General features: G+C 35.1%; 6 protein-coding genes and 1 long non-coding RNA gene across 19 annotated transcripts; 4 read left to right on the top strand and 3 right to left on the bottom strand.

The window, feature by feature from the left end:
• Positions 1 to 1226: 1226 nt before the first annotated feature.
• On the bottom strand, positions 1227 to 6892 carry LOC109005328 (RNA-binding protein Y14-like). Its single transcript, XM_018984200.2, has 4 exons — positions 6431 to 6892; positions 3716 to 3852; positions 2822 to 2976; positions 1227 to 1631 (listed from the first exon to the last, which is right to left on the bottom strand). Exons 1-4 carry the CDS (start codon positions 6723 to 6725, stop codon positions 1586 to 1588), a joined length of 633 nt encoding a protein of 210 aa, XP_018839745.1. The 5' UTR covers positions 6726 to 6892; the 3' UTR covers positions 1227 to 1585.
• Positions 6893 to 10517: 3625 nt separating this feature from the next.
• LOC109005329 lies at positions 10518 to 18915 on the top strand. Of its 3 annotated transcripts, none has more exons than XR_001998453.2 (5): positions 11089 to 11125; positions 16209 to 16472; positions 17137 to 17343; positions 17692 to 17805; positions 18263 to 18915. It is a non-coding gene; the product is annotated as an uncharacterized LOC109005329 (long non-coding RNA). The 3 variants fall into 3 exon arrangements; XR_001998452.1 differs by having other exon boundaries at positions 11096 to 11125; positions 16206 to 16472; XR_001998454.2 differs by lacking the exon at positions 16209 to 16472 and having other exon boundaries at positions 10518 to 11125.
• A 2447-nt stretch (positions 18916 to 21362) lies between these two features.
• Positions 21363 to 25036, top strand: LOC109005330 (zinc finger CCCH domain-containing protein 22-like). Of its 4 annotated transcripts, XM_018984202.2 has the most exons (9): positions 21366 to 22684; positions 22901 to 23083; positions 23179 to 23358; positions 23458 to 23549; positions 23631 to 23885; positions 23988 to 24150; positions 24363 to 24424; positions 24505 to 24574; positions 24691 to 25036. In XM_018984202.2, exons 1-8 carry the CDS (start codon positions 21819 to 21821, stop codon positions 24531 to 24533), a joined length of 1830 nt encoding a protein of 609 aa, XP_018839747.2. In that variant the 5' UTR covers positions 21366 to 21818; the 3' UTR covers positions 24534 to 24574; positions 24691 to 25036. The 4 variants fall into 4 exon arrangements, with proteins under 4 accessions (XP_035546292.1, XP_018839749.2, XP_035546291.1 ...); XM_035690399.1 differs by lacking the exon at positions 24505 to 24574 and having other exon boundaries at positions 21363 to 22684; positions 23637 to 23885; positions 24363 to 24504; XM_018984204.2 differs by lacking the exon at positions 24363 to 24424 and having other exon boundaries at positions 21365 to 22684.
• A 9641-nt stretch (positions 25037 to 34677) lies between these two features.
• Positions 34678 to 39957, top strand: LOC109005331 (zinc finger CCCH domain-containing protein 55-like). 5 transcript variants are annotated; one of them, XM_018984209.2, is made up of 9 exons: positions 34678 to 35958; positions 36185 to 36364; positions 37993 to 38172; positions 38255 to 38355; positions 38529 to 38801; positions 38879 to 39011; positions 39193 to 39391; positions 39514 to 39560; positions 39669 to 39957. In XM_018984209.2, the coding sequence occupies exons 1-7, from the start codon at positions 34958 to 34960 to the stop codon at positions 39374 to 39376; spliced, it is 2052 nt and encodes a 683-aa protein (XP_018839754.2). In that variant the 5' UTR covers positions 34678 to 34957; the 3' UTR covers positions 39377 to 39391; positions 39514 to 39560; positions 39669 to 39957. The 5 variants fall into 5 exon arrangements, with proteins under 5 accessions (XP_018839754.2, XP_018839753.2, XP_018839752.2 ...); XM_018984208.2 differs by having other exon boundaries at positions 39514 to 39567; XM_018984207.2 differs by having other exon boundaries at positions 39499 to 39560.
• A 2656-nt stretch (positions 39958 to 42613) lies between these two features.
• On the top strand, positions 42614 to 44358 carry LOC109005317. 2 transcript variants are annotated; one of them, XM_018984182.2, is made up of 3 exons: positions 42614 to 42818; positions 43139 to 43181; positions 44010 to 44358. In XM_018984182.2, exons 1-3 carry the CDS (start codon positions 42780 to 42782, stop codon positions 44240 to 44242), a joined length of 315 nt encoding a protein of 104 aa, XP_018839727.1. In that variant the 5' UTR covers positions 42614 to 42779; the 3' UTR covers positions 44243 to 44358. The 2 variants fall into 2 exon arrangements, with proteins under 2 accessions (XP_018839727.1, XP_018839726.1); XM_018984181.2 differs by having other exon boundaries at positions 44007 to 44358.
• Positions 44359 to 47963: 3605 nt separating this feature from the next.
• Positions 47964 to 52093, bottom strand: LOC109005316 (glucan endo-1,3-beta-glucosidase-like). Its single transcript, XM_035690093.1, has 2 exons — positions 52033 to 52093; positions 47964 to 48397 (listed from the first exon to the last, which is right to left on the bottom strand). Exons 1-2 carry the CDS (start codon positions 52091 to 52093, stop codon positions 47964 to 47966), a joined length of 495 nt encoding a protein of 164 aa, XP_035545986.1.
• A 4602-nt stretch (positions 52094 to 56695) lies between these two features.
• Positions 56696 to 58497, bottom strand: LOC109011272 (glucan endo-1,3-beta-glucosidase-like). 3 transcript variants are annotated; one of them, XR_004801488.1, is made up of 3 exons: positions 58310 to 58497; positions 56859 to 57867; positions 56696 to 56814 (listed from the first exon to the last, which is right to left on the bottom strand). XR_004801488.1 is itself a non-coding variant. In XM_035689942.1 (3 exons), the coding sequence occupies exons 1-2, from the start codon at positions 58398 to 58400 to the stop codon at positions 56912 to 56914; spliced, it is 1047 nt and encodes a 348-aa protein (XP_035545835.1). In that variant the 5' UTR covers positions 58401 to 58497; the 3' UTR covers positions 56696 to 56814; positions 56865 to 56911. The 3 variants fall into 3 exon arrangements, 2 of the variants coding, with proteins under 2 accessions (XP_035545835.1, XP_035545834.1); XM_035689942.1 differs by having other exon boundaries at positions 56865 to 57867; XM_035689941.1 differs by having other exon boundaries at positions 56696 to 57867.
• Positions 58498 to 70687: the final 12190 nt, after the last annotated feature.

Genomic DNA, 70687 nt, shown 5'->3' with positions numbered 1-70687 from the left:
ATTCTGGCCCAACACAACCTTGCCCTTGATGCAACGTTTCAGGTAAGTAATTTCTTCTAAAACAGCTCCCACTTGTTCCTCTAGATCGACAAGTACCCTCAAAATTATTTCCTCATTTGACCCCAATAACTTGTTCCCCTCTCCCTCATGCCTTTGCACGATGGGCACGTCTGGCAACACAGCCCTCGCGTCTTGAGACAGTACCTTCTTCATTTGGAGCACCTTGCTGTACGACCTTGCACCTCCTACTATCAACGATGGACCACCACCAATTCCTCTTGTTGTCATCTTAGAGTAACTTGCCTGAGCCTCATGCATGACTCTGTTTCTCATGCCCAAAGCAGAAGGTGAATGGAGCTCCATTAAAGCATCTCCGAAGTTCCTCCACCCCTCCCCCTTCCTCCCTTCTGGCACCACTATCAAACCTCTCCTCTTATTATGACCAAACTCCGAGAGAATGATAAAACTACCGTTACGGTTATGTCATTTCCGCACCATTAACACGTGTCTCCATTTCTACGAGTTCTCAAAAATTCATAAGCTCTCATTGACACTACACATTCCTTCATTGTAGAGCCCAGCCAACCCATGGTTTCATGGTCTAAGGATATATATTTCACCATACGGCGACTACTTTCTATGATATTCCACCATCTATCATTCACCTTTCTAAACTCGAATAACTTCTGATCAATAAGCACTTCGTTACACAGCCCCATCTTATCCAACCCACTACGATAAACCAATGTTGTCGTGATACGCTAATCTCCACATGAAGACATTAACAAATCACCACCAACAGAAAACAAACCAAGCAAAAAAAATAGGAAAGTGTACAGTTTTTTTCTCTCTCCTCAGGAGAGAATTTAGGTTAAATTAATGTCACTGGAGGCGATTGTAGAAGTCTCTCGTACCCACTTTTTGTACTCTGAATTATTAGAATAAAATTATTTGCCTTTAAAAAAAAGGTGCATCTTCAACGAACTTGAAAATATCCCACGGACTTTATAGGCATCTTTAGATAGTTAAAACCGAAAAAACAAGAAAATAAAATAAATGAATCTTTCTCAACAAGAGCAAAAATGTAACGTGCTATATTAGTCTCTTTGAATGAAAACATTGGTATAGAAATTCTGAAAACAAAACTTGGGTGACAAAATGGCCTTAGCTTTTTTCCGTTTAGTATAAACATTCAGATAGCTCCCTAAGAAACCAACATAAATTGATGTAACAAAGACAACCTAAAACTGCCTTGCCCATATCCTTGCCAGAAACTTCAGAATCCAAACCTTAGCAGGAAGAGAGTGGGGGAATTAGAACACAGATTACAACTTAATTAGTGAGAATCCTGGTTGGAACAGCAACACAAATCACCAAAATTAGTGTATGAGGCAAACCATCGGTTAAAAAGCCATACAAGGGAGACGAAACGCAAGAGTTCCCTCCCGAAACACAGAAAAAAACCATAAATCCAGTCAATCAAAGCAGCAACTGGAATCTTTCATTACTCGTAACCGACATAAACATTGGGATTCCCTCATCAGTTAGATCCATGCACCATCACCACAGAATAACACGTGCCACACTAGTATCTCCTCCTCGGACTCCTCGAGCGACGTTCTCGAGGTGGCCTGAAACAAAGATATGCAGCGTCAAAATCATTCACCAAGAGATCTAAACGCCTTCGTGCAATTTGACTCAGAAACAGTTGGAGTTTGAGTCAAACAGCAGGCACGCTTACAAGATCTGTCTCCAAGTCTAAATGACACAAATATAGTCAAGAATTGCAGAATATACACGACATAACAATTCTGTAAAAGAAAAGAAAATCCTACGTTCTGTCGTCTGCAAAATTCAAAGCACCAATTCTTAGAACCAAATCTGAAAAGATCCCATTACCCTGACAAGACTTAGAAAGCACTCATGAACTCCACTCATCCATTTTGCCCAAAATGGAATGCAAATGCATGGTGTGGAGGGGTAGCAAACTCTTTTCCTACAATCTAAATTATTTCATTAAACTGTGTGCTCCCTACCCCTCTATAGGGTATTTTACTGACAGGTTCTATAAGAATGGGACATTCCTTTTTGGTCAAATCCTAGCAGATAAGTCTACTGGCCTCTTAGTTACTTCACATGAAGAGCAACTTTTTTCATTCAAAATGAACTTGTAAAGCACCTCTGAATTAGAACAAATCATGCATGGAACCTACAAATGATTTCTTTCACCACTAGAGCAAAAGCAAAGGGAAAATTCTATGTTTCTAGTGGCCTACACCATTTGGATAGTAAATTAGGAAAGAAAAGTGGAGGTAATGAACAGAATTTCCAACTCCAACAATTCCTTCATTTTTTTTAATAAGTAAATTACGGGACTCACAATTCCTTCATTTGAAAATACGTGAGATTTGAAAAGAAATTTGTACTACAGGAAAAGACACTTGACATTTCCCTATCTTCTTTACAATATCCCCAGGCCTCCACCCTCCACTTTCTCCATATATCCACAGATATGAAGAAATATTATCCATTTATTTTATCTTATTCTCCTAAAATATCTGGGATGCTTTTTAATTGTTTACCAAAGTGAATGTCTAGTATAACTAAATTAGCACGCATAGGTGATGCTCTTGTGTATGTCCCATACTTGGGCTGTTGCCTATTCTTATGATCAATAAAATCTTATTTACCAATCAAATAAATTGTTACCAAAGGGACTTCCCTCAAATTAAAATTCAATGCATGGCTTCCTTCTATTAAAACAGATGCTCTTGCTTAATTCCCAAAAAAAAATAAAAAAGAGAATAGTATACATGCAAACCTTGTATTCTTTCTTTTCATTGCTCCATTAGCTGAGGATCCACTGCTGAAGGCCCAGTCAACACTGATAGTTTGTGTCAGAAATTCTGCTCCATTCATGGAGGATATTGCAGTTTGTGCTTCCTCAAAGTTCTCATACTCAATTAGGGCATATCCCTTGTAAAAGAGAGAGGTTTCAAATTACCATGATATAATAAATTTTATCACAAACTTACAAATTTATTAGAAACAAAACAGCTGATTATAAAGTCAAATGGATACCATCACCAAGAAAAAGTTAAAAACGGAAGCACATGACTCAACTCAACTCAATCAAGCCTTCATGTCACTTAAATTATTAACTCCATAAAAAGGGGAAGCATTAGAAATAAGAGAAATGATTACAGGATTTATTAATTGCTGAAAAGTGTAAACTTGTTAAACTGCCAAAAATTTCCACTCAGATCATTTATAGGCCATGCTTTATACAGTAGCTTTTGGCATTAAAAACTGATGTCACAGAGACCATTTAATAGGTAGGTAAAAAACTAAACTATATTAGAAAATCATAAAATCATTGTTTGGGATAATGCAGAATATCATAATGAACTTATCAAAAAGAATATCTTAATGATGATCTTGTAAATAATTTTCCTTGGGCATTCAGTAGCTAGATTGTGGAGGAATGTTATGCTGTATTATCCACATTCAAAGAAGAATAGTGGACATGGTTCAATTAAACCAACCTATTGAATTTTCATTTTGGCTTCTGATCACAAAATACAGTTTAGCTTCGTAGCAATGTTCAAGATGGTATCATACAAAATCAGATGCAAAGTGATGTCTAAGCATAAAGGAAATGTAAATTTCCACCATCACTGCTGCTAATACAAGAACAAAGTAAATTAGGGCTTACCTTGACAAACCCGGTTCGGCGATCAAGATTTAAATGCAAATTCTTAATCTCTCCAAACTCACCAAAAGAATTTTGTAGATCATCCTCTTGTGCCTCTTCGTGTATTCCACTGACCAGAATAATCCATCCTTCAATGGCTGCAAATATGAAGCAGGGATTTTATTATTCTCTTTTCTTAGAGAACTGAAAGAAGAGATTCAGTATTCAAGGCAAAACTCCTTTGATTACTCAGTAGATTCACCACAATTAAAGCTGTTCTATAAACTATAAAATCTGTTATCATGTTTTGTTAGGCCTATAAAAGAAACACAAAAGCAAACTGTATATTTTTTGACAAGTAATAAAAAGATTTATTGAAGAGGATAGTAAAATTTATAGATGAGAAGAAACCCAATTTTTTTTTTGGGATAGGTGATGAGGAGAAACACAATTGAACCATATATGACTTAATACTTATTATTGTTAGAGATTGATGAGGAGAATACAGAAGCTTTTAGACAATTTCTAAAATTTTTGTATAACACCCCGGATGTAGTATGAGAGGATGGTAAACAGGATTCAACGTTACCAAGGAGGAAAAAGCTCGTGGTTTACAATGATTCAAAGGAGTTAAATTGAAACATTGATTAGTCCTATGGAGTAAAAGCCCAAAATTTGGCTTCAACTTTTCCTTAGTTTGTTAAAAATGTTATGAAAGCCAATCCCAACCTACAACAGAATGACCTGACGAAGACTTCAAGGATTTAGGAGGGTGATTGTAATACAGTAATTTTAGGATAAAGGGTGGTGAATGGGATCACATCTTTGCAGTTTATAGCGATTTCAAGAAACTTCAATTGTAATATTGGCTATCCATATGGAGCCCAAATGTGATTTGGGCTCTTCCTTGAGCTGCTACATTTCGCTACTGCAGTTACCAAGTTCTATGCTAACAAAACAGCAGCGAGATCATTATCGATTCATATGATCAAATGGACAAGAAAATTTACCAAAAAGGAAAAATAAATCCTATCAAGTGACGGAATCATTTATTTATCTTCAAAAAACATAAGAAGGATCATCCTTCTTTAGTGTTGGTAAAAGTGCACCTAAGTGCAAATTAGTTGGGACTTAGGCCAAAGCACCTCGCTTACTACAAGCAAGGCAAACTTACAAAAGCATGCCAATGAGAGCTTAATGATGAGAATGACTTTATATTGTCAAGCTTGCATTGTATTGCTTTACTGATTTTAAAAAAAGGATTGAATAGTATTGCTACCGTTAGCATGCAAAACAATTCCCACAATTCTTGTGCTTTTTTGGTCATTGATATTTAAGTACATAGTGATTCAACTACATAATTTATCTCAATTATGGCTATCAAACATCATTGTTGCATATATTTTGCAAAGCACAAGAGAATTATGAAAAAATAAAATGTTCGAATTTCATGTGATTAGTTGATCACTTAACTGCCATGTTGGATAATACTCTGACAACTTGAGCTAGTGGGCAAAATATATATTACTATCTTTCTTTTTTAAAACCTTTTTTTAATTTATTTTATGAATATTTTGTTGCTACCCATTATTGCCTAAAAATGTGTGTTTTACTTCAATCAGATAGGTGCTTGCATTTTCTAGGCAATGTTTGAGCCTAGGATCCAGGCAGTGTTTGTGCTTTTAAGTACGCTTGATGCTTTCAACCACACTGGCCTTTTGAAAATTCCACATAATCATAAGACAAGCATCAGCCAACTTTGCACGTCAGCAAAATCAACTAGCGCATGTGACCCAAACCCTAGGACATAATTACCACTGACTATTCTCTCTCTTGACTTGACAATGGTAAGTGCAATTCAACCATTTCTTAGTACCATTCACTGTCAAATGTTTGTCCATATTGCTTAGGTGGCATGATCACAAATCAAGCTCCTAACTCTCAACTCTTTCAAGAACTTCATGCCCCATGAGATGGTTGTGGATCAAGAAAGTAACATGTAGACCTCAACTCCACTAAGATGCTAACAAAATTGACAGGCTTTCAGGCCTTGTACAGGGATAATTTTCGGATCACATTAGATGTGTGGGGCCCCTCAAGGACCAAATGCAAAACTTTGATAAGAAACTCAGATATCTGGACCAAAATGACGCTAGTTTCACAAAATCGATTCTCTGTCCAATGAAAGAATTGCCTATAAGGCCAGTTCCCTTACCAGTCCACCACATTATTCTTGACATCTCTCTTAAGGAACACAGTTAGCCCCTGTTTGTTTGGGAAGAACCCAATTCCAGGAAATATTTGCCACCAAACAACAAACTTCATGAGGTCAGCCATCATCCCCATAGAAACACAATGGCTAAATTTGAATTCACAGGCAAAGTGGCAAACAATCATCTCTTAAAATCATTTCAGCCAAAAAACAAACGCATTTTGTATCGCCGAATTAATTATCCCTACCATTTTTTTTATAAGTAAAAATCTTATTAATATCAATGAAGGAATAGGCGTCGTCCAAGTACACGGTAACTTATCACCACCATTCCCGCTACGAATACTCCAAAAACCCTAGAACCCTAACTAGGAAAGCACGCAAACGTTAAGAAACCACAACCAAAAAAATCATAAAAACCCTAAGTATTCAAGAAAAGCAATATGGGGGGGGAAGGGGGGGTGGAGAGATATATAATTTGGTTATAGATATAAAATCGAAGAGTATAAGGAGGAGGAACTGACATCGCTGGGGGCCAGGACCGTCGGGGGACTTGAGGGAGTCGAACTTGGAGGCGGCAAGGCGGGTGGAGCGGTCGGGGGCTTCAGGATGGTCCTCGCGGAAGCCACGGCCCTTGGTCTTCCTGGCAACCGCAGAGGAGGAGGCGGCGCCAGTAATAGCGGACTTGAGCTTCGGAAGAGGAGCCATTGGCGAGGTGGTGGCGTCGGCTGCTACGGTGTCCACGCCCCCGTCCTCGTCCATAAGGTCGTCGTCCTCCGGCTCGAAGTCCACAGCCTCCACATCTGCTGCGCTTGCCATAAGGAAGAATGTTTGCTTTACTCTGTGTGTGTCTCTCTCTCACTCACTCGGAAGGGAAAAAGTTTGGGTGGATTTGGTGACGGTGGCCGGTGAGGGTGAAGAGCTCTGGATCGATGCTGCTCTGATTAGGTTTTTATATGGCTCTTTCTGAATTACCTTTTAAAGGTTTTGGGCCTTTGCAATTGGTTTTGTAAGGTTTTTTTATATTAATTGTAATCACAAAAAAATTATATATTCACGTGATTTTTTTATTTATATAAAATAAAACATAAATTTTTTGTATAAGTTTTTTGTCAACACATTTAAGTCTCGTTTGATTTTTTTACTGTACTCAGTTAGTTAAAGAGATGTTTGGATTCGAAAATGATTTGAGATGACTTGAGATGAGCTGAGATGAGTTGAGATGGATTGTGAATAGTAATGAGATGAGTTGTGAATAGTAGTGAGATTTGTGAGTTAAAGTTGCTGAATAGTAATGAATAATAATGAGATGAGTTGAGATGAATTGAGATGAGCTGAGATGACTCTCAAATCATTAAAATCATCTCAATTCAAAATCTTTTTACACGGATGATTCATAACCTTTTTCAACTCAATATCTCTTTACACGTGGGACTCATAACATTTTTTAACTTTCTATAAATATGTTTAAACTCATATTAATATCTAAACAATAGGCCATATATAACTCACTACACTATCTTAACTCACTACTATTCATAAAGAACTCAACTCAACATCTAAACGCAGCTTACCATTTTCTTTTTGGATCAAACCTAATACAAAGATAGCATTTCATAGGATTAAAATTTGAAAAATCTTATTCATTATTCTCACACTACACATTATACATAAGTTTTTATTTTTTATTTTTTTTCTTTTACAAAATGTATAGTGTATGATTGATGAGTATAATAATTGAATTAGTTTAAGAAGAATAAAAAAATAATAAATAATAAAAATAAATATGATGTATTGTATATGAGGATGATGAGTTACAAAACTCTTTTTATAAAATAATATTACTTTTTATAAGGCATTTTAAGAAAAATAATAAGTACACATCATTTTTCATCATATTTACACAACAGTATTTTAAAAGGTAAGTTAATTTTGTAAAATACCTTATAAAATTAATATTATTTTATAAAAATACCCACATGTATTATGAAATGTGCTATCTTAGGTGTAAAAGCAGGGACTATTATTTTTTGAGTTTTGTTGCTTAGACTTTAGAACTTAAAATTAGTAACTATATACATTCATAAAATGTATCTATCCAATCTAATTCAAACTGTGTGAAAACTTAATACTAGAAACATTACAAAAATAGAGAAGTAAATACAAAAAATTACTCTAAATTAAAGCTAATTGAGAGATTTTAGAGTGTGAGAGCTAGCTGAATTTTTTATTTTAATTTTTTTTTTTTTTTTGAAATATAGCTAGCTGAATCTTGTACCATGATGAGTAGCGCGTTAGCTATTTACAAAAATAAGTTTATAAACTTATTTTTGTAAGATTGATGTGTAGGTCAAATATTTCTTACACTCACGAATTATAATATATATATTATTTTAATTTAATAAATTTACACATATTAAAGCTACACAAAACGTATTCTAATCTATGCATCTCATTTATGAATAAAATTTACAGAACCATCTCAAATTATGACTCATTTTTTAAATAAGGATTAACTTGAAATCTAACTAGATCCAAAGGTCCAAAGAGAAAATGCTTTCTTCAAACCGAAATTCATAAAAATATCATTGTTTACATATTGTTGATATGAAAATAAATAATAGATATTTTCTAAATACGCACATTTGATATTCTCATATTATCATTGAATGTTATGTCAATTCAAATTGGTATTTATATGAGTATTTTAATTACATAATATGTTGTGATAGTATCTAAGTATTACGTTATTCATATTTCAAAAAATATTATTGCTACTCATCATCTCAAACCACACACTTTACATATTTTAAAATTATTTTTTATTTTATTTTTTTTAAACTAATTGAGTTGTTCTACTCATCATTCATTTATAACATACTAGTTATAAGAAAAATAAAAAATAAATAAAATATGTGTTGTGTGATGTGTAAGGATTATAATTAGAATTATTCTTTGTGATATCATTGCTCGTTCTGGTTGTAAACAAACCAGCAGTCCCCCCGATACATCTCTCTCTCTTCATTTGTCACACTATGTTCGCCCCCTCTCATTCTTCGTGAGTTTTCGCCGCCAAGCTTGACCCTAAGCCCCTTCATCCCCTAACCATCCGACCACAAATCCACATCAATAAATCATCTCCTCCATTGTCTCTTTCTCTCTATCTTTCTTTCTCTCACTTTCTCTCTCTACCTCTTCATTTCACATCTCTCGACTACTGTCGCCAATTACATGCCAAGTTGCCACACGCCACTGCCCCTTACATGCCAGGCTGCCGTCGTACTCGATCGCTATCAGTAAGACCTCTCTCTTTCTATTGGTCTCCCTCTCCGATTTAATTTTTGTTTACTCTTTTTCTCTGTCTGTATCCCCCTCTCTCGCTCATCTCTCTGTTTTGTGTCGTAGCCCGTCCTCTCCATCTGCCTTTAACACTACAGATACTAGTATTGGATTAGGAATAATTTTCTCACTTATAAGGTGAGAACCTCCAAAATGTGTGGGAAGAGGAAAAATATGATATAAGGGAGAAAATAATTGTCTATTACTTTTTTCATAAAGAAATCCATAATGCTTTTCTTATGGGCTATATTGTTCACCACAACAGTGATAATTAACCGAAACCTGACTAGTGTGGTCCCAATCAATACAAACTTGACAACTAACGAGATACAACAGGAAATATAAATAATTGGACATTACAATAGCAAATCAATATCTGCTAATAAAAAGACAATACAATAAAGCTAAACAAGCTAATTACGTCCTTAGCCACATGTCATCTCCAGATGCTCCTTAGTTGCTCAATCCAACAGCTGTGAATTGGACTAAACTTTACACTCTCCTTCCTTTACTTTTTGACCACCATTTTAGAATTCTTTATTCCCTTTCAAAGAAGTCCAGGCTTTAAGGTCCCTGCCACGTCCACCGGTGGCAGAGTGGCTAAAGGTGCCACATTTGCTCATAATTTCTTCTTTAACTGAGATACGTGGAAGGTGGTGTGGACCTTGGATGATGGAGGTAAATCCAAGTGATAGACTATGGATCCCACCCTCTATAACACTTGAAAGGGTCCGTAGTACCTTAGAGCAAGCTTAAGGTATTTCATCTGGGCCACTGATATCTGTTTGTAGGGCTACAAAAAAAGATAGACCCAATCGCCGACGGTAAATTCCATCTTTGTTCTTTTCATGTCTGCATACTTCTTCATCCATTCTTGGGCACGATGGAGATTGTGTGATATCTCGTATTTACGAATATTTTGACTAAGTAAATTATTACATTTATTAAGTTTATGAACTTTCTTGTTTTAACTTTCAGATGATTTACGTTATATTATTTTAAGATTTTTAATTCTTAATTCAATGTGTTTTCTTGTTACTAATTATAGTTCATTATTTAAATTATTCTTTAATTTAAATTAATTTGTAGATTTTAAAATTATTGTGTTGTTAGATTTAATTATTTTATTTTAATTAGTCTTTGTATTTAAATTATTTTATTTAATTTATTTTGAGATCGTTTCCGTTGAATCATTTTTGTGATTCAAAATATAAAAATTACACCTCATTTTTTTCCCTCTATTTTTTCTTTCCACTCTTTTTCTTTTTTTCTTTTTCTTTTTCTTTCTTTTCTTTCTTCTTCCTCTGCCTTCTCCCGCGCGACACCCCCCTCTCCCTCTCTCTCCCCGTGCGTTTCTTCTCCTCCACCACCCAGCCACCGCCGCGCGCCGCCGTGACTGACCCCGCCCCGCCCATTCGCTCCCCCACCTACCGGCGACCCCTCCCCTCCGATTTCAGCTCCTCCAGTACAGCCGTTTCCTCCCACGCACGACGCAAGGCCGCGGCACCTCTTGTGTTCGCGCGCCGCCGTCGTGCACCTCCGGCCACAATTTCTTCACCACTTCATCCTTGACCTCCTAGCAACCCAATGGACCCAACCCCAGCTCCGATCCGTCACCGGTGAAGCACATCCAATCCCATTTTCGATTTGGGTATTTTTGGTCTTCAACCACCCTCTACGCCGTCACCCACGGCCAACCACCACCACTACTAGCTTCACCGATATCCCTAAGTCCTACCCTATCAATCTCGGGTCTTGGTTTGTCCCCATTCAAAAGTGAGTTTTTAAGACCCACGGCTACAGTGCATTTTGCATTGTTACGTTGCTGAGCCGCCACTTCTTGCACCTCCGTGATCTTCCGAAAATTATTATATAGTGCTGTAAGTATTTTCTCAAATAACTTTCGTGATTTAAATGTATTTTTGCAATAACTTATTTTACTGTGAATTGATTGGTTTTTCCGGACTGAGTCCGAGGTGTATAGGGGTTGGATGGACTTGAGAATGAAGTTGTTTGTGTGATTGGATTGTGTTGACATTGTTGGTTGGGAACTGTGTTGTTCATGTACATTATATATTGCACGCATGATCATGTTTGTAAAGAAAACTGAGTTTTCGTGTAATTGCATTCATGTTCATGTGTTAATTGAAAACTGAGTTTTCATGTGAGAAATGATTTTGAGTATGTTTGCAATGTTGAATTGACTGGTTTGAGAAAAAAGAAAAGAGACTGTAGGGATGGTGGTAAGCAGGGATGGTGGTATAGTCCCGCCTGTGATTCCTGCTTACGGTGCATGCGGTAGGGATGGTGGTAAGCAGGGATGGTGGTAGAGAGTCCCGCCTGTGATTCTCGCCTGCGGTGCATGCGGTAGGGATGGTGGTAAAGTCCCGCCTGTGATTCCCGCCTACAGTGTCCGATAAATGGTTGGTTTTTGTGTGAATCATTTTCTGGAGAAAATGTTTTACGGATATTTTGGGCCAAATGGAATTTTTAGCATGTGTTGGAAAATAATCATTTTCGAAAAAAATGAGGTTTTGGGATCTGCATGTTGGTTGCATTAATGCATTTTTATCTCGTGGTTGCTTGATTTATACTTACCTGCGGTACCGTTTTATGGTATCGCAGATTTTGATGTAAACGAGGATGACAAACCTTAGGCTTTGATTCCGTTGGAGGAGTGACTTGGAGTTGCTCTTGTGTATCAAGATTTGCTTTATTATCTCTTTATGTATTTGCCCTTTATGATATATTTTGGGATAACTAGATAATTTTTAAAGGTAATTTATTTTGGATACTTGTATTTAAATTTATGGTACTTAGTTGACTTATTATATTATCCGCTGCGACTTTTGTTGTGCACTTTTACATGTTGCACACATTTGGGCACATTTTGTTGGGATGCGTGACCCATGTTGTCATCACCCCGACGTCACGATTCTCGCGTCCCTATACGTGGGAGTCGGGGCATCATAGATTGTGTTTCACGGTTTCACCCACTGTAAAATCTGATCCATTGACTTAAGTTCCTCACCCACTGACTCCACTCTTACTGTGCGAGGTATATAGATAAGAAGGTGGGGAGGTGCACAGCCATATAACGCCTTGAATGGGGACATCTTCGTGGAGGCATGGATATTGGTGTTGTACCACCATTCGGCCAAGGGAATCCACTTGGACCAATCCTTTGGTCGATCTCCAACGAAATTGGTAGTGGTTGTAGTAGTCTCATTGGGTAGCTCGTTTCCCCCTTGACCCTTTGGCATACGTCACATTCTCTAATGTGCTTCTTCACATCTGCCTTGAGGCCTGGCCAATAGAATTCCTTACAAGCCCTATGCATGGTTTTATCGAAACCTGCATGTCCACCTAGAGCACTATTGTGGACTAGTTCCAACAACTTGGCATTAAAAGTTTCATCCCCAGGTATATGTAGTTGCCCTTTGTAAAATAATAAGCCCTCTTGGTGGGAATAGTGGGGGGTAAGGTGTTGGATAGGACGGTATGTACGTGTTGGTCAGCAGCGTAGTCATTTTTCAATTCATTAACCCAATCCACTAAAGGGAACGAAATGAGGTAGAGAGTAGCTTCTCCATAATTTGTCTTCCTTGAGAGTGCATTAGCCACTCTGTTTTCCTTGCCCCTCTTGTATTCTATGACAAAATCATATTCCAATAGTGTGGTCACCCATTTTTGCTGCATGGGTGTACCAACCTTTTGGTCTAGTAAATACTTTAGGCTTTCTCGGTCAGTTTTGATGATGAAGGACTGAACTAGTAAATATGGGTGCCACTTGTGGACTACTGAAACTAAGGAGAATAATTCATTTTCATAACTTGAGAGTTGTAGTTCTCTACCCTTTAGTTTTTGACTAAAAAATGTTATGGGTCTGCCTCCTTGCATAAGCACTACATCCATTGCCTCCCTTTATGCATCACACTCTATGATGAACAGCTGTGAGAAGTCTGGTAGGGCCAAGACTAATGGCTGTGTTACAGCCTCTTTTAACATCTCAAAGGCCATTTTTGCTTCTGGTGTCCAAGCAAAATTGTTTTTCTTTAACATCTGTGTGAGGGGAGCTGATATGCCCTCATACCATCTAATAAACCTTCTGTAGTAGCCAGTTAGGCCTAGAAATCATCTGCACTCTTTGAGTGACTTGGGAAGAGGCTATTGTAACCTGGCTTGCAGCTTCTCAGGATCTACCCGAATCCCTTGGGCTGAAATCAAGTGCCCTCAATAGGTGATTTCAGTGCATCCAAATCGACATTTAGAAAGCTTGGTAAAAAGTTGTTATTATCTCACTATTTCTAGGGCAGTTCTTAGGTGCTCCACATCACTTTTACTGTAAATTAAAATATCGTCAGAAAAAACTAAGATGAATTTCCTGATAAAGGGTTTAAATACCTTGTTCATTAGGTTTTGGAAGATTGAGGGTGCATTAGTCATTTCAAAGGGCATGACTAAAAATTCGTAGTGACTCTCGTGTGTTCGGAAAGCTGTTTTGTGAACATTGTCGGGTCTAACATGAATCTGGTGGTATCCAGATCGAAGATCCAGCTTAGAAAAAATGTTAGAACCATGTTATTCTTCCATAAGTTCATCTACTACGAGAATGAGAAACTTATCTTTAATGTAACCTGATTAAGGGCTAGGTAATCCACGCATAAGCACAATGTCTAATCTGCTTTTTTGACCAACAACAGGGGGGATGAGTAAGGGCTCTGACTCAATTGAATGACCCCTGAGTTGAACACAGGGGATGAGTAAGCACGATCTTCTTGATCTCATATTTTTGGAAGTAAGGGTAGCGATAGGGCCTCACTGAAATAGTTTTAGTTTGGGGCAATAGGTTTATAGCATGGTCATGGGACCTTTGAGGGGCTAGCCCCTTAGACTTAGCAAACACATCAGCATAAACTTGCAGCAAATCATGTATTGGTCCCACGGTTTTACCATGGTCCTCAGGCCCTGGTTCCTCCATTAATTGTAGCACTACACCCTTAACTTCCAACTTGGGGTCCTTATGAGCAAACCCTTAATTGATTAATTGAGAAGCTGCCAACCCCACGTGCTGACCCTGGTGAGTGAAATGCATGGTGATTGCTCGAAGTTCCAAAGTATGGTGCCTAAACATCTTAACCACCATATGCCCAACACCATGTCCCAGCCAGTCACAACTAGAACATGCATGTTGTCTGTAAAGGTCACCCATTGAATACAGAATTTGGTAGATACACATTCCCCTTCACTGAGAAGTTGCTCCCACTAGCCACCCTAACTTTAACCCTGTTTGCTTGGTTAAGAGATAGTTGTCCCCTTCTGACAATAGCTGGGTCTAGAAAATTGTGTGCGCTTCCTGTGTCGATGAGAATGATAGCCCATTGGGAACCTACTATCCCTTTAACTCTCATTTTATGCGGATTGAGGGAGCCTGTGATGGCATGAAGTGAAATTTCTGGGTTAGCATCCACAAATATGAAGTTTAAGGCCTCAGTAACTATTTCTTGGATCTGTTCCACCCCATTGTCTACCTCTACACTGTCTTCTAGCACCTCCTCCAAAATATACAGCTTAGGTTTTTTGCACCTGTGGCCTAGGTTCCATTTAGAGTCGCAATAATAGCACAACCCTCGTTTCCTCCGAACTTTCATTTGAGGTTAATTAATTTTCTACATTGGAAGTTGGGGCTTAACCATGGTTTTAGTTTGCTCAATTGCAGGGGCTGAAGGGGTTTTTAAAATCCTTGGTTCATTAGATGGTAGCATTGACCTTCTATGATATCTTCTAGACAGTGCCACATTTTCCTCTCGAATCTTTGCTTGGCTGGAGGCTGCAATTAGGCTGAGAGGATTAAACATCCTCACAGTTAGCCGTATCTCATCCTTGAGACCACTTAGAAAACAACTTAGTTTGTTTTCTTCGGAGAGCCCTTTCAATCTATTCAACAGATTTTAAAAATTGGCCTTGTAGTCTTTGACATTGCCTGTTTGCCGCTGCCTAGTTAGTGCTTCCATTGGATCCTCGTAAGCACTTGTGTCAAAACCACTAGGAAAGTGGCCCCGGGACACGCATCGACACTGCCCTTGACATGCCAAGGCAACCCCACAGCCAGCCTGCATGCATGCTATGGCCCATGCCTTGACATGCATGAGGGGACCAATGAGGCTACTGGTCGCGTGCAGCCCAGTGTGCGCATGCCTATGTGCATGCCTGGCGAGGCTAGTGACCGCACGCAGCCTAGCAGGCGGGGCGTGCGCCTCTACGCAAGCCCATGCGCGCACCCCTCCCCAGCAGCAGCAGCCAGCAAGGTTAGTATATTATGGCACGAAAACGTATTAGTAAAGCACGAAAAAATGAGTAAAGCACGAAAAAATGAGTCAGTCCGAGAACATCCCCATTTCCTCCATATTTTGAAACCAAATTAGGGTCTTCCCTTCCATGTGGAAGAATGTTAATCTCCGTCCATGTTGTGGTAGTATATTATGGAAGGTAAAGAAGTGGTTTACCTTATAGATCTAGCCATTGGGACCCTCCCCGTGGAAACAAGGAAATTTCACTCTCACTGATCTAGTTAGCACCTTGTAAATTCAACCATTGGGACCCTCCCCGAGTTTCCGTACATGAGGTCGAGGGCGCCACAATAGTAGCATTTCTTGAATCCAAATAGGGGCTGGACGATTTTGTAATTACAGGGAAAGGTCATGGGCTTTTTCATAAAAATTGTATTTGATGCAGGTTTTCTTTTCGAAAAATTCTATACATAAGCCTCACACTCTGTACACCACTTAAAAATATATAATTTTACTTTTTTACCATCATATTTCATATTTCATATTGAATTGAAATGTGAAATATAAGGATAAAAAAATAAAATCACATATTTTTAAATAGTATGTAGGAGTGTGGGGCTTCTGTGTAGCACAACTCTTTTTTTTTACCTTTCGTTTTCGTTGACGACAGCAGACTAGCAGAGGAGAAATTTCTCCTTCAATGAATCGGCCCTCTCCTCTGTCCTCTGCATATTGCCGCCGGCAGCCTGAGTCCCACACGGGCAGACCCCAGTCGGCAATCACCCACCCCACCCCACGCCTTTCCCGGTTTCCCCTTCTTCTCCGTTTCTCCCTAGCGCCGCCCAGAGTCCAGACCGAAATCGAGGAAACCTCTCCACACCATCGCCGTCGCCTCCTTCCGCTCTTGTTGGTCTTGCAACTTGCTCCTCCGTCTCAGGTAGACGCCCAAGTCCCAGACCCCACGTTCTTAGTTATATTAAAGCTTGATGATGATGTTTATTTTTGTTGTAAATAACCTATATTTGTATGTGTATTCTGGTCATTCTATGCTCAAAGGCTTGAATCAAAAGGATTAATTGAGGAGGTTTCTAAAATCTAAACAAACTTCACTTTGTTTTGTGTATGCTCATTGCTCAGTATTTAGAACTTTAGGTCCTTAGGATAAAGAAGCTTTGTGTGCGGCTATCACTATCAGGCCTACTACATTACTCGGTACATGCATGTTTTTCTTGTTATGTGTTGGGTATGTCAAGTTATTCTTGGTAAAGATTAAAGAATGTTCGAATTTATAATGTCAAAGTTGATTTCGAGGCTTTCAAGGAATTAGAAGTTTGAGGTTAAGTTTATGTACTGATGTCAATGACACTAACTGGTCTGAACTCTGAAGCCCCCTTTTTTGGCTCAAAACATAATGGTTGAACTCTCTTTGAGGTTGAGCTCGTTTGAGTTCAGACGTGAAAGTTGTTCCATTGTACTTTTTAAGAGTATTAAACATGCACAGCCTGAAGTTTCTTCTATAGAAAATATGTCATTACTTGATTAAACTGTTTGAGAATAATTGTTTTATTAGAATAAGTGTTGAATGAGTGTGAATATGTCAGTAACGCAATGAGCTCCTCTTCTGCTGCTGCTGCTGCTGCTTCATCAACTTCTTCTCAACTCGCTTCCTCCAAAGACAAATTTTTCTGGGGCTGCCTTTTCGTCGCAATCGGCTCTGTCTTCTTTGTCAGTTTTCTCTTTGCAGCCGTTGTGTCCAAGCTCCTTCCCCCATCCAATAACGCCCTGATCTCCGCCATTCAAAACGACTGGTAAACAATTTATTCCTACAATTTGATCTTTCTTTCTCCTCTCCTTACATTCTATAAGGTCTAGCTATTAGGCACAAATTACAGGTTTTCTTAGATCAGTATGTATTTCTTGGCCGTATAGTTTGCTTTCTTTGTTTTCGATTACCGTTTCTTAAAATCCAATGGTTTTGAAGTTTCTAAAAGTTCTTGCTGCATTTTGTTTATTATGCCATTCTGGGTTTCATAAATTTTGCTGCATTTTGTTGTGTTGAATTACCTATGTAAACACTTCAATTATTGGGTCTATTAAACTTTTTTGGCATTTATATTTGCTGGAGTTTTATTTTCTTTTTGTTCATGCTTTGATAGGTATTACTGCTTCTTAGTGCCTCTGACTCTCCCTGTTCTTGTGGTTGCTGTATATTTTCATTGGCTCAGTATGAAATTGTTCAAGCACGCATGATTTTTGCTTGAAGCCATCAGGTCTGAAATCTCTCTGCTTATTACTATTTTTTGAAGAACAAGAAACTAAAATTATGTCTACTTATTTCCTTCACAAAGTACGCAACATTTAATTTCATACTCATTGATATTTACATCTAATTCAGGATTTATTCCTCCACTTTATGATCCTATTATGTTGTGGTGATGGGCTTCCTGAACGAATCTTATATTTCTGCAATTGTGCTTCTCAACTTAAAGTTTAGTAGATGACAACGTTCTTACTGTCTGGGGGTATTCCAAGAGAAATATGAACTCATTATGACTAAAGAAAAGATCAATTACTGTCATTATGCCGTCTAGCTCACTTCCCAATTTAGAGTGTTGTAAGTTCCTTTAAGGTTTCATTGTAGACATGAATGATGCATCTAGTGTTGCATACTTCTCATACAATTTCTCAAGTTCATTTAAGTTCTAATATATATTTACTGTGCTTCAGGGAGTTCAACCTCTTCTGTATAAGATGCCATGCTGTTTCTTTTGCATGTATGAGAGCTCCCAAACATTTTAGCAGACAAATCTTATTTCTAAACTTTCCTTTCCTGGGCACATTAACATTGCAAAAGGAGGATTTGAAGTTCGATGATTCGATCCCTTGACAATAGAAGCATAGATATCCTGATTTTGAAGGCATCCAAAAGAATAATTGCAAAACAATTTGTTCTGCACAGTAGCTAGATGACATTACATACACTGATACAAGTGAATAAAGTGAGAGATTGTTCAGCGTGTGGGTTTCATGCTTGCAAAAGCAGATGTAAAAATTGTTTATCTGTGGTTGGAGGGTAGATTTGGGCAATAATTCTGCTTGTAGAGCAGTCGATTGGTCTATGTTCAAACTTCCACCAGAAAGCCTTCAATGAGTCATGTACTGTTGGACTGGAGTGCTGAAGGGCCGAAGGCAATGAGACTGAATGACAGAGACTCAAATAGAACACAGCAATCGAGGATCCAAAAGACAATAAAACAAAACATGAGAAGTGGTTTTAAGAACCCAAGGTGCATTTTTCTTTTCTTCTTTTTTTAAATGCTGGTGTCTGTATATGGACATTGTTCTTTTTCAAAATAAAACATGAGTTAATTTGGAATGCATCTCTATAACCTGACATTTCAATTAAAATTTTATTTACTTACCTTCTTCCTCCCCATTGCTTTCTTCGCCTTCATGGATATGTTTCAACACTAAACAATCAGATTCATATGATGGAAAGTGGAAACCGATGCAATGAAAAGAGTTTTCAAAGCACCTGTTGGAACAATTTCAACAGTTGGTTAAAATATATTCAATATTTATGCAATTAATTGAAATATTGAGATAGTAAAATCCGAACCATTTAAATTGAAATTATTTATTTTGAATGGAATCATTCATTTTGAGGTCAGAAAACACGTGCTGCTGCTGTACAATCCATCTTTTGTATTCTTCTTATCCGAAAAGATAAAAGAGGAGACAAAATTATTGGGCTTCCCGAAATTTTTTCTTTTTAATTGAGGACTGCATTAAAACAAAATTAAAAATATTTGTCAAGTTTATTTTTATAACGAGATAAGATTAGATAAATTAAAATTAAAATTAAAAATTAAATAAAATGTTATTTAAATATATTTTTTAATATTATTTTTATTTTAAAATTTAAAAAAGTTATAATTGTTTATTTTATTTTGTGTGAAAATTTTAATGATAAGATGATATGAGATAAGTTGGAAGGAGTTGTGAAAATAAACGTGGCATTAGAGTAGAGGGGTTTTGATAAAAATCTCAAGAAATGATATTTGCAATCTCAAGTTTGTAAATTCATCTCATTATTTTTAAAAGAATCATGTTACATAAAAATCTCACACTTTGTATACCGCTTAAAAATATATGATTTTATTTTTTTATCTTTCTATTTCATATTTTGTGAAATATGAAATAAAAGAGTAAAATTAAATGTTTTTAAGTAATATACAAGAATATGAGACTTATGTCTAGAATTTTTTTTTTAAAAATAAATAAATAAATATAAAAATTTTAAATTTTTTTTTTAATGATAGACCTCTTTTTAAAGGAAGATGATTGTACTGGCATTACTCGTGCATGATATATTTTTACCCATTCAATAAAATAAAAGAAATAAGAAAAATGCTACTTGCCCCGTTCTAACATCCCGTTATTTCATCCCGCTCGACGTGGCTGATTACTTATTCATTTATTTTAAAACAAACAAAGCAACGGTACAGATTAGGTCCCTTTCTCCCACGCGCATATGCCCCTGCTCTCCCTCCTTCTCCCCCATCGACCCCCCGAGCCATATCTCAACCAAAATGTTGTAATTTTTTTTTTTCCTCAAGCCCCATAGATCATTGCACGCATATCTCAAGCATTTTTTTTCCTCTCCTGCCCCAGACTTTGCCCTCCTAGATCCATCGAGTTCGTCATTTACATCTCAGCAATTTCATTCCATTTCATAGGAATTTCAGTTCTCACAAGCATTTTCACAAATATATCAACTGCAATCCGTTTTTTCACAAATTTCTCCATCATTTCATTTTCATTCTCTTCCTTGGTACAATAAGCAAGGATCATAGCTCAGGAAGAAAAAAAAAATACAACATTTCGGCCTCCCTAGTGCATCCGACGGAAACTGAGATGAACAAGCATAAAAAAATTCCAGACAAAAAAGAAAAAAAAAAACAACATTTCGGCCTCCCTAGTGCATCCGATGGAAACTGAGATGAACACATAAAAAAAATTACCTTGGAGATTTCGGCCTCCCTCGTGCATCTGCCGTAAAAATAAACTGAGATGAAAAAAAAAATTATTGAGATGGAAACGGCGAACTTGATGGGTCCAGGAGGGCGAAGTCTGGGGCTGGAGAGGAAAAAAAAAAAAAAAAGGAAAATGCTTGAAACGAAGATGAGGTCGGAGATGATCGAGCTTGGTTGATGATCAATGGGGGCTCGCGGGGTCAATGGGCGAGAAGGAGAGCAGGGGCATATGCATGCAGGAGAAAGGAAAATTATCCAGTACCGTTGCTTTGAGTGTTTTAAAATGAATAAAGTATCAGTCACGTCGAGCGGGATATCACAACGGGACGTTAGAGCGGGACTAGTAGCATTACCCAATAAATAAATCAAAGAAAACAGTAATAACTGAACAGTAATAACATCCATGAAGATTTGGCCGATTCGTCTGAATTACTAAACAGCAGAAAAATAAGCTCTGCTGGTGCTGGTGCTGGTGCATGCTTAACAACCTCAATTCAAACTGACCTCTTTCCCTCTCTCTTTTGGTTCGACATCACCAAACTCAGAGCTCATTCATGGGAGTAGGGCCTGGGTTGTGCTAACATATCCCCCCACCAACCCAAGGTGGCTAGACACCCTTTGCGGTGGCAGTTGCCTATTTATTTTTCATTTATAAATACAATTTAGTATGAATGAGTAAATAAAAAACCTTGTTGAAGATAATCTCTTTCCCATTCAGAGATCTGAATCTACTCTCCAGTTACCCTTGTTTTGTCCATTTCCGTAAAGACAAACCCTTAAAAATATGAGAGAGAAAGTATGGAGAGAGAGAGAGTTTTCACTCTCCCAACTCCCAAGGCTGCTGGTGCTGCTGCAGCAGCTTATGCACTGCCACCAAAAGTTGTGGTTCTAAGTTCAAAGAGAGAAGAGCAGCAGCATCAGTGCATAACCAGGGCACTTTTGAATTGATCTCTCAGTCTTCCTTCTCATCTTCCACCGATACCATCTTTGATTAACCTCAAAGTCTAATCCCTACCAGTCCACTAGCTACTATTTCTTTTTCAGGGTCGTGACGACAGAGAAAGACCCACCCCTTCTTTGTACATTTGCGTTTCGCTTCCAGACATTTATGCCACCACCATTATATTACTAAGATATTCATCCACCCATTATTGCTCTCTTTTAACAAAAGTCCACACAAAATTCATTCTTCCTACAGTTTCTCCAGGTCCTTTAAGTAGTTTTTAGGGAGTTGAGTGTTTTCTACCATGGATACATCTGAAGCAACTAAGGTGGTTTTCTCAAGGATCCAAACTTTGGACCCAGCAAATGCCTCAAAAATCATGGGGTACCTTTTCTTGCAAGATCATGGTGCGAAGGAGATGATACGCTTAGCCTTTGGACCAGACACCAATCTTCTTAATCTCATCCTCAAAGCCAAAACCCACTTGGGACTCCCCTCAAACACTACCTCTTCACCCTCCTCTCCTTTGCCCTTCAACCCAATCTCAAGGTCAAGAAACACATCGAATAGCTTTGACATCCCAAACCCATCTTCCTCTTCCGCAAACCCTTGGCATCGTACTGGCTTTTGCACTCCTCTCTCTTACGCCAGTGTTGTCAAAGAAACCAGTGATATTGGTCCCGGCTCATTTTTATCTTCTGCATTGCCGTATAGTTCTACTGACCTCATTGATGACTACCAGCTTCAAGACCATCTTGCTTTCGTCAACGATTCCAAGATCGATGATTTGCTCGATCGGCGACTTGGGGTAACCGGGAGTCCGAGCGCTTATGCTGAATCCTTGTTGCACGCGCGAAGCTACTTGTCTTCAGGCGTGTCTTCTAGGTCCGAAGATGCAAGCTCTGGGCTTGGATGGAAGCCATGCTTGTATTTCGCCAGAGGGTGTTGTAAAAATGGCAGCAGTTGCCGGTTTCTCCATACTGATTCCTTGGATGCTACTGCTATTGTTGGTTCGCCGAGCAAATTCAATGAGTTAGAACAAGAGTTCCTCAGATCAAAAGCCTTTCACCAACAAAAGCGGGCCACGGCTTCGCAGTTGATGGCTGGAGCTTCTTTCCCTTACAATAATTGCCTGAGTTTTCTATTGCAGCAACAAAATGATGTCCAGAGGCATGTACTGTTCAAATACGACTTTGTAAATTGAAGTCTGAACTCTTTACTTTCTCACACGCAGAGTGCAATTAGTTACTCATTTTGAATGGGGTTTTTGTGTTATGTGTGTCATGAACTTATTTTCCAGTTTCCATATCGTAGTACCATACATTGCAAATTACGGATTAATGATGCTGGGCTTTACTCTGTCGTGACATGGTGATGATACTACAGATCGGCGGCAGCATCAGCATTTATGGAGGATGAGCTTCACCAGTTTGGGCGCTACCGGCCTGAAAAGAATGATTTTTCGTCCATGGGACTGGGAGGAATGGCGCATCCTGGCTCGAGACAGATTTACTTGACATTCCCAGCTGATAGTGCTTTCAGAGAGGAAGATGTTTCCAACTACTTCAAGTAAATCATTTCATTAGGTTGTTTGAATCTTGGCAAATCAAGTTTTGAATGGAGGAATAGTAGTTATAAACACAGTGAATTGTTTCGTTTTGAAGCATTTATGGACCTGTGCAAGATGTGAGGATTCCATACCAACAGAAGCGAATGTTTGGGTTTGTTACATTTGTCTATGCGGAGACGGTGAAGATCATTTTGGCGAAAGGGAATCCTCATTTTGTTTGTGATTCCCGTGTGCTTGTTAAGCCTTATAAGGAGAAGGGAAAGATACCGGACAAGTATAATATGCGCATATTCTCCATTTTATTTTCTTGTTTTATGTGCTGCTTGCGTTCCTAAATTGTTGTTTTTGTTGTCAATCGATCCTAATATTTTAGGAAGCAGCAGCAACATTTGGAGAGGGGAGAGTATCCATTGTGCTCAACTCCATCAGGGCTTGATTCTAGAGAGCCTCTTGATCTTCACTTTGGTAAGCAAATCAACAAGCAAGCAAGATCCTATTTTCAATGTCAAAATTTTTTCGCAATTTTTATGAAGTTGTGTTGATTAGAACCAGGAGCAAGAACGTTTTATGATACCCAAGAGATGTTGAGAAGGAAACTTGAGGAACAGGCTGAGTTACAGCAAGCCTTTGAACTACAAGGAAGAAGACTCATGAATCTGCAACTTGAAGACTTGAAGAGTCATCGCTATTATACTCATCAAAATTTATCTGTTGGGTCCACCATTCCCTCACCAACTCTCAGTCCCAACAATCAAATCCCCATTCTTCCACCTGATGGCATTGATCAAAAAGTCCCTACAGGTTGATTCATCAATTGTTGTTGTTTAACATTGAAATGGTATTCATACTGCAAAAATGTTGAAGATTCATTGCATGTGTTTTATTTTTAATTGGTTGCTTCAGAGAAAGGTGACAACCCGGGTGTAGCCACTTCCCAAACTAGTTCTGCTGCGGGTGCTGATCCGGAGTTGCAACAGGAAGTGAATCTGACTTGCAGTAGTGGCAATGTTGATAGCATGGACGAGGAGGATAGATCACATCCTAAAGAAAGCGACCTTCCTGAAAGGTATGAAACTAAGATTTCGGATTGAAGAAAGTTTGCCCACATTGGCGATGAACCAGGATTTTGGTCAACCGGGGTGCTTTTCTGTTCTTGTTTAACTAATGTTAACTTCAGTAGACTTCTTCAGTTTGTTGAAATCGTTATTTTAGGTTCTTTCTTATGACATTTTCTTTCCTTTTAATTTTATTTATGTTCTGCTTTTGTGTTGTGAGCAGCTTAGAGCACTCTTCCCCCCTGAACATGGCTTCTCTGAAAAATGTTTACTCCAAATGTCCAGGTCCTGCCAACACACCACCACAATTTCATTGTTGTGAACCTAATTAAGCTCTTCAAGCTTATTGTTTTGATTATTTTCAGGTATCCTTCTGGGCATGGAATGTAGTTGACATCATGAACATGGCCAGAAAGGGGTTTTTGATTATGCTAGGTTGGAGATTATCCATCTTTTAGATCTTGGATCCCATAATTCCTTAGGTTTAATTCACTGAGTTTTTTAGTCAAACTAATCTGTAATTGCTTTTGGCTTTATGTTTTTACATGCAGAAAGGTTTAGAAGCACAAATGAAAGAAGAAAAATCCTCAAGCTGCTTACAGCCAACAATCATACCTACCATCAAAGAAATTTGTAGACAAGATCTCAGGAATTCTATCACCATCATCAACAACAATATTAGAGATACTACTTAGAATGAATATATATGTATAAACCCATACGTAAAAAGGACAGATGCACTGATTTATGGGAGTGGGGTCTCTCTCTTTCCTTGCTTTATGCCCTGTCTCTACAGGTGTGTGTGCTGGACCACTCAGCATTAATGGAAGAAAGGCTAGCTTGTAACATGCAAGCATGGATGATCCTGCAAGTATTGCTATTATATTGCTATTTCTACATTTCTTTCTTTTATAGAAATCTTTGGTTCTCAGAAAGATCTGATGAAAGTAAAGTTCACAAATGAGAGCGTTGCTTACTGTAACATATCCGACTGCAAAGTTCTCTTTAACACAAAGTTTATCTAATGGATCACAGCACGCTAGTTTGTAATTTTTTTTTTTTTTTTATAGATATTTTGTAAACTTATATTTTTTTCACCAACCTTACCCGTGAGTAAAGGAAAACCTAGAGAGGAATCAAGTGTTCAAGTTGCAGAAATGTGCTGAATTTTGTACAGAAACTGTAGCAGAAGCTAAACAACTACAATGATTTGGAAGCGTCGAAAGGGAAAAGGTGTGGCATCGAATGAAGTGGATAAAAGCTGTGTCTGTGTCACTTTTTTCAACTATTATTGTCCTTGTTACAGCAGCATCTTCCATCCATTAGATTATGAAACAGGCACATCAGAAAAATAAATAAAAATAAAACTGATGGAAAATATTAGTAGAAGAAAGAAAAGCGTTGTTCTTTCATGTGATTAAAGACCACTTTATGGGACTTTTTGGTCTCATTTTATGGTTTCTTTTAGGTGGACATGAAGGGATAAGGGACCAGGGCCACAATGTCACATGGTTTCTGACATTATATATGAATGGTATTTGGGTACCAGTCATTCCTTCACTTTCAGAAGTTTACCTTGTTCAAATAATAAGAACATTACTGATATAGTATTATAGAAAAGTAATATCACAAACTTACGTTATTTCAGGTAATTTATTAGATCTATTTTATTATAAAAATAATTTTATAATTTGACGAATCATATCATGCCATATCAGTTTGTAGGATTATTTTTATGTAATTTATTTGTAGTTTGAATATTTCTCTAATAGAGAATATGTAAGTTTTTTTGGAGAAATACTCTAGTCATAAAGTGATTACATAAAAATAATCATATAAATTGATGTTGTTTAATGTGATTTGTCAGATTGTAAAATTACTTGTATTGTAAAATAGATCTAACAAATCAGAAGAAGTCACGTCAATTTGTGAGATTATTTTGTATAATTTGTTTGTAGATGTAGTAATACTTTTTATGGGTGTTGGTGCTTTGTCTCTGGAGTCTTGGCATGGTCTTAAGAATTATGCAGCTCCTTTGTGTCTTCTACTTTTGCTGCTTGCGTTCCAACTGTGTTTAGAATTGCCCTCTCACCAGTCAACTCATATCAAGGAAGTTCAAGACAAAACAAAAAGGGTCTCGGACATGTATTGCTGCCGATTGTGGAGATCAATCAGTGTCAAGGAGGGAGTGTCGAAAGAGACAGCCTGTTGTGATTTTAGCTAAATATTGGACCAAGGTGTTCTTGTTGAAAACTGCAATTACACAACCAATAAAGGAGCATAAACGATCACATAATAATCGACCCTTATACTTGCATTCCTCTACATCTTTCATTTCACAATGTAGAAAGATAGTCCAATAGCCATGCTGATGGCCGCGTAGGTCAAATTTGAAAGACTTGAGATCGATAAACAGATCCAAGCGGCACATCACACGTGTAACGTTAAAATATGCGGAGACACGATGATGCCTAAGCCTACATCTGACATATATAATCTTAATATGGAGTATTTTTTTAAAATAACTTATAAAAATAATAATACTTTACACAAATACACTCAATTTAAAATATGATTATATAAATAATTATAAAAAAATTATACGTGACACGTGTATCATTATTCTAGCTATAAGCAAATACCCTTAGAAGAAAAAATGTGAGAAATTGAAGAGAGAGAGAGAGAGAGAGAGAGAGAGAGAGAGAGAGAGAGAGAGAGAGAGAGAGTTTAGAAGAAAAGATATCAAAAACTTAGTGGAAAAATGTTTGAATATAAGATGATGACTTGCTGGTTTGAGTGGTGGGAGCTGTATTAGATTACCATTAAGGAACTAAATTGGTTGCTAATGCATTTTGCCCATCCATCAACAACTAGACTGGCACCAGCACCACTATCAAAAACTTCCATTAGATATGGAAGGGTTTTTGAAATAATTAAGGAACTCTTACAAAGAGGTTGAGATGTCAGCATCCCACCCCAATTTAATTTTATGTAATATATATATATATATAAATAGTGCTACAGCCCCAAAAAAAATATAAAAAAATAATCTCACAAATTGACGTGGCTTCATGTGATTCGTCAAATCTATTTTACAATAAAAATAATTTTACAATCTGACAAACTACATTAATTTATAGAATTATTTTTATGTAATCACTTTGTGATTAAAGTATTTCTATATATATATATATATATATATATATAAATAGCTGGCCACCTCAATGCAATTGCAACCCAACCCCTCAACTTTTTGCTCCATTTTTTATTTGTCCTTTTACTAAGCTATCTACGTTATATTATGTCGAGTATGATGTCCAAACCGGCCTATGGGGATTAAGAACCCTTTTAAGCTATCATTGACATGTTCTCTCTTCCTCATAGTCAACACTGAATAATGCTCACTACCGACTGTCTGAAGAAACATGAGAATTACTATAAGAAAAAATTATGTTTTTCATATGACTCTTCTCCTTTTTTTTTTTCTTCAAAAAGATCTGCAGGAAGCCTACATATGTTAGATGTGATATGCTACTATGCATAAGTAATACCACACATTTTGTTCCATTGATATGCCACATAATTTATTAAAAAATATAAATATATATATATATATATTTAAAATAAAATGACGTTAAAAAATATAAAAAAAATAAAACTGAAATCCTAAGTTCCTTTTACCTTTTGTATATTTGTGTTTTTAATTTTTTTTAATAAATCACGTGACACAACATGATGGTGTCACGTTAATGAGACAAAGTCATCGGTATAACTAATGCGGCATAGTAGCATTACTCATGTTAGATCTATATAAATTACTTTTCTTCCAAAAAATCAATCTATAATAGGTAAAACTTATTTTATAGTTTTTTTTTTTTTTTTTCCTTAAAACTTTGAAATTCGAATAATTAAGTGAAGTCAATGTTACAACTAGTACAAAGCTACCGTGATGATTGTAGCACACCAAAGCATTGATACAATGAGATCCAAAGTCTCTTCTCCTAAAGTTAAGGGCGGGGCAAAAATACAGTTGTTTCACAATAATGGCTTGGATTCTTAATTAAGCTATGATTTCTTCACTTTATCGTAGAGCCCCTTTTTCAATAATCATGACAAGCAAATTATTATTAGGACAAAATGATCATTATAATAGAAAGGGTTCTAAAGGGAGGATTTTACAAAGAAATGGAAATGGCATATAAAGAAATGGAGCATTTTACAATTATCAAATTACTAATTATCTCTAAATTTTAAGTAGTAGAAAATAATATTTTTTTTCATATTTAATATTTGTCACATGTAAAAAAAAAAAAAAAAAGGGCAAAGTTAATAAAATTGGAATCTTTCTCGTTCGAAAAATAATTAAAATTGTAAATCTACATGGTATTTGTTTATATTGATATAAGAAAAAAATATATACAAATAAAAACAAAAATTACAATCAAATTGATTGTTATGATTGATTAATGTATTTTTAGTATGTGTTAGTGGCCCAAAGCAAATAATTCTCATTTGAATAAGATTTACAAACCTACTAAGCAACAACGACTCGGTGATAGAGACTATATGGCTCCATGTTGGAGTTGCATTGCATTTTATCCAAGTATTTTGAACTATCAATTTCAATTGATGATAAATTTCTATAAAATTGATAGTCGAAATACTTTCGATAAAATAAATCATTTGACTCGAATATACGATAAGTTGAGACTATTTAATTTAAATATGGGATAAAAAGTTCCCGCAATTTGTCATATGTGGTGACACGTGGCAGCCACCCACAAAACTGAAAAAATTTTTTAAAAAAAATTAATGAGGTTTAGTTTCTACTTCTTGTTCTTGATGAAAAAAGAGAGGACATGGTATTAATTCCACTTAGATAAAAATTAAGATAAATGCTATACATCAATCACTATTTATTTTTATAATTCACACTTATATTTTTTTTATAGGATATGAAAGTATTTTTCATAAAATGTAAAGTCTGAGATGATAAATAGTGATTAATGAAATAATTTTTTTTAAATTAAAATGGATTTTCTCATCTACAAGCCCAACACCATAACAAAATTAACAAAGATGCAATTTTTAGGAAAATAAGGAAGTCAAAGCTGCTTTTAATTACAGGTTTGATTATTGAAAGAAAATTTATTTATTAATTAATTTAATTCTAAAATGGGATTGGCAAAGGATATCTCATATCATTATCTATCTATAATATTTGGACCTAAGTTTGAAAGTGATGGCGATGCCCTCCCCTTAGAGTGTATGCACTCATCAAATCCACACCCTTGAAGTTTGATAGACAACCATCCAAAGGTGGTGTGTTTTGAACACGTGTGACACATATTACATCAATATTTGTACTCCCCAAAATCTAAGCCAGATTTACATCACATGGTACAAGTCAGAGTACAGTGAGAAGAACCAACGTGCACTATTTCAAGTTGAAAACTTGTTTATAACTTTATTTTCTCTCTCTCTCTCCCAAACTTTCAATGCCTATCGAGTGATTCTGACACTATTACACTATCTTTTGTTTTTTCTTTTCTTTAAAATATATATATATTTACAACACATATTTAAAAAAATATATATTTAGAGCATTCTCATTGGATTAACTAAAAGTTAAATCCAATGAGAATTTAGCTATTAGGTCAATAAATTGCTCACATTGAATTAGCTATATTCCAATAGCTACAGTAATATCCAAACTAATTTCTAAATTTGGAACACACTATTCATTCATCAAATCTTTTTTATATTATTTATTTCTCTCTCCTTTTAATATTAATTATTTATCTCTATATTTTAAATGACAATTGAAAAAATATAATTAGAATACAATTACAAATTAATATATAATATTATAAATAGTAAAATATGATAAAATAAAATAAATTTATAATTAAAAAAATTAAAAAATTTTCAAAATTATTAATTACTCATTACTATATAATGAATAAATGGATAATTCAATTTGGAAATTTGATGTGAATAGTCAAAATTAAATTCATCTTATATTATTTTATTGTCATATAATAAAAAAATGGCTATTCCAATGTGGAGATTTATAAAAATGGAATAACTAAAAGTTAAATTCATCTTACATTCATAAAAAATGTACTTTAATTTAGCCATTTCAATGAGAGTGCTCTTACAAACTTAAGAGTAATTACTCATTATTATTTTTTTATGATATAATATTAAATAATTCAAAACTATTTATTATATTTCACTTATGAACCTATTATTTAATATCACATCATGGCCGGATGATGATAAAATAGATGATGAGTAGATTTTTTTCTTTTTCTAATACTATATCTCGTTTATTTTTAAATGGAATACGTGTGATTTACACATTTTAAGATAATCTTTAGTATTATTATTTTTATATAATGCATAGGAATTTTTTTTTATTATATTTTTAACTAAAGACAAAAGGTTCCCACATGAGTTCATTGGGTTTAAAAATGGAGAGAATAGTTTATATTTTTTGCAATTTTAGTCGAAAACATCTCCCTTTTTGGTATAAGAATAAGAATAAAAAAAACATGTCCAACAATATTTATTGTTATTTGTTTGAATTTGAAAGCAATTTTCAAAAATGGTAATCCCAAAAATTAGGGGATTAATACACTCATACCACAATAACATATTTGTAAACCCTCCTTTAGGAAAAAAAAAAAAAAAACTGGTTTCTTAATTTCCCTTCAAGTAACCATGATCAAATGGTAAAGCCTCTTCCTTTTTTAAGCTATGGTGTCTCTCTGAGGTTTTGTTATCAAATTTAAAGTTCCAACTGCATCTACATTTATCCGGAAAGTGACTTTCATTCTTCATTTATCAAATGTTGTGCCAAGATATCATATTTATCTCAATTATATAGTGGAAATAGATATGATTCTTAATCTCTTTATTTTGGAGTATATATAAGCCTTCGTTTTTCAGCATTAACAATATAATATAAATAATTAAATTTACATTTTTTTATTACTTTAAATTTTTAAGATAAGTGTTAATTTCACATGATATCAGAATATAAATCTTGGATTTGAATTCAGATTCTACACTCTGTCAAATATTCTACTAATTTCACATGGATAAATATTAAATATTCTACATGTTGGATATACTTATTGAATAATAGTCTTGACCTACACGTGAGAGAGAATATAAATAATATAATATAAATAATTAAATTTAATTATTTTTATCAATTTAAATTTTTGAGATAAGTAAGTACTAAATTCACAATAAGTTAGAGATCACCATTCATGTTATTATTTGTATCTGTGTCATGATACGAATCACCTACGAATACTTATCACTTTTCTTTGTTTTCTATATATAAAAATGTATATGTGTCAATATATATGTTTAAATAAAATGATAAAAATGACAAATCACATATTGATATATAATATAAAAATAATAAATATAATTTTTCTTACCCTAATACTAACTTAATAATCGAAGTGTTTTACGGCAACTAAAATACAACTAGACTCGTGAGTCATAGCTACTCCCCTCATTTTGCAAGGAGCCCTTGTCAATCGGATTCGGAATGCATCAATCAGCTTTATAATCAACAACCATACAAATTGTAATGTAGTTGAATGCATCTCAGATAAGTATTTCAGATGATTTGTAAATAATAATAAAATAATAATAATATAATATAAAAATATCTGAGAATAATTGTACTCTCAAACATTAGATTCTATATACAAAAACATGGCAAAGTTTTATTTTCTCAATGAGTTTTGTTTTGTCAAGCTGATATTGTATTACAGTCCACAGAACTAATTAAAAACTTAACATATATTTTATCATAAACAACCTTAATTTTGGTGCACATGACAACATATTTCAAATAGAATATAAAATGTTGTATTATAAATTGATGTATTCATCGTAAACTCGACCCACTAAACTAAAACAAAAAGTTTTCAAACCTATTATTTGTTTAAACAATCGTGTAAAAAAAAAAAAAAACTTATGGTATTCTCAAATCGGTATGTAGATCACAATATTTACATTATTTAAATGATAATATTTGATTTATAAGATTCAAATTTTAATATTTATTTTTCAGATCAAATTATGTCATATAAGCACTTTATTAAATGTATTATACACATCGACTTGATAAGATTTTTTTTGAAAAACAAATGTGAAATAATTATATTGTAATTGGGAGATGGAACGGCAACAAAAAAACCTTAAATTTGACAAAATGTCTCTAATTTGAATTCTTAAGTGACATAATACATGATAAAAAAATTTCACAAGTGGGCTTATTAACGGATTTGGATTTTTTACATTTTTATTTGAATTATAAAATATTTCCTATATTATTTTTACCATTAAATTCACTCATACATAATATATATATATATTCATTAATCTTAACTTTCTCTAAAAATAAATTAATTCTCTTATAATGTTCATTACTGTTGTTAAGTCGGGTTAAGCCATATTTTTCTATGAGCATTGACCTAAAATTGTATACATTTCAATAACAAAAACATCCAAGAATCACTTCAAAGTGTCGAACAAATTGTTTGACCTTCCGATGGAATTTGAGGAGACGTTTAGAAAATGACACAAGTGTTGGGGTTTTTTTTTTTTTTTTAATTAATTAATTAATTTATTTTTTATTGTGTAGATCCTGATTCTGTTTATGTCCAATTCAGTTTGATGATGCAATCTGACAATAACTCGTTGCAAATTTTTTGTAGATTTTCAATGAGGTTTAGGTCATGGAGCGCAGGCATGGGTCGTGCAGCCGCTATATTGTGTATTTAAAATAAGATTTTTTTTTTTTTCAGGTTTGTGAATGTAGACACGTTGCTGAATCACTTAGGCTCAATTTAAATTGAGAAACACTCTCAATCCATCTCATCTCATCATTATAATTTTCATAAATTTTTATATAAAATATAATAAACAGTTTAATTTTTTCAAATATTAAAACAATAATAATATTAAAAAATAATATTTTAACAATATTTTATTCAATTTTTAATTTTCATCTTAACTCATCTTATTTCAACTCACCATCCAAACCTAACCTTAATCTTGTGCCGTGTCCGATTGATTCCATTTTTAATTTACTTTTTCTCTTATACTTTCTAACAATAAGCATCAAGGGTTTTTTTTTATTGTTTTCATTATATGTGTACATATATATATATATATTTAAGTTATCAAATGCATACAAGATTAATTCTTCTATTATATGAAGTTAACACAAGCATAATACTAATGATAATAAAAATGAGACCTATTTTAATTATACTTGAAGATACAAAGTCCTTGCAATCTTTTTGCCCTTTTGGCCGTTTGTTGTTACGGTGCTTGTGTCCTTTTCAACAACTAGCTTTTCCGTGTTAACTATTTATCTTGCTTATACCTATCCCACAAACAGACAAAAAATAATGCCTCAATGATTTTTACTTGAATGGTATCTTTCGTTTTTTTTCATCTTGTGTTTTCAGGTTAGGAGAGATTTAGATTTAGAGATGGGTTGAGATGATTTGTAAATAATAAAATAAAAATTAAATTATTTATTATATTTTGTATAAAAATTTAGAAAAGTTGTTTTGAAATTTAAAAAAATTAAATTGTTTATTATATTTTATATGAAAATTTAAAAAAATTATAATAATGAGATGAGATGAGATGAGTTGAGATGAGTTTTGAATATAAACAAGGATAAAATCATATTCTTTTCATGTTTTTATATTCTCATTGATAAAAATTTTCTTAAATTGGCATATATTATTAATTTTGAAAAAAAATTGGCATATATACATTTTGAGTTGTGCTATATAGAAATTCCACACTCTTGCACACCACTTAAAAACATGTAATTTTATCATCATATTTGAAGCTTATATTTAAAATTTTTCATACATTTTATTATCCGCAATCATACCGATTAGTAAAATACATTTTAAATAATTTTATTGGTCAATCATTTAATTGAAGACTATAAAACTTAAAATTGAACATTTTCTATTAAATTAGAAAGAGAGAAGAAACAAAAAAGTAATGAGCAATGCTACACAATCTCCTAATATCCACACACTATATATTTTTTTTAATTTTTAATATTTTTAAATTTTTTTTTGTATTTATTCTTTTTAAATTAATTCAATTTTTCTATTCATTATTCATATATTAAATATTTGATAAAAGAAAAAAATAATAAAAATTAAAAAAAATATAGTTCGTAAAAATGATATGAATAATAAGAAATTCTGCAAATTTTTAAAAAAATAATGCTACAAATTGAAAACTATAATCAAATTTTTTACCGTCTAGTGCCTAGTGAAAAAAATCCAATATAAAAATAATAAATAATAAATGACAAAAATAAAAATAATAAATTAATGGTGGGGGGCCCACGTCGAAACTAGGGTTCCATGTTTTTTTTTTTGGTATTTGGCACAGTGTGAATATCAATGTAGCACATACAATTATACAAACAAACACATGAATACTACTATGGGGCTCTGTGTGCGTGCGCGCTGGTTGACACTTACCCCCCTGAAGTAGATCTGAAATCTACCACTCTCACATTCTTCAGATAGAAAAGAGAGATTACGGAGAGAGAAACCGAGGAATAGTAGAACTTCTGTGAGTGATAAGAGAGCGAGAGAGAGTCTGTGTTTGTGGTGTTGGTGGTAAATACTGTCTTTCAAAACCCCACTATTTCCCAACGAAAGTGAAGAAAAGAGGGAGACACCTCGACCCTCACCATTTTTTCTCATTATTTCTTGCTTGGAAGTGAATACTCCGGAAGCCATGGATCCTCTTGAAGCCACTAACGTAGTGCTCTCGAAGATAAAAGTGTTGGAGCCAGAGAACGCTTCTAAAATCTTGGGGTACCTTCTCATACAGGACCTTGGGGAGAACGACTTGATACGCTTGGCCCTTGGGTCTGAGTCCTATCTCCAGGCTCTCATTCTCAAAGCCAAAACCCACCTGGGTCTTCCCTCAAACCTCTCTTCCACACCCTCTACACCTTCCTCTCCTTCGCCTCTCAACCCCATCGCCAGACCAGCCAACGCCAACCCATTTTCGCACTCCTCTCCCAGACTCCCGAACGGATTTGACTTTCTTAAGAACCCATCTTCTCCTTCCTCAAACTCTTGGCTACTTTCTGGGCTCCCAAGCAACCCCATTAGCCCAAAGTCAAGTCCTTTGCTCTCCTACGATAATATCCGCGCCGGTTCGCTTCCTTTACGTTCATTCTCGTATAATAAGAATGGGTTTGAGAGTGGTAGTGGCACTAACACTGACCTCATGGACGAGCAACAACTCAGCGACTGCCTCTCCTTTCTCAACGACTCATCGTCTTCATCCAAGACCGAAGATTTGCTCGATCGAAGACTCGAATTGGGTCATGGAGTTCACAATTGGGTACAGTCTGGCAACAATGGGGAAGCTCATCTCCACAGAAGGAGCTATTCTGCGAGCGAAGTGTGTTTCGAGTCAGAAGAACCCGGTTTGGGAACTGGGTACAAGCCCTGCCTTTATTTTGCTAGAGGGTTTTGCAAGAATGGCAGCAATTGCAAGTTTGTGCACGGCGGGTTTGCTGATTCGGTGGATGGGCCTCCTGGTCACAGTGTGGGTTCCCCGAGTAAGTTTGAGGAGTTGGAACTGCACGAGGAGATGATGAGATTGAAGGCTGCGCAGCAGCAAAGGTTGGCTGCACAGCAGTTTTTGGCTGGAGTGTCATCTCCACAGTCAGCGTACAACAAGTACATGAATTTTCTCTTGCAGCAGCAGAATGAACCCCAGAGGTACACTGGAGATGACCCATTTTTCTTTGAACCTTCTCTCCGTGTTTGTAACGTGAATATTATTGATTTCGAGTTCATTCTTGTTTTGAATGACACATTACAGATTACCCATTTTGGTTTTCAACTTTGTCTGTGTTTGACTAAACGGGTTATTGACCTTTAGTTTGTTTTGGCTTTGGGTTGGTTCTTGATGTATTCTTGGGGCTGCGTTGGTGATGCATTGTAGAGCGGCGGCAACATTCATGATGGGGGAAGATTTTTACAAGTTTGGCCGCTGCCGGCCAGAGAGGAATGACTTCTTGGCAATGGCATCTTTAGAAAAGGTGAATGCGGCTTCGAGGCAGATCTACTTGACCTTTCCCGCTGATAGCTCTTTTAAGGACGAAGATGTTTCCGAGTACTTCAGGTAACGGGCCGACCTTTCACTTTTCAATTACACTATCGTCATAAGAACTAAATTGCTTCATCTCTGAGAGGTCTATGCATTCTTTGGTGGGATGTAAGGTATTCTCATTGATATCCGGGCCTTTGAACTATCTTGAACATCTTGGCCGCAGTATATGCTTGACACACTATTTCCTAGTTTATGCTACCTTGTCATAATCCATATCCACATGTTGGCATCCCGGGCATGAGGTCCACCTTTTCGCTACAGGAGAGGTAATGCCCATGCTCTTTGCTGGAACTTAGCTTACAACTTTCTCTCCTTAGATGTGGTAAAAACTTATCTCGTAAGTATTGAAGTTTTCGTCTCATCTGATAAATTCACTTTCATGATGGAATTATGACGATGTGACTTGCGCCTCTTTAGATTAGATGACCTGCTTTGCAGCATCATTTTGGTTTTTTCTTATAATTTTTAGGTATGATTTCATAGCTCTCGGTAACAGATATTCAACTTTTGAATCCCACGCAAAATTTAGTTTGAACATTGCAATCTCATGGTGTTCTTGCTATTGGTCATATTTTATTTGAATAATCGACAGTATATACATGTCTGATTTGTGTGTAGAGCTCATTTTTTCAGCCTTAGATGTCTGCACAGTAATTGTTGGTCTTCGTATTACTCTCTACCCCTTCTTATGTGTTCCACAAGGTCCTGGAAAAATGTCTGTGTCTTGGGTAACCATTGTGCAACATCCTTAGACTTCCGATTTTTTAAGATCCATTCAATTGGTATAGAGAGAGAAAATGAATGTGGAGGGCAGGAAGGAGGGAGGCCTATAGTATTTTGCCCAGAATGATTCAAGACCCGATACATTTAATCTAATATTATGACTGTTATCTAGGATTTTGCATATCTTATATGTGAAATGTTCCCTTAAATTTGTATGTTTAAGATCTGTGATGCTCCTTTGGATTAGCTCGAATGGCATTGACAGAAAGAAATAATTAGATGGAGCAGTGGATAGTTTCTAGAAAGTTGCATTGGATATCATAATTTTTTGCCGGAGATTGGTCACCTGGTTTTAGTTGACTCTGTCAATCATGTGAAATTCCTTGAAGAATCTACTGCAAATTTACCTATCAAAAGAATCTACTGAAAATCTCAGCTGTATATTGTTATGTGAAATTGAAACTCAGTTAAACTTGTTTTCAGACAATAGATGGTCAGTGAAGATGGGGAAATACATCTTTTGAAGGAGAGGGAGTCATGGTTGTGATGCTGGGTTGTTGACATGTTTGCCTCTTAATGGTGGGCTTGTGATTGAGTGGAAGTACTTCTTTAGATGACTGTACAAGTTGGACTGCCCTTTCTGGTTGGTGTCCTCTATATTTATGCTGCTCCTGAAGAATGATAAGAATGAAAACACTGAAGAATACTTTTCAGCATCGTCATGAAGGAGACTCATTCTTGAGTAGCATAAAGCATGATTTTGAGTGTGGCTGACAAAACATGTTTTGCGTATCAAGTTATTAAGTTATATGTATGACTGTGATTATCTCAATCTATGCATGCTTGCATCTATTTACATTCTATAGAAGTAGAATGGAGGAATTTAATTACAATATTTCCTCTTTTTCTCTCTGAAGCAAATTTGGACCAGTCCAAGATGTGAGGATTCCGTACCAGCAGAAGCGAATGTTTGGATTTGTTACATTTGTCTACCCAGAAACCGTAAAGCTCATTTTGGCCAAAGGGAATCCTCATTTTATATGTGATTCACGTGTGCTTGTCAAGCCCTACAAGGAGAAAGGAAAAATTCCAGACAAGTATGGGAATCTTTACTCTTGTACCATCTAAATTTGTCTTTTCCACTCCCTGTTTTGACGTTTTAGGGTTGATGGATTGCAGAAGGCAACAACATCAGCAACAACAGCAACTAGAGAGGGGAGAATTTTCACCTTGTTTGAGCCCTTCCGGGCTTGACTCTAGAGAATCCTATGACCCCCTTGGTAAGCCCATATGTCCTTTTCAATTGCCCTCTTCTTTCATTTTGGCGAGAATATTCGAATGGAATTAAAAGACTTAAGTGGATTGTTTTCTGTTTGTTATGCATTCTGAAGTTTTTATCATGTGTCAATTTTGGCATGACAATTATCTCACCAAATCTCAAATCCCCTTACAGGAGCACGAATGTTTTGTAACACACAAGAAATGTTATTAAGGAGAAAGTTAGAGGAGCAGGCTGAAGTGAAGCAAGCCATTGAACTCCAGGGAAGAAGACTGATAAATTTGCAGCTTCCGGACTTGGATGAACGTATAAACCATCACCAGCGTAGTCTGTCTGTTGGTTCTCCCGTTCTCTTAAATCCTCAGCTTCATGCTAACATCAATCGAAGTGTTATCCTCCCATCTAAGAACATCAATCAAGAAATTGCAGAAGGTCAGCCATATGATGGTAACTGTCAGATTTGGTTTATATCTCTGGAAGATTTAGAAGTGTGGTATTGATTAATGTGTGTTTTGTTGGTTCAGGTCAAGGGGACAATCTTGCTGCAGCTGCTGAGAATCTGCTACAGCAGGAAGCGAATCTAGCTTGTATTCCCGACAATGGTAGTGCCAACAGCATTGAGAGCTTCCATGCTGAGGAGTTTGATCTCCATAAAAGGTATGGAGCTTTCTAGCCATAAAAAGAGAAAGGACAGCCATGATAGCAAACATGGCTTTTATACTCTACCCTACTCTCTCTCTCTCTCTCTCTCTCTCTCTCTCTGTGATTTCAAATTCTTCCCAAACTCTGATGTTACTTGCTCTTGCTTATTTCCCCTTTACCGCGGCCATGAGAGCAGTGTAGAGCAGGTCCTTCCTGATAGCCTTTTGCCTTCTCCTAACAAATCAGCAAGGGATGAAATCTCTGACTTCTCTGCTGCTGTATTGGAGGTTAATGAGAGATCTGCATTCCCAACTACTCAATCTTCTTCTGATAACAACTTATCAGCTGGCAATTCTGCTAGTGGCAAAGCTTCACAATAGTTTCTACATGTCAAGGTGCTTCTCACAAAAACTTCTCTCTTGCTCTACCCATTAGAGCGTGGGAGTAGTTGATTCAAGTTAATATATATTTTTATTCCTTATAGTTTTCTATTGGCATGAAGCTTTTTGTGATGTAGGTTTTGTAATGAGCATGATCATGGAAGCAGGGATTGAATTCACTAGGGTAAGAGGTATTCTTTTGTTTCTTTGAATAATAATAAAAATTAAATTTCACATTGCAGATTTCTAGTCAATTGGCAGTGATTGGGCTATGAATGTTTTATCTTGGCAGAAAAAGTAGAGAAGCATATAAAAGGAAGGGAATCCTCTAAATGTATAGAAGATTATACCTACATCAAAGAGTAGATCCATAGAGAAGATATCAACGAGGTCATAATCATCATTGGCAATACATACTAACAGCAAATACATATTCCATAAGGACAGATGACTCTGAGTCGAATAGGGTGTTTCTCTTTTCTACTAACGTACCGTTCCTCTGTGTTTCTGGACCACACAAGTTGGAGCAGACAGAATTGTTCTTTTTTATAATATAAGGATATCCAAAGCTATTTGCCCGAGCTATTTTCTTGAGCACTTGCATGTTGAGTACACATTTTTCCTTTTTACCATCTTTTTTCTTGTTAGATACTTCAGTAGAATTCAAGTTTGTGCCAAGACAATTGAACGTGTATGTACAGGTTGTTTTGTTAGCCACCACAGACAGTTTAGAGGAAAATGAATTCTCTTGCTCCCCCCCCCCCCTTCTCTTCCTCTTTCTCTGTTTGGGGGCAGCAGATCATCATACTAGATCGCATCAAATAAGGGTTAAAAAATGTGTTTTTAACTCTTGCGTACGAAGTTAAGAAATCCAGTTTTTTGTTATTGTTACTTGAATTTGTAGGTTCAATTTATAATTTATTTTTGGGTCTCAAACTCTTATTCAATCCATGCTTTACTATAGGAACTCTTTGTCTCATCTTGTTTTAGGCCCACATGTTGGGGAAGGGTCGCTCTTTGGCACATGGGTTCTGACACTATAATGGGTTTAAGGGTATCTTTCACTTTCAGCTTATTGAAATGTTTGTTCTTGTATTTTTGTTTTGTGGAGGCTACATCCCTTGTGTTCTGACATATTTTAACTTTTGCTCCTATATGGAGCCCAATTGCTGCTGGCTTGAACAGAAACTGTCTAAAATTGACCCTCCACTTGTGACATTTAGACACAACTAGGGTATCTTACCATTGGAGGTGAGATACCCTAGAACCTGGATCAAATTATTGTAAAAAAAAAAATGATATATACTATATTCTCATCTTATTTTTACCTCATTGTACTAATATGATAAAATACGAGTGTGGTATATAGCATAACTTGAAATAAAGTGTTGCCATTGTACGAGCTACGAAATTTCTTCTTCATGCTGTCCTCAATATCAGGATTGTTTGATCAGGTTTCAATTGTTTTCTATTACAAGCTTAAACTAATGTTTGGGTTTGGAGTGACATTGGGCAACATGTTTGAAGGAGGAAGACCAGAGTTGAATGGTAGATAACTGTATATAAATTGATGTCCAAATCTTTGGCTTCTACTACAAACGTTGACCGGCCCCATGTGTGCTGTGGAGTCTGCGTCAATTGGGATTGGCTGGCCTATGGGGTTTGGTGCATTGGTAGTTGTTCTGGTTTGGATGCTAACTGGATTAGCAATGCATGGACAATCTGATGTGGATATGAGTTTTGTTTTGGGTAAATTACATTCTACAACCTTAATGGTGACACTGTTAGCAGTATATGAACTATATATTAGAATGCTCCTGATATCACTAACATAATAAAGATTTGGGGTATTTTGATCATTCCATTTGTTTTCTAGTCCATTGTGACTTGGTGAGTGGTATTTCGAGAGAGTTATTCTATTTTCATGCTGGTGTGTACGTTTACAACTTAAATGGTAAGATTAAAATTTTAAAATTTATCATCCAAATCAAATTGTCATATAGGCAGAGGGGCTCATTTCTATGCTATCATAAATATCTTAAAATAAATTATTTAAGCAACCTAGTTTAAACAATAAAATCTTACAGAGTAGATTTTCCTTCTTTTTTTAAAAATAATTTTTGAGATTAATTTTGCAATTCTTTTAATTGATTGTCAATTTGGAGTGGTTTTTTAGATTTATGGATGCCAAAGAAGGTTATTTAATTTTTTTTTTAATTTTAAAAACTAATATTTATTTATTTATTTGGTTCAAACTATTTATTTATTTGTCTTTCCTAGATGAAAAAAAAAAAAAAAAAAAGAAGAAGAAGAAGAAACCCAAAATATGTCCCGTTCCTAGACGTATAAAGTTATGTCGGACCTAACCCGAGTCCAATTCGGACTTTCACGATTTTGGGCTGGGGTTGTTCAAGCTTAGGTTGGATTGGGTTGCAGCTCAAAAATTGTAACCCGAATTCAGTTCAAAGCAGAGAGAGGTGGTCTTCAAGCCCAAATGAAGCTCCCAAAGGCCAAAACTCTATGTATTATCAAGAGGAAAGGGGAGGCTTTGAAGGGGCTTCAAAACAATAGGCTTTGGGAGGAAAGGAGAAAGCTGTTAATATTTTTCACTCAAAATCATGATTGCAGAAATGGGAAAAATGGCATCTTAACCCATTTTCAGCTGATTTCCCAATTCCAGGAAGTGGGCCAGTCTAAACTGCATTTACAAGACGAAGGCAAAAGTGGGTCTTTGATAATTCATGGTATGGTCCGCTTCAAGGATCCTCATGAAGAGTTGCTCCTGTTTTTTGCCAAGGTTCTTTGCCTGAAAGTAATCCATTGCTTTGGGTCTTTGCCAATCATTTTTTATTCTGTTTTGTTTTTTATATGAAAAATCTATTCTCTATAGCCCTTTTAAGTTCACAAATTGGTGGTTCCAAAGTCCCAGAAATGGCCTTGCTTTTTCCCCAAATGAAACAAAGTAGTAATGACCCAAGGTTGAATCATACTTATGCAAGCATGTCTGTCGAAAAACATGGTGCATGCAGCAGATATATTCTGATTGCCCGACTGGATAATGGAGATAGAAGAAGGGAGGTCGAGTGAGTGAAAGAGAACGAGATTCCCCCATCAATTGTTAGTAAATCCATGAACCAAAATTTACAGAGGAGATCCCTTTTCCTCCAGGGAAAGATACCCTGCATCATCATCATCATCATGGCTTTTGTCTTGGCTTGCTTAGCTACAAGGTACGTTTTGTAGTATTGCCACCGGGCTATCTTTCAGCTCATTTCGTGTATAACTCCTTCAACTTTTATGGTCATGACTCATGACCATACTTCACAGCTCACATTGCAGGTGCCACCACACACACACACACACATAGAGAGAGAGAGAGAGAGAGAGAGAGAGAGAGAGAGAGATGGAAGAGGGTGCTGTGCCTGGATGGGAGAGTAACAAGGTAAGGTAAGCAAATTATCTTAGTAGTGTTGGTAATTGGATTTTCTAAAACTTCAATTGATTTCAGAAATGCGTTTATCTCTGTTTTCTTTTCTCAATCCTATGCCTTCTCTTGTCTGTCTTTTTTTCCTCTCTTTAATGTTAATTGCTATATTTTAATGGTATCATGAATTGTCTTAACGGAGGTCCCTAGGCAGGTTGACATGCCAAACACACGTAGTTCTGATTGAGTTATCAGCTCACATTAAGTTATATAAACCTCTCCAAGGATATCATCCACTGTGCTTCTGATTGAGCTTTTTTCTTTAATCTTGTCGTCAGAAACTAAAACTCATGCAAGGTGATGGTTCAAGTAGTTCTTCAGGTACTCTTTTCATCTTTCTTCCCATTCTATTTTAATTTTTAATCCTACTTGTTTTACGAGAAGAAAAGAGACAAAGGCACACATATCTACCTAGACAAACATGCTGATGCCCTGCTAAGGAGCAGATCATGGGTATACTTAGGTTAGGCGGGTTGCTTGCCTATCCTCCAGTGGGACATGTGGATGGGGCAAGCAGAGCGGGTGTGAGTAGGGTTGTAAGAGGATTGGACTAGACTGCATGGTTTGGTCCATCCGGGTCGAGACCGACCAAATGTATATATATATTTTTAAATATTATATATATAATATATCATTTTATATAATAGTTATATAAGTTAATTATATACTTTTTATTCAATAGATCACCATTGACCATAAGTATAATAAATTATTTAAAATTCATTAACCATATATAAAATATTAATTAGATCACTTCATTACATTAACCATATATATATACAATGAAAAAAATGTTCATAGATCGAATTGGACCGACTAGATTGACAGCTAACTGTTTGGTCCAGTAAAAATGAGGGACCTAAATTTTCGATCCGTGACTCCCTTGAACCAAATTGGACTGGACCGACTACACCTCTATGTGCGAGTGAGCCACCACCCACCTTTAATACTTATAAAATCGTTTGCTAATAAACTTCAATAATGTACAGATCATTAAAAGAATATAATAAACAACATTTTTATGTTTTTTTTGTTTGTCGAATTATATGAATTAAGTCTCTCCAAATAAAAAGATGGGGACTACTGAAAACTTTTTGCCCGTGACATTTTTAACTTCCAACGCGTAGAAATTTATGAATATATTAGCAGGAAAGGCATCGGAGTTGGAGGCCCTAAGGAAAGAGCTTGAGCAGAAAAACTTTAAGATTCAAGAGCTAAAAAGACAAATTGAAGCAACTAAGCATCGTCTGGAATTAGGAAAGAAAAAAGTTCCAGAGGAGCAAATGGAAGTGCTGAAGAGCTTGATCAAGAAATACAACAGCATAAGAGAGGAACATGAAGCATTGTTGGCCGACAAGTCTAGGAAGATATATTATAAGTAAACAAAGGCAGCAAGCATGCATCTTAATTAGTTTCAAATTAATAGATCGATGCTGATGATCATCCAGTGATTTTCATAAACTTGGTTGCAAAAATTAATGGATGTTATTGGAGGTAATATCAATCTATGATGCTATCCCTGCATGTGTCTCTTTGGCTGCTAAAATCTTAAAAGAGAAATGTTTTAGCCACAAGATCAATTAACCCAACAAACAAGGTGGATTAATGGATCGATCTTTGGTATCACTATTTCATATACATATGATATAAAAAAGATTAATTAAGATCCTAGACGTGGGTATATAACACGTACCTATCATTCATATAACCACCATCAGCCACTTGATTTGTAAATAAGATGAATATTCATTTATATATCAAATTAAAAAATTATACAATGTATTACTTTTATGAAAGGGATTTATAATAAGGTTTGGATAATCCTAAAGCTGTGTTCAGAAGGAATAGGATCCCACCATATTAGTCATTTCACATCATATTGATAAGTAAATTGACTAAAATATTCTATGTTTTACGCTAAATAATACTATCTATTTCACGTGAATGGAGAGTGATTTAGGGAGACCATGACTCAACTTGGTGGTAGGATATTGGCCACCAGACAAGCCTATAGGACTTCTGTTCGTGCAACGTATAAGAATAGAATACAAATAATTAATGTAACACCCGGGCCCAACACAAAACTTGTGTACAATTTTTTTTTTTTTTTTTATTGATGGATTATAGATTTTTTATTAGGTTTGATATTTAGATTTAATTCAGTTAATATTTTATGAAATAAGTGGGATTTTTAATTCATTTTATTTTATTTATTATCCAGCCCTAAAGCCCAAGCCGGTGAGATCGCGTCATGCATGCGTCTTCTTATATATATATATATATATATATATATATATATTCTAGGGTTCAACCACCTATTTAGGCATCATCTCATACACGTAGAACTTTCCTCAACTAGGGTTGCTCTTCGCGTCCGTTTTCTCCACGGGATGAACGTTCCTATCCCATTACATTTACGACAACAATTGTGTAATAGATGTTTATATACTCACGTATAGCAGTTCATCAGTTTGTTAAGTTAGGGTTGCTGCACGTTATCTCCCTCACGTCTCCACGTCCAGGCAGCACCAAACTCACGCACACAACCCGGTTTTCCCACCCTCTGATACTTTGTTTCATCTTTCATAACCACCAAGTCCCTAAATTGCCTCGCATCTCCCAGCCCACGCACGGTCGGTCCATGGATGAATCTGCTGTGATCATGCAAGACACCACCTCATATGGTTGAGGCCTCCGAGCTCTGCCCTGAAACACCTCTAGTCGCAACCCTCTGTTCTAAGCCAAGCAAACCGCCGTCGCACCCATCACCACCATCGTCGAATCCAACAACCCACATCTTTCCCCCACGGTCACAACCTTCAGTTGATGCACAAACCTCCCACAGCAACGACTCAACCACGTTCAACGTTTGCACCGTAACACTCCTGCTTAGCTGCTGCCTAGCCACGCGAAACTGTAGCCACTGCACAGCTCCTCCTATTTGCTGCTGTGCACCACCAAGCCCCATACTCCTCTGTTATATGCAGCCAAAAACAAAGCAGGTTCTTGCCAAAGTTCTCCACTGAGCTCCCCTCCGTCGGCCTCTCACTCTTCCCATGCCCCTCAATTTTTTAGTCACGTTACACGTCGAAAGTCACCGCACTTAGCTCCCGACCGGTCGCACGCCTCCTCGCTATCCCAAAGTGAGCTATCTCTCCCCTTCCGCACGCCGTAGTCTCTCCGTCTCTCCTCATTTTTTTTTCACTGTGTTCTCTCAGCTTACTCTCTCTCTCTCTCTCCCTCTCTATCATTTTCGTGCTCTGCCAGCCAAAACATCCATCGCCGCTCACCCAAGCCGGAGGTCCACGGTCGAACCCACGACTCACGCCGCATGCACACTTTGCTCGTAAGACCTCTAGTCTCTCCCTTTTTTTTTTTTTTTTCCTGTTGTTAGATTTTTAAGCCCTAGATAGTAAATTACATATAGGTCCTAATTGGTAACAAAGAGTTTCTTAATTATGATGTTATTGTTGCGATTAAACTTAGAGAGTTTAGATGTGTGACTGTTGGAGATATTTTACAGTATAATCACAATCATAATTTGGAGAGTTGATGGGAAAATTAGAATTTTTAGAGTAATGAGATCTTAAGGTTTCGAAGATGTTAGGGTTTGAGGAATTAAAGTAGATTATTTAAATATTTTTTTTGATTTAATTACGAAGGATGTAGAAATTTATGAAATTTACATGATTATTTTTTTATAGGTAATGATTTATATTTGTTCGGCATTGTTGAGGAAAATTTCTGAAAAGTTAAGAAATCTAGGTAGGCGGGGTTTATATACTAGTTTTGCATAAAATAAATGAAATGAGGTTGAATTTGAAAATAAGCATGTTTGTTTTTGAAAAGAAATAATCTGAAAACAACCTCAAATGTTTATTCTGCATATGCATAAATTCAATATAAGAGAAAGTATTTTTCTGTTATGAATAAATGAAAATATTTTGATTCTGTTTATTTCGAACATGTGAAGTGATCTAAAGCTATTCAGTGTTTTGTTTTGATATGGTGTGTCATCTGAAACCTTGGCATGAAGTTCTGATTCTGTATATGATTGTGATCTGATTCCGATGATATATGTTCTGTTTTCTGATAAGGCCCAGCCACGGGTATAATGGTGGTTTATAACTCTACCACGGGGGTGAAACATGGTATACGGATCCACGGGTATAATGGTGGTTTATAACCCTACTACGGGGGTGAAACATGGTATATGGCCCAGCCACGGGTATAATCGTGGTTTATAACCCTACCACAGGGGTTAAACATGGTATTTGTTCCGATGTGATGCTATGAGATAATATGAATATAATGTTTCAGTTTGGAAATGCCAAAGGATTTTCTTTTTGAGAATAAGTTGTTTTTTTTGAAAATTTTACTCTGATGTTTTGTACCAAGTTTTGTTTATGGATTTCTAAATTAAATATGTTGTTTCTGCATTCTGAAAGTAAATTATTTGTTCTGCATACCGAACTTTATAAATGTTCATGTTCACATGCTAGTATATGCTCTCTGCTTACTGAGTTGCTGAAAACTCACCCTTTAACTCCACAATATTTTTAAGATATTTTGATGGTTCAGCTGAGGATCAAGATTATAAGGCATTGGGTGAGATGATTTAAGTATAGTGGTTTAAGCATAGAAAATTTTTTATGAGTATTATCGATTTTTATTAAGAAATTTTATTGTATTATGATGACTTGACATTTTAGAAAATTGGCTATATTGAGGAAATTATATTGAATCGAATTTTCTATATGATATTGGGAATTTGGAGTCTTTTTTTTATATTGTTGAAATATGAGTTTAAGTATATTAGGAAGTAACTCTCAGACCCGTGTGGAACTGGAGCGTTACAGTTAAATCTACCTCTTCCAATCCGTTTAAACTTTTAAGACAAATAATGATTCTACACAAAATTAGTAGTTCATAACTTCATAGTATCTTTTTGATCTGTCTGTTTTTTATTTTTATTTTTGTCAAGATACTGCACAAAGATATGAACTCGTGGGCATGTAGTAGATAACTTATTTATTCATTAAAAGAGTAATTGTGAAACGGAACATTTAGATTATTGAATACATAGCATCAAGGCACTGTTATTTAGAGCAATATATATTGGCATCGCCAAAACTGTTCTGATTTACCGAAACTGATTTGGTACTTGGGTTGTTGGCTCGGGGAGAAGAGACCAAAATGTCTCTCAATTCCTGGAGGATTCTTCTGGTTTTCATCAAACATGGCAAACAAACAAGTTTCTATTGCTTGTCCAGGTCTCTTTGGAGTCCCATTCTTCACATGATTAATCAAATTCTTGTAGAAAGTGCCTGCATTTTCTACGCTTGCTGCATCACCCCCTTCTGATGGCCAACCGCTCTCTGATACAACGATTTGCAGATTAGGTGCACCAGCTTTCTCAAGAGCAGAGTACTGAGCATCCAACAATGCATCAAAAAGGTTATGGTACTCACGATTACCTTCTGGGTCTGTGAACACAACCCCTGGAGAAGTAAACAAGGCATATTGAAGGGAAATGTCTTGAGAAAGCAACCGTGCAAAAAGCAAAAAGCAAAAAGTTTATAAACAATCATTACATCCGTGTAATAGAAACAGTCCCTTAAAAAAATAAAAAGTAACTGTCGGTAAGGCATTTTATCGTATATGATAACACATCAAAACAGCCCTGAAAGCATCAATACACTGTTTTAATTCGAGAAGAGTTTTCCGTTCGGAATAAGTTGAGATGTTCTGATGTGTTTTTCAGGCGTCGTGGATGATGATCGAGCGCGCTAGCTGTTTGATTGTGCGGTATATACTATATACTCTTCATCGCAAAAATAAGATCCAACTGGGAATTAAATGATCTGTTTGACCTGTAAACCTAGTCTGTGTGTGTGGCTGTGTATAGGCCTGCAAAGATAGCATACATTCATGATCAAGAGCAGCGTCGTCTAATTCAAAGCTTTTCAATCCTATACATGTACCTAACAATCCATTGAATGTGGTAGTACCAATAGACTAGAGGAAATTGGCTATTTTTTTTTTTTTTTTTTTTTCCTTTTGCGCAGTCCATGTTTGAGATTGTAATAAAAATAAATATAATTTTTGGAAGTTATTAAAAATTATGAAAATATAATAAACAAGTAATTAAAAAATAAAAATTAATTATAAAAAAATTATTATTATAGAAAGTGTGATAACTAATCTAATGTAGACTTTAAATTTTGAATGATTAGTTAAAAGTGAAAACAGTATGTATTAGTTAAAATTTAAAGAATAAGATGATCAATTCAATATTAATGCTCTCAAAGACTAGGACAAACACTGTCATGTGTACTTGATCTTATCCACAACTTTTCAAATACTTGGACGGACCAAGCCAAGATTTTTTCCATCTCATGATGAATTCCTCATTGAATTTTTCTAATCATCATTCATATACTATATATATATATCAAGGAAAATAAGTGTGATGTGTGGTGTGTAGAGATGATGAATATAATTTTTTATTATTAAAATATCTTAGAAACAATTAAACAAGATCAAAGGAAAACAATCACACATTACTCTGAATTTCCAAATAATTATTTAACCAACAAAATCTAAAAGGGAAATAATATTAAAATTATAATTTGTAGAAAATTTGAAAAATCCAAAACCTGATTAATTTTAGGTTAAAATTCTTTGTTTTAGAAAAAAAAGAAGAAATCATATCTATAGTGCACGGACTCATTTTATAAAAAAGTAAATAAATATGAAATACATATGAAAAAATTAAATTTTTAATAGTAAATCTGACTCTTTTTCTAAATGAGTACACAATACTTATATATTTTATGACTGTATATAGTATTATTCAATTAAAAAAAATCCATCATCCACACATCACACAACACATAATTTTTTAATTTTTTTTCTCTTATCAAATATGTGGTATATAGATAATGAATAGAAAAATTTAATTATTTTAGAAAGAATAAAATTAATATAAATATAATATATAGAGATGATGAATAATAAAGCTTAATTAATTAACCACGTTTGTTGAAGGCCAAAATTTTCTTCTGCCCCCCTTAATGAATATTCTATTGGAATTTGTAAGTTGGAAAGTCAAAAATTGATCCGAGCATAAATGCAGCATTAATGTAGCAAAAGTGATAGAAGCTTGTCTAAATTTTCTTACCATTTCTTTGGCTTTATATACAGTAATATTTTTGAATAATCACTATAAAAAAACCAAGGATTCTCGGCGCTCGGTAAGCGTCGGCACCTGTCCAACAAAACGTCGCCGTTGCTGGCATAACTAGCTGTTGATAATGGGTGGTCGCTATTTTCATATATCGGTATTTTTTTATATGCTGATACTTGAAAATTTTATTAGTGGCGTTTGTATACAATTTAGCGGCACCTCGTTAAATACTACCTGCTTTTTTAAATTAACGATGTTATCGAAACGCCGCTATTAGTTTGTTGTCATTCCATTGCATAAAATAGTGGCGTTACCACAAACGTCGCTTCTACTATATTGCCGACACATCATATAAATTAGCGGCATGTATTTAAATGTCATCAATAGTATGTTGGCGACACATTGAATAACTTAATGGTGTTTAGATAAACGTCACCACTAATTAATATAGTGGCGTTACAATAAATGCCATTGCTATTACATTGGCGGCGCATCATATAAATTGGCGGCCTTTATTTAAATGCCACCAATATTATGTTGGCGATATATTAAATAAATTAACGACGTTTATTTAAATACCGCTACATGACTATTACTGGCACATCATATAAATTGGCAGCATTTATTTAAACGCCACCAATAATACTTTGGAAACACATTGAATAAATTAACTGCGGTTATCTACCTACTACTCTCCCATGTGCGGACGAGCTTCCCTAGTTGTTTTTCCTCTTTTAGTTAATCATTAGAGCACTCTCAATAGTTTCTTCATCCTATCCTTTAAAATACATTACCAAAATCTACTTTTTCTATTTTACATGTTAACTTTTACAATATACCATACGTCAGCTTATCTATTTTTTCTTCGTATCATTTAAATATTATACTTTTTAATCTTTTTTATTCATTTCAAATATTTTATCTAACTACCAATAATATACTCATATCTTTTGATATTTATAATATCTCCCTATATACAATATCATATAATTATGTATTATTTTATATTAATCTAAATTTATAAGTTAAACCAAAATATAAATTAATTCAAAAAATAGATTATATAATGAAAATATCTTCAAAGTATATTATGAGAATATCTATTATCGATAATTGTCATTTTATTGAATAAGTGATATGTAAGACTCAATTTTATTAAAATATCACCATAAATAATTGATATCCACATTATTAAAAATATCACCATTCCAACAGTACTTGCTTAGAGCAATCTGACGATTTGTGAAATTATCAACAGGCAAGCATATTCCAACACTTGTGATTTCCATCAGGTTTCTCTAGATACGTGGGTAATTAATTAAAAAAGTTTACAAGCATGAACAGCTTCCTCCAGATGTAGAGGCTTCCCTGTAATAAAATGTAAATTTTTTTAAAAATAGAAGATCCAATGAAAGACAACTTTAAGAACATTTCTTTATATTTTGAAGAAAAATGCATTATAGAATATCCATTGGGAGTTCTCTTATGTTTAATTTCTGCCCTGTTTAATTTGCTTCCCAGTTGTTTTTTTCTCTTTTAATGAATCATTATGTTTAATTTTTTAATTTTTTTTTTATTTTCGAGCAATATTACGTATAGTCTTTAAATTGGAATTATATTATAAGTCTAGTTAATTTTATTTTTAAATTTTTTTAAAATTATACTAATATCCTTATTATAATTATATTTTTTTATATTTAATAAAAGACTTGCACATGCAGTCCCATTTAAATATTTCAAATAAAATTTCTTTTTATTTTCCTACCTTCTGCTCTCCCTTGTGCGGACGAGCTTCCCGAGTTTGTTTTCCTCTTAATCATTATGTTTAATTCAATTCACTGTTTAATTCCTTCCCACTCATTGTTTTTCCTCTTCTGGTAAATCATTATTTTTTCCTCTTTTGGTAAACATCATTCCGTTTAATTTCTGCTTTAATCTAACTCATTGACTTGAATACTTTGTACATTAATCTAAAGCACTGACTTGCTTCGTACATAGAACATACGGCGTTGCCACTGCCACGATCGAGCCCAGCATACGGCATCTCCTGCTCATCCCACGAGACCACTCAGCTCCTCCGCACGGCTCCTGCACCACTGCCACTCAGCTCCTTGTGGAAATCAAGGTGGGCATAATCTTTACACTTGATTTAATTCCTAAACTCATCTCAACCTATTATTACAAATTTTTAAATTTTAACGTAAAATATAATAAATAATTCAACTTTTTCAAATCCTAAAATAATAATATTAAAAAATAATATTCTAACAATATTTTATCATCTAAACTCAACTCAGTTCAACTTAAAGATACTTTGCAAGTTTCAGATGGGCCAATTACAATATCAAGAATTAAGAAGATCAATGAAGCAATGTAATGATTGGTACAATTCACTTGGAATGAGTCTAGCAAGAGTCGAATATTCAAGATGAGCTTGAGAGAAGGAAATCCAATGATCATCCACGTGATACAAGCTATGAAAGAGTGCAATATAAATTAGAGCATATTATTATGATTATGTGATTGAAGACCTTGGACTTGTTTATTTCATTAAAGGGACTTATTTTATTAGTTATAGGAATTAGTCTAGAATAATTAGGCTTGAGGATGCTTGGCCTACATATATTTTATTTTTTTTAAACTAGGATTTTTGGGAAAGCCTTATATTTTGACCAATGACTTATTTAGAAAGTTACTTTTTAAGAACTAGAGTTTAAAGAAGTACTGTAGCTAAGTTACTATAGCCGTGGTATTGTAGCTGTGATACTATTAATTCATGAGTAGTTTTGGAAGAAAGGTCTTTATTTTGGTTAGGATTTTAATTAAGTTTTGGTTTAAATACTCTTTCTAGCCTCATTTTAATTAGTTTATGAAATTTGATAAATTTATTTATTGTGAGTTGAGTTTATCTCCTTTTATTCTTAAATGAACTTTTGAACTTATCAAAGGTAAATCAAAATTTTGTAGCGTTCCACCTTCTAATCTGGATTTTTGAGACGGGTTTTTCAACAGATCTAAATTTTAATATAATCTAAGTTCTTGAAACGAGTTCTCAACTGGTCTTAGATTCTCCATCCATTGATTTGATTTTGGTTTGGGTGAATTTTCAAATTGATTTTGGGTTCAAGAGATTCATTTCCCGCGGATTCATATCAGCTCCTCCGCACGGCTACTGCAGCACTGCCACTGCCACAATCGAGCCCAGCACATTGCCACAGCCATAGCCTAACATACGACATCTCCTCATCCCACGAGACCACTCAGCTCCTCCACACGGCTCCTGCACCACCATCCCCCAAGCCTCATGTCGCTGCATAAACGGAAGCCCACCTAGCTGTGTGCCACTACTCCACCTCACGAATCGCCCAGCGCCTCCAGAGGCCTCCTTTGTAAGCTAGAATCATCTCTGTTTTGGCCCCCGAAAACAGAGCACAACCCTTCCGTTTGGCACGACTCCTCCACAAGCCATCAGCTTCTCCACGCCATTACCACCTGCATTAAGTTCATCACAAGCCACTCCAAGCCACCCCTAGCCATCACACGCCTCCTCTTTGTCTCTCGGTATGTTTTCGTTCTCTCTCACGCCGAGCTCTCCCTCCGTCTCACTTTCTCTCGCTCATCACTCTCTTGTGCTCAGCCGTTCAGCTCAACGACATCTCCGCCACAAACCCAAGCCTGCTTTTCAGCTGCTCCAAGCTTACCTCGATCGGTCTTTACTCTATAAGTAAGCCTCTGCCACCACTTCCTAGTTCTCTTCTTATTTTGTCCTATATTTATATCCAGGTTAACCTAATAGATAGGGCTGTAATAGAGCCGAGTCGGTTTTTGGCTTGCCGAGTTCAACTTGACTCGACTCAAAATACTCAAACTTGAGATTTTTTTTTATTCTTTGTTCAAGCTCGACTCGATAAGCTAAACACTTAACTCGAGCTCGAGCTCGAGCTTGAGCTAGTCCCTCAAACGAGTTTGAGCTTGAATTGTAGATTTTTTTATTTTTTGAATAAGATTTAATAATTAATAAATAAATAAATAAAAATCTAATATTAAAATTATACAACTAACAAGTAGAATCTCTATTGAACTAAAAAATTTTATAAAATTTATAAATAATTAATATCTAACTAGTTGATATTTATCCAAAATAACAATATATTATATGCCTAGATATATTATTAGTACATACACTTAATATGATAGCATATATTTATTTCATATATGGTTCACACATACTAGTATATTAAATTATTAAGTTTTATCGACTAATTATTATACAAATTATAAAATATACTTATGAAGTATATTCATTATATAGACATAAGTAATTAGATTATATATTATATATTTAATTATAAAAGTGGTTTGCTTATATTATTAGTTACTACATATATATATGTATATATACATAGGTGTATTTATATATTTATCAATATATGACTAAGTTTTAATCAACTCGAGCTAACGAGTTGACTCGAACATAAACGAGCGAGCCTTAATGAGTCTTAATAGAGTTGAGTCGAGTTTTGTCAGGTATGTGTCTTTTACAATTCGAGTGGGTATCTACTTTTACGAGTTTTTTACGAGTCAAGTTCGATTTGAGTTTAACTGAGTGAGTACCGAGTAGGCTATTGAACAAACTGGTTCATTTACAGCCCTACTAATAGATGAGGTGTACTATTACCATTTTGCCCTTAGTATGATGTTTCCCGTTTATTGTTTCGGGTGGTTAATGGGTTTTTGTTTTAATCCGATTGGTTTAAATGGTTATGTTTTTAATAAATCTTGGTTTATTTATAATTAAAAAATGCTTATATTTGTAAATTCAAACTGAATGAACTCCTTTTTTTTTTTTTTTCTATCTATAAAAAAAAAAAAATTAACTCGTTTTTAAGTTGGCCTTAGTTTTCTGATGGACTTTGTCTTAAGTCTCAAAATCATGACTGATTTTTATGGAAATTTATAGTAGCCAAAGTATTCTGTTATTTTGCAATTAATCAAAATGTCCTTAAATAGATCATTATATATATAGATGCAGATAATGCATATATAATTAATTGCAGTACATGATGATAATCAATGTATGCAGTATTAGCATACATATAATATATATATATATATAGTTCTGAAAAGTCGGTTAAAGACTGGTACATTAATTAATTAAAAGGTTCGATCGATAGTGTGATGGTGGGGATCAATTAACTTGGCCAATTGCCCAAGCTGGGATTGTTAAATTAATATATATATATATATATATAAATGTTTATATGAAAAAGCCGTGCACATGGTAGGGAACTTATTCATTGGTTGATATGAGTGGGATCATTTTTATTGAGAGCTAGAGAGATATATGTTGTATTTGCAGATAAGAAACTAAACTCATGTTGCTGTGTAAGTTGGAAGAGATTATTTTTTCCATTAAAAAGGGCCATAAATTAATAAATTAAAAATAAATATGAATATCACGAGTAGTAAAGCTCAAATGAATATTCTATTGGAATTTGTAAGTTGGAAAGTCTAAAATTGATCAGCGCATAAATGAAGCATTAATGTAGCAAAAGTGATAGAAGTTTGTCTAAATTTTCTTACCATTTCTCTGGCTTTATTTACAGTAATATTGTTGAATAGTACTCCTAGCAATCTTTGGAGCCATGGTTGAATTTCAGCGCAATTAGTGCCAAACATATATAGAGTTTGATCAGTGAAATACGCAAGCTATCTCTCGGTCAGCAAAGTGCAGAAGGCACGTAATTAGTTTTTTGGTGCATGCATGCACCACAACTTTCCTAACTCCATGTGTTTTAGAGAGATTATCACCATTTTTTTCCTGATAATTCAGAACCAGAATCGACGTTACCATGATATAAATAGAATATTTAATTAAATGGATATAGCGTATCATCAAGGTTTGAAAGTGAAATATTTAATTAAATGAGATAAAGTATATCGTCAGAGTTCGAGCTCAAGACCTCTGCTATGATACCAGGTGAAATCATCGCTTGTCCTAAAAGTTTAAACTAATAAGAATATATAGATTTAAGTATTTATATTATAGAGAAATTATATTTGCAGTCTCCACTTGGATACTATATGTGCAGGCCTTTTATTAAATGAGAAAAAACATCATTTTAAAAGGGATATTTTTGTAATTCAAAAAAATTTTAAAGATAAAATTGCCTAGGCTTGCATTGCAGTCCCTATATGGGAACTGTACGTAGCATTACTCTATATTATATTCTTAACACTCATCACATGCGGGTCAAGCTCCACCTCAATGAGTGGACTCAAATCGTTGAATATTTAATTAAATGAGATAGTGTAAAGTTAGGGACTAAAGATTCTGATACCATGTGAATTCATCACTTATCCCAAAATTAGTTTAAGCTAATGAGAAGATGTAGATCATTTAATTATTTGTATTATATTCTTTACAACGTTTACCTTAGTACTTGAACGAACTTGGTGGTAGGATATTGGCCAATAGGCAATCCTATAGGACTTCTGTTCATGTAATATAATATTACAAATAATTAAATCTACCTCTTTCAATCCATTTAAACTTTTAAGACAAATAGTGATTCTACTACTTCATAATATCTTTTTGATCTGTCCGTTTTTTATTTTTATTTTGTCAAGATACTGCACAAAGATATGAACTCGTGGGCATGTAGTAGATAACTTATTTATTCATTAAAAGAGTAATTGTGGAACGGAACATTTAGATTATTGAATACATAGCATGAAGGCACTGTTATTTAGAGCAATATATATGTAAATATATATATATATATATATATATATATATATATATATATATATATATATATATATATATATATATATATTGGCATCGCCAAAACTGTTCTGATTAACCGAAACTGATTTGGTACTTGGGTTGTTGGCTCGGGGAGAAGAGACCAAAATGTCTCTCAATTCCTGGAGGATTCTTCTGGTTTTCATCAAACATGGCAAACAAATAAGTTTCTATTGCTTGTCCAGGCCTCTTTGGAGTCCCATTCTTCACATGATTAATCAAATTCTTGTAGAAAGTGGCTGCATTTTCTACGCTTGCTGCATCACCCCCTTCTGATGGCCAACCACTCTCTGATACAACGATTTGCAGATTAGGTGCACCAGCTTTCTCAAGAGCAGAGTACTGAGCATCCAACAATGCATCAAAAAGGTTCTGGTACCCACGATTACCTTCTGGGTCTGTGACCACAACCCCTGAAGAAGTAAACAAGGCATATTGAAGGGAAATGTCTTGAGGGTTCAGGGTATAGGCAAAGTAGGGATACACATTGACTAGAAGTGGTGCTCCATTGCTAACGAGGAAATCGATGATTGGCTTTATAAATGAAGATGCAGCTCCAGTGAAGGAGCCTTGTGATGGAGGATATGCATTTTCCACCAAAGTTGTGTCAATGGATGTTGACACCTTGATTTGGTCCTGTAAATTTGCAGATGCAATTGCATTGCGTATGTTTTGCATGGCAGGTAAAACAAATCCCACTTCAGCATCATTTGGATGTACTTCGTTCCCGACAGCAATGTATCGGAATTTGACATCAGGCCAGAAGTTTCTTACGTTGTTCTGGACCCAGTCTGTTGCTGCCGCAGCATCAGTGAGGGCTTGAAGGTTATTGTTGAGGATGCCGATGATTAGCTCAATGTTTGATCCTCTAAGGGCGTTCAGAGTTGGTTGATTTGGTTCATAGATCCGCATCCTTCCAATGCCATTGCTTTTGTATAGATTTATAACATCTGCTTCAGATGGGAGATTGTCGCCATTTCTTCCATAGCATACACCGACAGATTGTGCGCCTGCATATCAAAATTGGGCCAAAATATGATGAGTTTTTAGCTTAATTAGGTATTGGCAAGTTAAAATGTTCCTAAACATTGATTTTAGGAACGAAGTATTAAAATGATAAGTAACCATTTTGGTCTAAAGTACTTGCAGAATATAATTCTATGAACTATACTGATTCCATCACTCGGAAACATTTGCAGAAAGCCAAACCCGGTTGCTACCATGCACAACTACTCAAGAAAAGAGAAAAAATTACAGTAAATTCTTAGTTCAAACAGGCCTTTTTGGATCAAAATAGTCATATGACGACTGACAAAAGGTGAAGTCTGAGACAGACAGAGAAGCTAGAGCTTCTTGGATTCTCACATCTCAAACCAATTTAGAGCTCAACATCAAAAGATTAGGCAATGCAATATGCACGGACACAGAGAGAGAGAGAGAGTATTAGAGCACCTGTTAGTTCTAGGCCAGATAAGAAAAAACCAAGTAGCAGCAATATGGGAGCCATAAAAGCTTTGCAATCTTTTGCATCCAAGAAACCCATTTGAGTAATTAAGAAACAAGAAATTGAAGTACCAAATCTATGGCTTAACAGTTAACACTGATATCTTTGCAATACCATCTCTCACATACGCCTTCATTTATATATAGGCCAGTTAGTGCCTTAGAATTGTTGGGTTTTAGACAATGTCCTATACCATTTTCCAATGACCTCTTCACCGTCAATCACTCCATTGACATCAATGCATAATTTGTGACAACTGCCATCTCTTGCAGGAAAACAAAAAATTTCAGGATTCTTAACCACAGACGTACGTGGGACTCAAATAAAAAGTCTTTATGTTACATTTATTTGTCTATATCAGCTACAGAAAAGTCTTGGTCTTCAAGATGCATCCATTTTATGCAGCCTAACCGGTCCCAAATGGGGGACAAGAATGGCTGTGGAATGAATTCGAACCATTAATTTGAATGTTTTGTGACGGTCCAGAACTATATGTATATATTCAATCGACAAGACTGCGTACTCAACCCGGCCGTTTCTCCCAGAAAAGTCAAGTTTCGACAATTGTTAATTAACTTCTAGCTTCTACAAGGTCTTGCAGAAGGCCAGGTACGTTTTTCAGGCGTCGTGGATGATGATCGAGCGCACTAGCTGTTTGATAGTGCGGTATATTCATCGAACCCAAAAATAAGATCCAACTGGGAATTAAATGATCTGTCTGACTTGTAAACCTTGTGTGTGTGTGTGGGGCTGCGTATAAGCTTGCAATGGTAGCATATATTCATGATCAAGAGCAGCGTCGACTAATTCAAAGCTTTTCAATTCTACACATATACCTAACAATCCATTGAATGTGGTAGTACTAATAGACGAGAGGAAATTGGCTCGTACTTGCATCTCCTCGACTATTTTTTTCCTTTTTCTTTTACGCATAGTTCATATTTGAGATTGCGATGAAAAATATAGTTTATAGTTTTAGACCATATATTTTCTCCAATTTAGTGAAACAATACTTTATCTATAAAAAGATTTTATAAAATAATTTTACAAATTGATGTAGCTTGACATGACATATTAAATTGTAAAATACTTTTTATTAAAAAATAAATTTGACGTATCACGTTAAATTAAATTAGTTTGTAAACTTAGTTCTTTCTTTGTCTATGTAACAGTTTCTCAAATTTGAAGACCATTGGATATTCGGGTTTTGTTCAATATAATTTTTATGACCATCTTACACGTTTAATAACTTGGACCATGAAGAAGAGTTTCGTTGTCAAGACGGAAAATCAAAGACTAGGACAAGCAATGCATGTGTGCTTCTTATCCACAACTTCTCAAATACTTGGACGGACCAAGCCAAGATTTTTTCCATCTCATGATGACTTTTTCTTCAATTAATTGAATTTTTCTCGTCATCATTCATATGCTACATATTTAAGAAAATAAATAAATAAAAATAAAGTATGATGTGTGGTGTATGATATATGTAGATGATGAATATAATTTTTCATTATTAAAATATCTTAGAAACAATTAAACAAGATCAAAGGAAAACAATCACACATTACTATGAATTTCCAAATAATTATTTAACCAACAAAATCTAAAAGGGAAATAATATTAAAATTATAATTTGTAGAAAATTTGAAAAATCCAAAACCTGATTAATTTTAGGTTAAAATTCTTTGTTTTAGAAAAAAAAGAAGAAATCATATCTATAGTTATAGAGTGCACGGACTCATTTTATAAAAAAGTAAATAAATATGAAATACATATGAAAAAATTAAATTTTTAATAGTGAACCTGACTCTTTTTCTAAATAAGTACACAATACTTATATATTTTATGACTGTATATAGTATTATTCAATTAAAAAAAATCCATCATCCACACATCACACAACACATAATTTTTTAATTTTTTTTCTCTTATCAAATATGTGGTATATAGATAATGAATAGAAAAATTTAATTATTTTAGAAAGAATAAAATTAATAAAATTAATATAAATATAATATATAGAGATGATGAATAATAAAGCTTAATTAATTAACCACGTTTGTTGAAGGCCAAAATTTTCGTCTGCACCCCTTAATGAATATTCTATTGGAATTTGTAAGTTGGAAAGTCAAAAATTGATCCGAGCATAAATGCAGCATTAATGTAGCAAAAGTGATAGAAGCTTGTCTAAATTTTCTTACCATTTCTTTGGCTTTATTTACAGTAATATTTTTGAATAATCACTATAAAAAAACCAAGGATTCTCGGCGCTCGGTAAGCTTCGGCACCTGTCCAACAAAACGTCGCCGTTGCTGGCATAACTAGCTGTTGATAATGGGTGGTCGCTATTTTCATATATCGGTATTTTTTTATATGCTGATACTTGAAAATTTTATTAGTGGCGTTTGTATACAATTTAGCGGCACCTCGTTAAATACTACCTGCTTTTTTAAATTAACGATGTTATCGAAACGCCGCTATTAGTTTGTTGTCATTCCATTGCATAAAATAGTGGCGTTACCACAAACGTCGCTTCTACTATATTGCCGACACATCATATAAATTAGCGGCATGTATTTAAATGTCATCAATAGTATGTTGGCGACACATTGAATAACTTAATGGTGTTTAGATAAACGTCACCACTAATTAATATAGTGGCGTTACAATAAATGCCATTGCTATTACATTGGCGGCGCATCATATAAATTGGCGGCCTTTATTTAAATGCCACCAATATTATGTTGGCGATACATTAAATAAATTAACGACGTTTATTTAAATACCGCTACATGACTATTACTGGCACATCATATAAATTGGCAGCATTTATTTAAACGCCACCAATAATACTTTGGAAACACATTGAATAAATTAACTGCGGTTATCTACCTACTACTCTCCCATGTGCGGACGAGCTTCCCTAGTTGTTTTTCCTCTTTTAGTTAATCATTAGAGCACTCTCAATAGTTTCTTCATCCTATCCTTTAAAATACATTACCAAAATCTACTTTTTCTATTTTACATGTTAACTTTTACAATATACCATACGTCAGCTTATCTATTTTTTCTTCGTATCATTTAAATATTATACTTTTTAATCTTTTTTATTCATTTCAAATATTTTATCTAACTACCAATAATATACTCATATCTTTTGATATTTATAATATCTCCCTATATACAATATCATATAATTATGTATTATTTTATATTAATCTAAATTTATAAGTTAAACCAAAATATAAATTAATTCAAAAAATAGATTATATAATGAAAATATCTTCAAAGTATATTATGAGAATATCTATTATCGATAATTGTCATTTTATTGAATAAGTGATATGTAAGACTCAATTTTATTAAAATATCACCATAAATAATTGATATCCACATTATTAAAAATATCACCATTCCAACAGTACTTGCTTAGAGCAATCTGACGATTTGTGAAATTATCAACAGGCAAGCATATTCCAACACTTGTGATTTCCATCAGGTTTCTCTAGATACGTGGGTAATTAATTAAAAAAGTTTACAAGCATGAACAGCTTCCTCCAGATGTAGAGGCTTCCCTGTAATAAAATGTAAATTTTTTTAAAAATAGAAGATCCAATGAAAGACAACTTTAAGAACATTTCTTTATATTTTGAAGAAAAATGCATTATAGAATATCCATTGGGAGTTCTCTTATGTTTAATTTCTGCCCTGTTTAATTTGCTTCCCAGTTGTTTTTTTCTCTTTTAATGAATCATTATGTTTAATTTTTTAATTTTTTTTTTATTTTCGAGCAATATTACGTATAGTCTTTAAATTGGAATTATATTATAAGTCTAGTTAATTTTATTTTTAAATTTTTTTAAAATTATACTAATATCCTTATTATAATTATATTTTTTTATATTTAATAAAAGACTTGCACATGCAGTCCCATTTAAATATTTCAAATAAAATTTCTTTTTATTTTCCTACCTTCTGCTCTCCCTTGTGCGGACGAGCTTCCCGAGTTTGTTTTCCTCTTAATCATTATGTTTAATTCAATTCACTGTTTAATTCCTTCCCACTCATTGTTTTTCCTCTTCTGGTAAATCATTATTTTTTCCTCTTTTGGTAAACATCATTCCGTTTAATTTCTGCTTTAATCTAACTCATTGACTTGAATACTTTGTACATTAATCTAAAGCACTGACTTGCTTCGTACATAGAACATACGGCGTTGCCACTGCCACGATCGAGCCCAGCATACGGCATCTCCTGCTCATCCCACGAGACCACTCAGCTCCTCCGCACGGCTCCTGCACCACTGCCACTCAGCTCCTTGTGGAAATCAAGGTGGGCATAATCTTTACACTTGATTTAATTCCTAAACTCATCTCAACCTATTATTACAAATTTTTAAATTTTAACGTAAAATATAATAAATAATTCAACTTTTTCAAATCCTAAAATAATAATATTAAAAAATAATATTCTAACAATATTTTATCATCTAAACTCAACTCAGTTCAACTTAAAGATACTTTGCAAGTTTCAGATGGGCCAATTATAATATCAAGAATTAAGAAGATCAATGAAGCAATGTAATGATTGGTACAATTCACTTGGAATGAGTCTAGCAAGAGTCGAATATTCAAGATGAGCTTGAGAGAAGGAAATCCAATGATCATCCACGTGATACAAGCTATGAAAGAGTGCAATATAAATTAGAGCATATTATTATGATTATGTGATTGAAGACCTTGGACTTGTTTATTTCATTAAAGGGACTTATTTTATTAGTTATAGGAATTAGTCTAGAATAATTAGGCTTGAGGATGCTTGGCCTACATATATTTTATTTTTTTTAAACTAGGATTTTTGGGAAAGCCTTGTATTTTGACCAATGACTTATTTAGAAAGTTACTTTTTAAGAACTAGAGTTTAAAGAAGTACTGTAGCTAAGTTACTATAGCCGTGGTATTGTAGCTGTGATACTATTAATTCATGAGTAGTTTTGGAAGAAAGGTCTTTATTTTGGTTAGGATTTTAATTAAGTTTTGGTTTAAATACTCTTTCTAGCCTCATTTTAATTAGTTTATGAAATTTGATAAATTTATTTATTGTGAGTTGAGTTTATCTCCTTTTATTCTTAAATGAACTTTTGAACTTATCAAAGGTAAATCAAAATTTTGTAGCGTTCCACCTTCTAATCTGGATTTTTGAGACGGGTTTTTCAACAGATCTAAATTTTAATATAATCTAAGTTCTTGAAACGAGTTCTCAACTGGTCTTAGATTCTCCATCCATTGATTTGATTTTGGTTTGGGTGAATTTTCAAATTGATTTTGGGTTCAAGAGATTCATTTCCCGCGGATTCATATCAGCTCCTCCGCACGGCTACTGCAGCACTGCCACTGCCACAATCGAGCCCAGCACATTGCCACAGCCATAGCCTAACATACGACATCTCCTCATCCCACGAGACCACTCAGCTCCTCCACACGGCTCCTGCACCACCATCCCCCAAGCCTCATGTCGCTGCATAAACGGAAGCCCACCTAGCTGTGTGCCACTACTCCACCTCACGAATCGCCCAGCGCCTCCAGAGGCCTCCTTTGTAAGCTAGAATCATCTCTGTTTTGGCCCCCGAAAACAGAGCACAACCCTTCCGTTTGGCACGACTCCTCCACAAGCCATCAGCTTCTCCACGCCATTACCACCTGCATTAAGTTCATCACAAGCCACTCCAAGCCACCCCTAGCCATCACACGCCTCCTCTTTGTCTCTCGGTATGTTTTCGTTCTCTCTCACGCCGAGCTCTCCCTCCGTCTCACTTTCTCTCGCTCATCACTCTCTTGTGCTCAGCCGTTCAGCTCAACGACATCTCCGCCACAAACCCAAGCCTGCTTTTCAGCTGCTCCAAGCTTACCTCGATCGGTCTTTACTCTATAAGTAAGCCTCTGCCACCACTTCCTAGTTCTCTTCTTATTTTGTCCTATATTTATATCCAGGTTAACCTAATAGATAGGGCTGTAATAGAGCCGAGTCGGTTTTTGGCTTGCCGAGTTCAACTTGACTCGACTCAAAATACTCAAACTTGAGATTTTTTTTTATTCTTTGTTCAAGCTCGACTCGATAAGCTAAACACTTAACTCGAGCTCGAGCTCGAGCTTGAGCTAGTCCCTCAAACGAGTTTGAGCTTGAATTGTAGATTTTTTTATTTTTTGAATAAGATTTAATAATTAATAAATAAATAAATAAAAATCTAATATTAAAATTATACAACTAACAAGTAGAATCTCTATTGAACTAAAAAATTTTATAAAATTTATAAATAATTAATATCTAACTAGTTGATATTTATCCAAAATAACAATATATTATATGCCTAGATATATTATTAGTACATACACTTAATATGATAGCATATATTTATTTCATATATGGTTCACACATACTAGTATATTAAATTATTAAGTTTTATCGACTAATTATTATACAAATTATAAAATATACTTATGAAGTATATTCATTATATAGACATAAGTAATTAGATTATATATTATATATTTAATTATAAAAGTGGTTTGCTTATATTATTAGTTACTACATATATATATATATGTATATATACATAGGTGTATGTATATATTTATCAATATATGACTAAGTTTTAATCAACTCGAGCTAACGAGTTGACTCGAACATAAACGAGCGAGCCTTAATGAGTCTTAATAGAGTTGAGTCGAGTTTTGTCAGGTATGTGTCTTTTACAATTCGAGTGGGTATCTACTTTTACGAGTTTTTTACGAGTCAAGTTCGATTTGAGTTTAACTGAGTGAGTACCGAGTAGGCTATTGAACAAACTGGTTCATTTACAGCCCTACTAATAGATGAGGTGTACTATTACCATTTTGCCCTTAGTATGATGTTTCCCGTTTATTGTTTCGGGTGGTTAATGGGTTTTTGTTTTAATCCGATTGGTTTAAATGGTTATGTTTTTAATAAATCTTGGTTTATTTATAATTAAAAAATGCTTATATTTGTAAATTCAAACTGAATGAACTCCTTTTTTTTTTTTTTTCTATCTATAAAAAAAAAAAAATTAACTCGTTTTTAAGTTGGCCTTAGTTTTCTGATGGACTTTGTCTTAAGTCTCAAAATCATGACTGATTTTTATGGAAATTTATAGTAGCCAAAGTATTCTGTTATTTTGCAATTAATCAAAATGTCCTTAAATAGATCATTATATATATAGATGCAGATAATGCATATATAATTAATTGCAGTACATGATGATAATCAATGTATGCAGTATTAGCATACATATAATATATATATATATATATATATATATATATATATATAGTTCTGAAAAGTCGGTTAAAGACTGGTACATTAATTAATTAAAAGGTTCGATCGATAGTGTGATGGTGGGGATCAATTAACTTGGCCAATTGCCCAAGCTGGGATTGTTAAATTAATATATATATATATATATATAAATGTTTATATGAAAAAGCCGTGCACATGGTAGGGAACTTATTCATTGGTTGATATGAGTGGGATCATTTTTATTGAGAGCTAGAGAGATATATGTTGTATTTGCAGATAAGAAACTAAACTCATGTTGCTGTGTAAGTTGGAAGAGATTATTTTTTCCATTAAAAAGGGCCATAAATTAATAAATTAAAAATAAATATGAATATCACGAGTAGTAAAGCTCAAATGAATATTCTATTGGAATTTGTAAGTTGGAAAGTCTAAAATTGATCAGAGCATAAATGAAGCATTAATGTAGCAAAAGTGAGAGAAGTTTGTCTAAATTTTCTTACCATTTCTCAGGCTTTATTTACAGTAATATTGTTGAATAGTACTCCTAGCAATCTTTGGAGCCATGGTTGTATTTAATCTGCCTTACTTAGTAGGCCTGTGCAAAATAATCTAGAATTTCAGCGCAATTAGTGCCAAACATAGAGTTTGATCAGTGAAATACGCAAGCTATCTCTCGGTCAGCAAAGTGCAGAAGGCACGTAATTAGTTTTTTGGTGCATGCATGCACCACAACTTTCCTGACTCCATGCGTTTTAGAGAGATCATCACCATTTTTTTCCTGATAATTCAGAACCAGAATCGACGTTACCATGATATAAATAGAATATTTAATTAAATGGTATAGCGTATCATCAAGGTTTGAAAGTGAAATATTTAATTAAATGGGATAAAGTGTATCGTCAGAGTTCGAGCTCAAGACCTCTACTATGATACCATGCGAAATCATCGCTTGTCCTAAAAGTTTAAACTAATGAGAAGATATAGATTTAAGTATTTATATTATAGAGAAATTATATTTGCAGTCTCCACTTGGATACTGTATGTGCAGGCCCTTTATTAAATGAGAAAAAACATCATTTTAAGAGGGATATTTTTGTAATTCAAAAAAATTTTAAAGATAAAATTACCTAGGCTTGCATTGCAGTGCCCATATGGGAACTGTACGTAGCATTACTCTATATTATATTCTTAACACTCATCACATGCGGGTCAGGCTCCACCTCAATGAGTGGACTCAAATCGTTGAATATTTAATTAAATGGGATAGTGTAAAGTTAGGGACTAAAGATTCTGATACCATGTGAATTCATCACTTATCCCAAAATTAGTTTAAGCTAATAAGAAGATGTAGATCATTTAATTATTTGTATTATATTCTTTACAACGTTTACCTTAGTACTTGAACGAACTTGGTGGTAGGATATTGGCCAATAGGCAATCCTATAGGACTTTTGTTCATGTAATATAATACAAATAATTAAATCTACATCTTTCAATCCATTTAAACTTTTAAGACAAATAGTGATTCTACTACTTCTTAATATCTTTTTGATCTGTCTGTTTTTTATTTTTATTTTGTCAAGATACTGCACAAAGATATGAACTCGTGGGCATGTAGTAGATAACTTATTTATTCATTAAAAGAGTAATTGTGGAACGGAACATTTAGATTATTGAATACATGGCATCAAGGCTATTAAGGCAGCAGACGTGTGTACCTCCAAAGAGTCCTTTAGCATAAGTTGAGAAGAATTTCCTTGTAATAAATTAGCCTAGCCAGGTGTCAAATGATGTATGGTAATACTCTGCAAAATCTGTTACGGAAAGGTCTATATATACTGACCTTGGATTTATTGTAATTGTGTGGAAAACAGACTCAGAGAAATGAAAAGAGAATTCTCTTGTGAAAGTTCATCTAGAACTTTATTCAAACACTTTGTGTGCAAATTTATTTAGCTTGTTTTAACATGGTATCAGAGAGCCAAAACGGACTCACGTCCTAATTTCTTTTACTCCTTCTCAAATTTTTTTTTCTTTCTCTCTTTCACTACTCATGTCTTCTTCAAACAAGACTCTCAATCCTCTCACCAATGCATCCAATTACATCAACATCAAGCTTACAATTGATAACTTTCTTTTATGGAAAGCTCAAATTGTTCCTTACCTTGAAGGGCATCAACTTTTTCGATATGTTGATGGTTCCTTCCCTCGGCCTCCTGCTCTGCTTGATGATAAATCCAATCCGGCTCATCTTCAGTGGCATTTACAGGATAAATTGATAGTGTCCACCATAAATTCGTCTTTGTCTGATTCGGTCTTGGCACAAGTTTTGGACTGTTCTACCTCCTGTGAGGTTTGGACGACGTTACAAAATCTGTTTGCTGCCAAGTCTTCAGCACATCTCATCCATACCAAGTATCAGCTAGCTACTCTAAAGAAAGGTGCCGAGTCTATCACAGATTATTACAATAAAGCAAGGTCTCTTGCTTCCACTTTAAGTGCTGCTGGTCGTCCTCTAGATGATTCTGAACTTGCGATTTATCTTCTAGCAGGACTGGGTACTGACTATGAAAGTCTAGTCACCTCCTTGACCACTCGCCCAGATGCTCTATCTCCTCATCAGCTTTTTAGCTATCTTTTGAACCATGAGTCTAGGCTCTCCCATCAAACTCAGTCTCTGCTTTCTGGCACCACCATAGCTGCTCATAATACCACTAAAATTCAAAGTCCCAATAATAATTATTGGCGAGGTCGTGGGAACAATTTCCGTGGGGGACGAGGACGTGGTCGTGGTTTTGGCAGAGGAATTCTTCCTGCTCCACGCCCACCTCAACAAACACCTCAATATTTCTCACCACGTTCTGACTCTCGTCCTATGTGTCAGGTCTGTAACAAACCAGGACATATGGCCGCTGCTTGTTATCATAGATATGACCACTCCTATCCTACTCCCCCTCCTGCTACCTTTGCTGCTAATTACTCTGCTCTTACTGCATCTCCTTCTTCTTCGCATACATGGTTCCCGGACACCGCAGCAACACATCATTTTACTGCTGATATTAATAATCTTAATGTGGATTCAAGTGTTTATCAGGGATCAGATCAAGTAAGCATTGGAGATGGCTCTAGTATTCCCATCCAGCATGTTGGCTCCGCTTCTTTCAGTTCAAACACTGGCAATTTTCTTCTCACAAATCTTTTACATGTTCCTTCTATCTCTCGCAATCTTCTTTCTGTACGCCAATTTTGTCAAGACAACAATGTAATTTTTGAGTTTCATTCCTCTTTTTTTCTTGTGAAGGATGCATGTACCCAGGAAACACTACTTCAGGGGCCCGTTGAAGATGGATTATATGTGTTCCACGCGGCTGCAGTGCCTTCTTCTCCCTCACCAAAAGTTTTCTCTGCAGTTCGAACTTCAGCTCAACTTTGGCACTCCAGGTTGGGTCATCCTTCGTCTCGTACCACTTCCTTGATTCTTCAACAGTTTCGTCTACCTCTCACCACCAGCATCGCTCTGACTCCATGTTCGGCATGCTCCTCTTCAAAAGCTCATGCTCTTCCTCATCCTGCGTCACCCACACGTTCCACTTTTCCTTTTCAATTAATGTTCATGGATGTATGGGGTCCTGCCTCAGTCTTATCTACTAAAGGGACTCGTTACTTCTTGTCCATTGTTGATGATTATTCCAAGTTCATCTGGTGTTTTCCTATGCAATTAAAATCTAATGTTACTGCTATTATTTTAGCATTTCTCAACTATGTCACTACGCAATTTTCTTCCAAAATTCTTTCGGTTCAGACAGATGGGGGGGGGTGAGTTTCGACCCCTTCATCCTGTTTTTTTAAACATGGGCATTCATCATCGACTCACATGTCCCTATTCCCATCAACAAAATGGTAGTGTCGATTGAAACAGGCTTGTCTCTTCTGTCTCATGCCATGGTCCCTCATATCCATTGGGCTGAGGCTTTTCAAACTGCCACATATTTAATAAATCGAATGCCCACTCCCGTTCTTAAAAATAAATCTCCTTTTGAAACTTTAATGGGAACAACACCAGATTATTCTTTTCTTCGTGTTTTTGGTTCAGCATGTTGGCCTAATTTACGGCCTTATAATCATCATAAAATGGATTTTCGTTCAAAAAAGTGTGTGTTTTTGGGATATAGCCCAGATCATAAGGGGTATATTTGTTTTCATATTGAGTCTGGCCGTCGCTATATTTCTAGAGACGTACTCTTTGATGAAACGAGTTTTCCCTTCTCTCGGTCCACGCATTCATCTCAGCCAACAAGTCCTCATAACTCCATCCACACATTGGGTCTTCCGCTTGTTCCTTCAACAGATTCGATTCTTCCATCCCCTTCCTTAATTCAGACCATAACTTCCCAGCCCATATCTTCCCAGCCCATATCTTCTCAGCCTGCTGTCTCTACGCAGCCCACTGACTCAATTTCCTCTCCAGACTCTTCTTCCTCTACTACACACACATCTCGTCTAAGCCCAATCATCACTCAGCCTCTCCTGGGTCCTGATGTTTCGGTTCCAACAAACCCTAACTCTGCCGCCACTGAGTCTTCGTCTCCCTTCCCGTGTGTCAATCCGCTTCTCAATATTTCTGCACCTCACCAACACTCCATGGTCACGAGGTCCCAAACAAATAATCTCCGTCCTCTTCATCGAACAGATGGGACTATTTCCTGGCCTCCTTCCAAACCCACGGCTTCTCTTACCTCTGTTTCTTCATCATCATCTGTCCCTGAAGAACCTTCATCTTTCACCGAAGCCTCCAAACATCTTGAATGGCGTACTGCCATGGCCATTGAGTTCGACGCTCTCATCCACAATCAAACCTGGAAACTTGTTTCTCCCTCTTCGGCTTATAATCTTCTCGGATCCAAATGGGTTTTAAAGACTAAAAGGCGTGCGGATGGAACACTTGAGCGTCGCAAAGCTAGGCTTGTGGCTCAGGGGTTTCATCAGCAACCAGGTCTTGACTACACCGA

The sequence above is a fragment of the Juglans regia genome, chromosome 5, assembly GCF_001411555.2.
Source record: "Juglans regia cultivar Chandler chromosome 5, Walnut 2.0, whole genome shotgun sequence".
Lineage (NCBI taxonomy): Eukaryota > Viridiplantae > Streptophyta > Magnoliopsida > Fagales > Juglandaceae > Juglans > Juglans regia.
This window is presented reverse-complemented; position numbering and strand designations above follow the sequence as displayed.

Excerpts from the sequence above, each read along its gene's own strand:
- LOC109005328 (XM_018984200.2), bottom strand. The coding sequence starts at position 6,725 with ATGGCAAGCGCAGCAGATGTGGAGGCTGTGGACTTCGAGCCGGAGGAC. Across the intron at positions 3,853-6,430 it reads CGGTCCTGGCCCCCAGCGAT|CCATTGAAGGATGGATTATT; the intron begins GTCAGTTCCTCC and ends TCATATTTGCAG. Across the intron at positions 2,977-3,715 it reads GCCGAACCGGGTTTGTCAAG|GGATATGCCCTAATTGAGTA; the intron begins GTAAGCCCTAAT and ends CTCTTTTACAAG.
- LOC109005330 (XM_035690398.1), top strand. The coding sequence starts at position 21,819 with ATGGATACATCTGAAGCAACTAAGGTGGTTTTCTCAAGGATCCAAACT. Across the intron at positions 22,685-22,900 it reads CAACAAAATGATGTCCAGAG|ATCGGCGGCAGCATCAGCAT; the intron begins GCATGTACTGTT and ends ATGATACTACAG. Across the intron at positions 23,886-23,987 it reads TGATCAAAAAGTCCCTACAG|AGAAAGGTGACAACCCGGGT; the intron begins GTTGATTCATCA and ends TGGTTGCTTCAG.
- LOC109005331 (XM_018984209.2), top strand. The coding sequence starts at position 34,958 with ATGGATCCTCTTGAAGCCACTAACGTAGTGCTCTCGAAGATAAAAGTG. Across the intron at positions 38,173-38,254 it reads AAAGGAAAAATTCCAGACAA|AAGGCAACAACATCAGCAAC; the intron begins GTATGGGAATCT and ends GATGGATTGCAG. Across the intron at positions 38,356-38,528 it reads AGAATCCTATGACCCCCTTG|GAGCACGAATGTTTTGTAAC; the intron begins GTAAGCCCATAT and ends ATCCCCTTACAG.
- LOC109005317 (XM_018984181.2), top strand. The coding sequence starts at position 42,780 with ATGGAAGAGGGTGCTGTGCCTGGATGGGAGAGTAACAAG. Across the intron at positions 42,819-43,138 it reads CTGGATGGGAGAGTAACAAG|AAACTAAAACTCATGCAAGG; the intron begins GTAAGGTAAGCA and ends TCTTGTCGTCAG. Across the intron at positions 43,182-44,006 it reads TGGTTCAAGTAGTTCTTCAG|CAGGAAAGGCATCGGAGTTG; the intron begins GTACTCTTTTCA and ends TGAATATATTAG.
- LOC109005316 (XM_035690093.1), bottom strand. The coding sequence starts at position 52,093 with ATGCCGTATGCTGGGCTCGATCGTGGCAGTGGCAACGCCGTATGTTCT. Across the intron at positions 48,398-52,032 it reads ATGTTCTATGTACGAAGCAA|ACATTTCCCTTCAATATGCC; the intron begins GTCAGTGCTTTA and ends TGCTTTCTCAAG.
- LOC109011272 (XM_035689941.1), bottom strand. The coding sequence starts at position 58,400 with ATGGGTTTCTTGGATGCAAAAGATTGCAAAGCTTTTATGGCTCCCATA. Across the intron at positions 57,868-58,309 it reads ATCTGGCCTAGAACTAACAG|GCGCACAATCTGTCGGTGTA; the intron begins GTGCTCTAATAC and ends TTTGATATGCAG.